Raw genomic sequence first — 72,089 nt, 5'->3', positions numbered from 1 at the left:
CCACAGAAGACTTTTCCATTTCTCCAGAGTCCAGTGGCAGCGAGCTTTACACCACTCGATCCGACGCTTGCATGCAGCTGCCTGGCCGTGAAAACCCATTTCATGAAGTTCCCATCGCACGGTTTTTGTACTGATATTCATGCCAGTGGAAGTTTGGATCTCTTCAGCTACGGAATTGGCAGAGCGTTGGTGACTTTTACAGACCATGCGCCTCAGCACTCGCGGACCCCACTCGGTGACTTTACGTGGTCTTTCTCTTTGCAAGTTGCTGCTGTTCCTAAACGCTTCCACTTTAGCCAATAATACTGCTTACAGTTGACGGTGGAATATCTAGCAGGGATGAAATTTCATGAATTGACTTCTGCAATGATGGCATCGTTGCTGGCTGCGCCACATTGGATGTAATGAGTTTCTACTCTGGCATTGCCCTGGACTAATGTCAAAGAGACATTTTCCTTTGATTTTGTTAGAAATGGGTGGAATAAGTGCACAGGGGATGCAATTATACAATATACTCTATACTGGTTAAATGATTGGATAGGTATAACACAATGTAAGTATTATTTACCTTCTGAATGGGATAATAAGTTGTGCATCCAGAAATACCGGGTCAACATAGCCTTGTATTCTTCATTGTGTTATCATGGGTGACACGTACTGTGTATATAATAACCAGCTCTTTATCACACAATGTTCTGATGTCTGTATAATAGTGCTGTAAAGATAAAAACGCAACAATTTAAATGGAAATATAATTTGTTTTATTCATTACCCTGAAATACGGCTTGCACAATGTACAGATGGAATGTTTTTCTATTTAAAGTGCACTTAAGTCATTTTTACTTGACAGTGACTCTTCAAGACAGTGCCTATAAATTCTATAAGAATAAATACTTATGTCGCTAGATAGTTACTATTTGTATTTTGGATTCAGTGACAATGAACTCACAACCTCTTGCTATGGTGCAAAGTTTGAAAATGGTCTTATCACCATAGCAACCAATGGACCAGTCACCAGGAATATTCCATTGGTTGTCGTGGTGATAAGACCACTTTTGTACCAAATCTGTAACCGAATAATGATTTATACATACCTCCTTCGGAATCTAAGATTTCTTTTAACATAATTGACTTGATTTACATCATGAAAAAAACATGAATACATTACAGTATAAGAATCAACAGCATTGTGTAAAGTAAGAAGAAAACATAAGAAAGGAAATATTAAAGGCAGAAGCTAAAAAGGAAGTTATCAAAATTGTTCATCTATTATCTATAAACTTGGGCAATCATGATTCCCATCAACGAAATAGCCCCCAAAAAACCTAGGATAATAATAATAAAAAAAATTAAATAAAAAAAAAACCTGTCAGTATATGAAAAAAGCAGTAATCACGAATGCTTTTAGTCATAAAGCGGAAATAGTTCTTTTTCTTGTTAAAGTGAATGTACTATTACAATTATCTTGTTAAGACTGCAGACAGGATAAGTAAATTTCAATTTGATTTTAGACTTTCATTTGATTAAAAAAAAAAATGAAATAACACATTTTAGAAATGTTACCTCCTTTAACCTTCAAAGAAAATGAACTCTTGTTATGGAAGCACAATCAAGCATACTTAGCAGCATATTGTAGAATAAATCCTTGGTGAAAAACATCAAGATTATATTTAAAATAATACGCTAGATTTTTTTCTTGTAACCGAAGGCATGCACTGCTGTGAGTTCAATAGCAGTGTTAAATATATATATATATATATATATATATTTATCGGAAAATATATAGCTAAATGTACACCTTTAGACTTATATCCCTAATACTCCTGGTGAAAATAACAAGTATTTGTAGGTGGTAAATATAGGCGGGCGTATCCTAAAAGGGCAGGATGTGAAAGAATAATTAGCATAACTGGGAACTTTCCAGGGTCAGTTTCGACTTTCTCCAGGAAGAGGCGGGGCATCTAGGCATGCCAACTTCCTGAATACTCCCCACCCACTTCCTTTCCAATTCCCACCCTCCCTCTAAAGGTTGTCTGGAGCCAGCCCTGCTGCTACACATGGCTATCCCTGCATACAAGCTAGCCCCGCTCCTATGAAGTCACCCCTAGAAGAAGGGGAGCTCCAGGTAGCCTCACCTGGCCAGGGAGACTCCAGGTCAAACCCACAGAGATCCCATTTATGTTTTTCTGTAAGACCTCAGCAGACTTTCAGGATTATATTATTATTATTATTATTAATAATAATAATAATAATAATAATTGTTTCTACTCTCTGGTACAGGGTTCTGTCGGGTTTAACTCTAGTGGGAACAAGGGCCAGAAAGCTCTAGGAATCAGCTAATTACCAGTGACTGGTGAAATCTATGACAGCGTTTGATCTCCACTTGGGGTGGAGTGACTTGGGGTTCTTCTCCCTTCCCCAACCCGGAGCACCTTTTCTAATGAACTCTTTTTTTTCATCAGTTATTGTTCCATCATTTCTGTCCTTACTAACCACTCTCTTTTATGAGTGTTCCGGTACCTGCCGCCGATTAGCCATAATTTAACTAAAAGAACACATTGCCTTTTGAGCCACAAAGTTAAAAATATTCCAAATGCACTTACTTCACCTCACTACTTTACTCATAGATCCATTCTCTGAATTCTGCACCCATGATACTTAAGAGCTACATAGAAATATTTTTTATTTTTAAGCTCCAATGTCTGCTTACTCCAAACTATCTCTGGATTATCCTAGATCATAAACGTTATCAGTCACGTATCAGTATATCTCGTAAAGCTGAATACATGACACCATATACTTCACAGTCTCAAGCACCGCAGCTGTTAAAAATAGGTCACTTTTCCCTTAAATTTTAACACAAAATCATTTCTTCCCTTGAAGTGCTTCTCAGAACATGTGAACAATGGAAATACAACGTTCTAGCTCTTATCACTCTAATAATAAAATCTTTTAATATTGTGGACAAAGGTCCACAGGCTCATGGGAATTGATCAAACAATCCCTAAAGACTATATTATGTCTATTCTGGCTATTGTGAAGAAGGGGCTTTATACTCAAAGAATAAAGAAACAATAATATATATGGTGACCTCTAGAAGATCATGATCATTATATGATTTTGACCAAATTCCTTATTTCTTAGATATTCTTAAAGTAAAAAAAATGCAAAATTGATGGAGAATTAGTGAATTTTGTACAATTATTCATGATAATAACAACCTGAAATGAGAAATATAGTGATTGTATTGCATGTAAGTCATTTCATATGATTAGAATTCTGGTAATTATATCATCTCAATTAAATCTAGGTTCTAAAACAATCCACTTAACGTGATGGTGTAATGTTCAAATGTATACTGCTTAAATAGTGTCAAGAGCTTTGATCTTGTATAAATGCCTAAAAATGACCCCATCCCAGGAGACTTTATGTTCTATGTAGCTACCGGTTTGTATTAAATAGTAGACTAGATGGGCCGAATGGTTCTTATCTGCCTTCAAATTCTATTTTTGTATAAAATTCCATTCTTTGAATGGTGGCATTTTTTTAAAATCAAACCTTCCTCAATGAGTGTTTACTTCACTCTCCTGTTTTGGTGTAAAAATGCAATATGCTTCTGATGTGGCCAATACGACTTGATTAGATAAATACATGATATATTAGATGGATGCAATAGAAGGAAACATGTTACAACCAGTTGAGTTACTGTTCAAATGCATTTTTTACAGAACTATTTTACAGAAAGCTTCCTTAACTCCATCTAATTGATAACATTATCTAATATACCATACATAGACACTTTGCTTTCATGTATGTTTTTTGGAAATAATGGCATAAAGAAAACAAAATGTTCCAGTTACCAATAAAATATGAGAATCCTAGAAAAAAAAATTCTTGCTGTCATCAGATTCAGGATCCATATACCTATTCCATGCATGTTCATCCCCCTCCCCCCCCCGTATTAGCCTCTACCACTTCTTATGGGAGGCCTTTTCACTTATCTAACACCTTGAAGCTTAAATCCAACCGTATCACCCAAATCTGATCTAATCGCCTAAATCTAATCTAATCATAGTAAATCTAAGTCTTTGACCTTCTAGTTTAAAATAATGACCTCAAGTTCTAACACATCTCCTCCTGTGATGCCCTCCTGTATTGAAGACTAGTAATGGCTTGAACAGATCTAAATGCTAGTTACCTGTTATATAAATAAACTATAGTTTTCTTTCCTCCTTTCGAGACCCTTAAAGGAGAATCGAAACAAGCTCAACTAACATTAGTATTAAAAAAATATATTTTTTTTTCTTCGAGGTTAGGGCTTCCGTCTGTTAAATAATTGCTTTGTAACCCAAGCACTGTATCCACTCCAGTGATCCAATGTAGCGTACTATCCAGATAATTCAACAAATCTAATTTATCCAACACAGATTGACTAGACAGTAGCCCTTTTAGATACACTCATCACATTCTGACGGCGCGGTTCCCCATTGATTCTTTGTATCAATTTTTTTATTTATTTTCAAGGGTGGTTTTATCGCCGTTGTATCTGTTTTTATTAGGGGGTTAGTTAAAGTTCTCTTCTTCTTGGAATGAGTGCTGGGAGAGACTCCGAAAAGATATTTATCACAATGATAAGCATTTTGGCACCTTTTAATTTGCTATAAATAGACAAAATAATGAGGAAACCGTAGCTGTGCACTTTATCGATCGCATTTTGTCTTGAAACCCTGCCAGGTTCAGCCATTGATACAGTGCAAGATAAAAAACAGTAATTTAAACTCTTGCAAAAGAGTTCTGCAAAGAACACAATGACCTTACAAATGTGTTGGTTTGAAAGCATGCTATACTTATGTTTATAGCATGTCAGAGAGAAGAGCCTTTAAAGATCCAGAGACATTAAATGCAGGGAAACAGTGTTTGAAGTGGAATTATCATCATCATAGTTTTTACCATCAGAATTCATTGATGGATATTACTTCAATAATACTTCAAATTATATAGTTTGTGATTTTGCGTGGTACAGAAATAAAATCTGGTGTTTTCACAGATTTGGCATGGAGTAGAAAGAGATATACTGTCCCAAGTTGTATGATATTTATGCCAATGAAGGCCACTAACAATACATTCGGAGTTAATTCGGAGATGTATTATTTATTTACATGCTAGAACATCCCCAACATAGGGATTTGCACATTCTTATGCATAAATACGCATATATGTTGGGGTTTATTCACTAAAGGGAGAGATAACAGGAGAGTTTGCAGACAAGATGTACTTTCAATTTTCGTAATGCAGGGCCAACGCTGGCAGGTTTCTCCAGCAAGAAGGGCTGAGCTGACCCTGTATAATGTATAATTCAATCTCCTTTGATGAAATCTCACCAAACCCTATGTTGCATTTCCATACAAAAATCCTACTTATATGGTTACCTATCCTACTTATATGCCTTCCTATAATTAAAGGATTGTTTAATGTTTTTCGTAACAGTATAAATGTTTATTACTATTTCAAAAGAAAAACTATTATTATTAGTAGTAGTAGTATTCATATTATTATTTATATTACATGTTATGTACATGGTAACTGATCTATCCAGAAGAAAAATTATTATATTTCATTTATACAGCGTCAACAATTTACAAAGCGTTTCTTACAATCGATATATTCACATGATATGACAAAACTAGAACTGATGGACTAGGATGAACCGATACATTACCTGAAGAGGGTCCTGCTTTCAAGCTTGCAATCTACATTAAATTATTATTCATTGATATTTATCATGTGGGTCGCGTTCACTATAAGTTCAACTCATATTGTTCGACATGTTTAACTTCCCTTTTTAATTTGTTAAGTTGTGCTTAAATGATACAGAGGCTTCTAAATATTTGTTTGCGTGCATCTGCTTTTTGACAAGAGTACAAAGAGCCTGGAGCAATCAATATGCAGAGATTCACAAATTCACATCACATCGGCTGTACACATTATAAATTTAGCATGTGTTAAGTACATTAAAACTTATGTGCAAGAAATGAATCTATGAAAAATTAAACAGAATGCATTTCCATAGCTAGTATTTATATGTGGGCCAGATTCTTGCTAGAATAATAGCTATGCCTTTTTAAAGAGACGGTTCTGACAGTCAAGTATTTCTCTTATATATCTATATATCTATAAATATATCTATCTATCTATGTATCTATCTATCTATCTATCTATCTATCTATCTATCTATCTATCTATCTATCTATCTATCTATCTACAGTATATATATGCATATATATATATATATAGATAGATAGATAGATAGATAGATAGATAGATAGATAGATAGATAGATAGATATTATTTATCTATATAGATACACATACATACTTACATACATATACACATACATACCTTGGAACTCTCTGGCCATGCCGACTCCCCACACACTTCCTTAAGGCTGTGTGAGGCTAGCCTATACCCATATATATAGCCCTTTACTTATGCTTAGCACTGCCCCTTGTGGAGTCACATATTTATGTATGTTACAAAATGTCCATCCACATACAAGGTATTCATGTCTTGCATGCGTGACTTTTTTAATTGTCAACGTAATCTGTAATTCTAAAATTCTGCAATAAACTTAAATTTAAGTTCACAAGGAATAGCTGCCATCATCCCGGCAAACGGACTTGTGTCTCAACTGTCGTCTATCCTGATGAGTATCTTGTTATCGGGATGGTAGTAGTTGCACATGCATGAGACAGAGAGCCATCGCAGAGCTGCCCACGTGTTACGTGTTGACATCGTGATATTCAGTGCCCATGTGGGAAACTGGAATGTTGGAAATCAATAGATACAAAGCAAATCAATTGAAATTCAATCACTCTGAAATATGGCGTTGGCAACCATGGTACTTGATGTTTAGCAACCTCTTCTTTGTGGTAACTGATGGCTATAATTCCTATAATAATGGTTTAAGGGTAAATAACATTGAGTGCAAATATATCTGTTAAAGAACCCCACAGACATTAGCCAATGTGAAACCCAAAGAAAACATGAATGATCTTTCAAAATGATTTAATGAATAAAAATAATTAAAAACAATGCTTATACTGTGTCATAAACACGTTAGATGTTTGATCAGTGTGTTGATTTTTAATCATTTTTAAATATGTGAGATTTATCAATTTTGTTTTCCTTGAGGCAACTCTATACGTTCTAACAGATCTGTCACTTGGCTATTTTCAGCCTTCCTCTGGGCAATAATTCAACCAGAATTCTTAGCTTTGGTTAAGATGATATCTTGAAAAATAAAAAATAAAAAGAGAGCCCCTCCCCCCAAATGACTTCTGAGAGGTTGTAGCTTCTTAATCCCATTGTATATACAATTTAAATCTGCGTATATACCAGTGTTCTTAACCAGGTCATAATATACAGCTGGTGGGACCCAAGGAAATCAAAGGAGTTTTTCCTTCAGTATGTATGAAAATATTACATATGATTACAAAAATATTGTCTTAATCTTACAGAATGCAATTTAATGCGTATGCCAAATTAGTAAAAAAAAAATAACTTTCTGTTTCACATAACTTCACTTTCAACTGCAGTAGTTCTGCCTTGAAAAATTTGCTCGACGGGGGTTTGTAAAAACGTCAAAATCTATGGAAATCTGGTTTTGTCCTAAAATGCATTATTTTAAAGCTGGTGCTTTAAAATTAATAGGAACTCTTCAAGTTCGCATTTATTAATCAATACGAGCCATTTAACGATTGAACAATTTTTAGCTTTTTGGGCAACTAAAACTCGTGTATTAAATGTGGATTAGTAGCCTACAGGCTGGTCTTGAGAAGAGTCCCCCCATTTTCTTATAAGGCGCTTCAACATATTTTATGGGTCTCACCCATGTAATAAGCCCTCAAGGCACAAGAGTCTAAACGTAATAATTTTATACTAGCAAATGTATTGTGAGTATCTTGTTATAGATGAATTAATTTATAAATATATTTTTTCTTTATTATTTTAAACTATTATATCTAAGTATTACTCTAAAAAGCACAAGAAGGACCAACTTTTTTCTTCTAAAAAGGATTTTAAGAGTGTTTCACACTGAGCGTATAGTGTTTATGATCAGTAAAAACACTTTGCATTGGAACTTTAATGGTGGGATTGGGACAAAGACCAGGATGCTGCTGGAAGAGAAGGTAGAAATAACATCAAGTATTAATCCAGATGAAATGTCTTATGAGCACAAGAACAACCAACTTTCTTTTCCTAATAAAGATTTCGAGGATTGTGTGTTTCTTCCTCAATGTATGGAGTTTATGACCAGTTAAAAGACTGTTCTGTGAAACATTTATTCTTCTAGTAGGGGTCAAGTCCCCCCCTATGGCTTTCTAAAAATGTAGCAAAACAACCCATCACCCCAAACGACGATTTGCTCTAAATTTCAAGTGCATTCAAAAATTCACATGGATTGTCCTCTTTATTTTTGGTTTACATCATTTAATGATTCACGCAGCATAAAGAAGGAAAGCATACAGCACTTTATAAAATGAGCTCCTCTTTTGAACCTGCTCTTTCAATAAGGAACAAATGCGCAGAATATCCTCCAAGACAGAGCCCACGAGGTGGGGCGAAGCATAATGTATTCACCGCAGCCACTGTAACTGAATGTTCTTACTCCTGTAAATTGATTGAAAGTACCACTGATCATTGAGTACCTCATTTGCTGGACTTCAAACAGCACAGCAGGGGTGCTACTATTATTTGAGCCTTTGAAGTTGTCTGAAGGGAAAAGTGCTTGTGTATTTGCATTGAAAACTGTTTAGGATGAGTAGTGAAGGATAAAGAGCACGAAAGGGCTAAAATCTCAGAGAATAGACTGATTGATCAGCTCAAAGTTCTTTATTTTTGTTAATTGGAAATTCTGATTGTCAATAGCTAAAGTGCAGTGAAAGGGTGTTAACCATTTAAAGTCTGAGCTGTCTTGCGATATTCAGACCTACGGTGCATGTAGGGTTAACTGATATGTGTATGTTTTTTTTTTTTTTTACCGTACTAAAAAGAATCACATCTGAGGGTTTGCATACTGCATTCGGCAGCCATAACATCATTTATTCTCCCCTGAAGTGAGAAATCAGACTTTCTTTGCTCAAGGTATTTTATACATGACTGTGGGACACCATGCAATCAGAACTAAGCATACTGAAAAGGTCAGAATAGTCTGAAACACAATATCTGGCAGAACGCGTTAGATATTCAGATTGCAATCTACTCTCGTAAACCGGGGAAACAGAACAATGCGATTTCGTCTTCCTGATTAAGATAACAGATACTAGAAAACTAATTACATAGTTTAATGATTGCAATGGAGTAAGGGGATCTTCTAACCTTTTCATTTCGCAACGTGTAAAGGTGTTGACAGGAGGATTGAATAGGACTCTGTAAAAACATCTAGAACAAAATTATTCAATGAACAAGTAAAACACGCTTCTGAATGTGTTCTGTAATAGGAATCTTTATACAATGGTACATAATTACTAACTGCTTGTTGTATAAGGGATCAAGTGTTCTACGTACCCATCCATAGCACAACTTGATTAAAGATGTAATCATTGCTTATTTTCTAATACAGTATATGCAAAAAAGGGACACCCCACCAGGGTTGGAATATGCTCCCTTTTTTTAACAATGCTTCTGAGGGCCAAACATCACTGCCGTAGAGGTTTGGATGGCTACCTCCATGGTGATAAGCCATTAGAAGAGTCATAGCTCCCAAGCTTTGCACATTAGGCAAAACCCATAGATGGTTAGAAGTGGGCTCAGAATGGCCATCTGGCACACTGGGCATATGTGCCACTGGCAGATCGGCTGCACGCATAAAACTATAACGTACAGCCACGAATATCAAGCCATCGCGCATCCATGTCATCAGGTGGCCGCTGGCCAGGTCCTCCTCGTCATCACCAGTCCAGCACTAGGTGGTAACATTGTGCAGCTATTTTAAGATCACTTCCTTAATATAGGTCAGTGATATCATTGTAGAAACATGCCTTTAAGCCAGGGGGTATCAAGATCCAGGTCCCAAGGGCCATAATCAAGCCAGATTTTCTGAAAATCCCAGTATAAGCCCTGGCGGCTGATGGAGAAATCATTCTTAATATTAGTGCGTGGTTCCCTGAAATCCGGTCAATATCTTATATCTTAGATTCAGGAAATTATGTTTCGTGCTAGAGAGTTTTTTTTAATGGAAAACTAATAAAGGATATATAAAGCAACATATACAACATTAATTAGGAATGTATAAAGGCAGGTAAGTAATTAGTGGCCAAGACAAAAAGACAGGGGGATCCATGTAGCTATATAAAGGTATATGATTGAATATGTTGATAGCATATAGGTAGCATTTAATTAGGCAAGACATTTCAAAGATTGCCATCAAAAAAAGGTGATTCACGTACATGTCATTGATACATAGTTAATTAGACTGAGAGGATACAGGTCCATCAGGTCCAACCATTGCAAGTCCCTATGTTCTATAGTATCATCATTAAATATAATGAATTATGGGCCCAGCTTAGTATCATTAAGGTTATTTGGGCAAATCCATGAATGGAAAACTGGTTCATTACTAGACAAACAGTATGGAGTTTGTGGGTAACATACCACGGATACCGAATCACGAAAAGTTTATCCAATTCAACATACAAGAGTCATTCAATTTCCACCTTTCTTTTTTGCCGCGTATTCTAACATTGTTTGTCTTCATGCCACCCCAGCTACTGCCGTTAGTATTGGTTGACTTGTGAAATACTGACATATTGTGCTCCCTATGCTGCGAATTAACTGTAGAGTACAAAGATGACTGGCCCATAATCAGTACCCTGGCTAGGGAGATATGGATTCTTAATCCACCTCTTACCGAGATTCAAAATTACATTTTCCAATTATAAAGCAAATTGATTTTTTTTATTTTTATTTTTGCATTGCTATTTCTCTCAGATGAGACCAGAAAGCAATGCGCTTCTATTTACAATTCAGTCCTTGCAGAGAATCAGTAAGCGCATGGTTTTTAGCGAAAGCATTTGATTGCATTATCACATTATAGTCACTTTTTTTTTCCTTGATAAGGTGTTTGTCAGAAAGTTAATATAGATTTATGGGGGTTCTTCAAAAAATCTCTTTTTGCTAAAGGATTTGATAAACCCCAGCTTCAGTCCTCTACAATAATGAATACCGCCAAATGAGAATTGGCAAGGTAAGAAACCATTTGCTGATTGATTATAGTAACACAGTGCCTTTTGGCGTTGGTAGATGCAACTTGGAACTAGAGATCAAAGTCATAGGGGTGGAGGTCAATCCACAAAACTGTGACCTCAATACATATAAATATATACTTTATATATATATATATATATATATATATATATATATATATATATACACTTCTCCACTCTGAGCGAAATCTTTATGGCAATGCTAATGAAGTCAGATACTCTGTAGACGTTCAATAATAAGAATGTCTGGTTGGGTTATTAACAATTATCCATAGTATTGTTTCCACAGGCAGTATGATAAGGAGCCCGGGTGTTTGTCTAGATTGAGCAGAATAGAATACATAGAAGTGGTTAATATGCAGTTGTCTGAACACATTTTACTACGCAAACACTGTTTTAAAAAGAAAAAAAACAATACTTAAAAAAAAAACACTTTTTTTTATCCAATACCAAATGGATGGTGTTCCCTTTTAAAGCCTAGCAATTTGACTCGTTCAAGGCATCTGTGCTGCCATTTTTGCGCAACTTGACCTTTAGTGAATAACCCCCCGCTGCTTTGACTATAGCTGAGATCCATTGTAGTAGATGTAGCATATTGACATATTGATGAAAATCAGTGGGCGTTTAATTTCAATAACCATAATGTCAGAGAGAGTTAAATGAAATATTACTTTCTGATTCAGAATAAAAGACACCTACAGACAACGGCAACACCACTATTTGCAATAAGGATCGGTTAATCCAGTGACACAGTTTATTCTTGGTTTTTTGGAGAATAATTGTTTATATTACCTAACATTCCATATTTGTTAACTTGTTATTATTATCATTATGAGATTTAGAACAAAGGAAATGCTTTACCTTTTTCCTGTTGTTAGGATGGGGTAAAAGGATGCTTAACACATTATTTTACAATGTATTGCATGCGGCTAAAGTCTTCATTGACTTAATAAAACACCAATCTTCTCAGTGGATCAGCAGAAAAACTTAATAAAGTCACATTAAGCTCGAGTGTTTGGCAAAGTCTCCTTGCCAACGTGTATGTTCACTTTGCCAAAATCTATGTCGCAGCAGATGTCCGTACCTGTAAGATATTGTTATTTAGTTGCTGATCAAAGCTAGAATTCTCATTTAAGAAAACCGAGCATTGAAATATACATAATACGAGTCAAGGAGGATCTAATTCTACATGCGCATTGCAGGGACATTTATTGCACTCTTGCTTTAAATACTAACTTGTTGAAAAAGGAAAAAAAAATGTGAAACCTCTTTTTTACCTTAAGCAGTAAATACAACAGTTAAATCTGAAAATGATTTTCAAAGTCCCAAGATATTTGGTCATTTTTTATAATACTAGCTGTGAAAATGTTGTTTTGGAATCTACTCCATTCAAGTACATTTTTAAACAAAAAAAAAGAAAAAAAGAAAAAAATGTATTGAATTAATTAAAAACAAAAGCAAAATAAATCACACAGATATTGTAAAGGCAAAGAGACGAATGTTGTCTTTGGCAGAAAGCCTGTAGATTTATTGAAAGTTGTACATTTTTCACTAAAGTGCTATATCAATTACTGTCACTTCTAACTGATAAATATACTGAATGCGTTTTTGGTCATATTGCCAAAAGGGAGGAAAAAGTTTTTTTGTTTTTTAATACAGTTAGATTGGGTGTGACTGGGAGTGACTGGTGAACTTAATTCTATTTTCTGCACAACTTTGGAGACCTTTCTTGGATGTTAACATGGATGTCAAAGTTGAACGTTAAAGGTTCTGGGCTCTTCCCTTTAGATATTTTCTGAAACAGAAAACTCCATTTAAAGTCACAATCAAAAGTTCATAGGAAACATGCATGTTGCTGTATTAGCCCAACAGAACATGTTTTAGCTAAAGTTGATATCATTACCAGGTCAACGTAAAAATGATGTAACATTACATAAGCTTTCAGGATCTCAGAGTTCTCTTGAGATGGAACCTTTCGATCATAAGAAGCTGAGATCTAAAAAGATATGTAACAGTTCATCATTTTCTGTGTTAGCACAAAAAATGTATCAACTTTGACCAAAGACTCGTAATATTGCAATTCAACTCCCAAGTCATGCATAGCTACTCATCACAGCACAGTGTAACACTGGCCGAAAGAGGAAAGCACAAGACCAGATTGAATAACACAGAAACATGATATCTGGAGGCAGAGAAGAACCATTCCGCCCATATAGTTTCTTCTGATCTAAAGACTTAACTTTAGATGATGCTGTCAAGTGTGTGGCTACAGTGAAGAGGACAACGGCGGTCATCAACAAGAGGTGGCAAAAAGGATTCAAAATAGGGAGATGGCAGAACAGGTAAAGGACCCCACTGACATTAGATTTAAAAGATGACTCGAGTTGTCTACTCGTTGACTTAGTGCCACTGTAGAGGACCTGGGTCTTATTAAAATAGAGGCCATGAAAAACATGATGAACATAAACACCCGTCTTTTTTGTGTGGCGCAATTATCTTATTTAGTATTTGCTATTATCTACCCATATATTAAGACCAGTTTAGATGCTATTCTAATCCCAGGACAGTAGATGGCACAGGCCATTTCAGCAGGGAAATGTACAGGTTTGGCCAGATGTGTCTTATTTTAGGTGGGCCACGGTACCACCACATGGAGGAAATGAAATGAGGTAGGTAACAATATCTATAAAAAGAGAAAAATGATAATAGCTGTGTAAAATATGTGCTGTCTATGGGGTTGACTAATGTGTTGGGTGCTGACCCTATAGACAGCATAGATGCCTGCAAAGCTATCGTAATTTGAGTGTTATCAAGAGTGAAGCATTTGTCTGCAACTAACTCTTGGATAAAGCATAGTATAAAGCCTGCAGGCATATAATAAAATAATTATATGTAGGTTTTAATGCTCTCTTCATTAGTGATATTTTTGAGACTGTTTCGATCCTTTACTCCGCTCAGCACCTAACACCCTTCAGGGGATTATATGATGCTGTTTGCACCTTTTTCTCTTCTCAAAAATAATCATGTCCCTGCTGTTAACATTTTCTCTGTTTTTATTTGTAGACTTTAAAGAAAAGAATATAAAGTTGCCAACATAACACCTCATTTGCAGAGCCTTATTCAACATCTACATCTGGATCCTACATCCCATTATCATAATTAAGTTTATCCAGAGTTGCCACCATAACATCTGATGCACAAAACCTCAATGAAGATCTAAATCTGGATTGCCTACTCTACTATCAAAATAAAAACCTTTTTAAAAAGTTTATACGACATTTCTGGTCGGGTGGCGAGTTTATACAGAATTACATGTCTAACTACTTTATTCGGTGCTAGCTGTGTAGGATTTCTTGACTTGATTTAAAGACCATGGAAAACTCACAGGTTGATGTTGAATTTGGTCCCTTTGTTTAGCTTAATAACTATCATGTCAGATTGTATTCTCTTTTTATTAGCTCACCACAGGGATGGACTAGGAAAAAGAAGAAAACAGTTTGTGGACACATGTAGTGGACAAACAAAACAGTTAGTTGATCAAATTGTGAGCCCTTACATTTTTTCCCCCAATTCACATAGTTTACGTAAGCACCACACCAATAATACTCTGTGTTTTTTTTCCACTGCAGAACCTTATATGTTCTCGTGAGATAAAGCATACCATCAAAAATGTTCAAAAAGTGCCAAAGTGGTTTTCTGCTTCTAGTGATAGATGTGGAAAAAGAATTTGGGTTTAGCTAATGAACAACAATCTCCCTCATATACAATAAGTGCTGCGTTAAATCACATCCATCAGATCTGTGTTTCTGGAGACTTTATAGCACATCATATCTACTATATGTACAAAGCAGCTGGAGGTCCTTTTGTACAGTGTGTGCCATAGGGCATTACTATTTGAAAGATGCCGTGCCTTTAAAGCCAAGCTGCCTTTTTTATTTCTGAATGTGTTTGAACTCTATTTCAATCATGATGACCTTCACATGGATTACTCTGTTTCCTTAGAAAGGGTAACCAGGATACAACCGAAACTTTATATATATCAATATGACACCAATGATGCAGAGAATAACATATGAGTGATTCTATGTTACCATAAATCAGTTATACTGCTAATCCCATCTCTTAAAAACGCCACTTTCCATGTTGATATTAAAAACATCAGCTTTTTGCGGCTGATCATAGCTGGACCTGGGCATAATATTAAGAAAAAAGGTTCCATTGTGACTCCTGCAGAGGCATTTATGAGCATACCTTAAATTGCACAGTTTTCAACTGAGAATAATATTTTTCCATTAATGGGACTCTCCTGCCATGATATCCACTTCAATGCAGGATTCCCCATATGCATTTGCACCTTTCCCAATCCTCCGGCCGTTACCTGTGCTGGGGATGTGAACATGTTTCGTTTTATGAATGTTAGAGTGCTTGTCTGGGTATTCTTGTGTAGGTGTCTCGCTGTGTTAGTTTGAGTATCTGGGTATGCTTGTGTGGGTGTCTGAGTGTCTATGTGTGTTAGCATGTATGTCTGGGTGTGTTTATGTCTGGGTGTGTGTTAGTTTGAGTGCCCCTCCAGAGGTCAGGCTTTGGATCTGCCCCTGCCTTAATCAGAAACAATTACATTTATGACCCTAGTGGGAAACATTCAGCCGAAACATTGAATTTCATGGTATATGAGAACTATTTGGTCCACCTTCTCTGCCCATTTTCCCCAGTCTCAAACTTTTTTTGGTTGTTGTTCTTGTCTTAAGTTTAGAATATCCTTATATCTATCCTATGGATGTTTAAATTGACAGCTATTATACGTGCATTGCTAAAATTCCATGCAAAGAACTAGCATTGTCAGGAAGCTTGGTAGCATTCAGAGTACAGAGGGACAGAGACAGCAAAGAAATATACAATGCTGCAAACCTCTGGCCCTTCCATGTCTCGTACAAAAATTAGCAATAAAACTGAGTACATAAAAAAAAACCATTTGTTAGAAAACCCATGTCTTGATCAATGTCTTCAGAATTTAAACTTTGGAGATAGGTCACGATGAGTTGAAACAATTGAGTATTATGAAGCACCATTTCAGTGCGTTTCTGCTGCAAGAAGATCCAGTTTACCCCTGGATAAAATAATGTCACTTGCAAGTGATCTCACCAATGAAACAATACAATGTTGATATGTGATGAAAAAAGCATGATCTGTGTTTCTTTTATGTCTCCTCTCTATAATTTGTCAAGGCTGATATTGCAGTCTGAATGGATTGCAAGCTCCCCGGTTTACTATATTGAGAATCAGGAGGATACCGCAAGGTCCTTGATGTTCTCTGGGGACATAAACGACAGCGGCGTACAATCTTTCAGGCATGCACCAGTAGCCTCATAATGTACTGCAAAGCTGCTCATGTCTCATTCCTAATTAGCAATCATAATTGTATAACATATTCTATCAGTTTAACAAATCATATTAGTCCATCGTTATATATCAGGATGACAAAAGCAAGGTGCCGTGCCACTAGCTAGGTTGCATTAGCATAACATAATTTACAGTATTGTCCGCGAGCTCATGAATTCGTTCCTTGTAAAATATCACCCAATTCCAACTTTGCCTTCCACAAATACCACGGTTATTATTCAATTCTATATATTAGGTCAATTGCATTATAATTTGATGATGAATATTTCAAAACATTCTATTTGTACATTAAAATAGCAGAGATTGCAAAGTTTCCTGTGGTGTTTGCTGGTTTCTGTTCCGATACCATCTCCATACTCTTGTAAAATGTCAACTTGCTTAAAATATTCCATTTCTTAGCAGGTACAATACTGAGAAATTGCCTTTGCCGTCTGGATTTGCAGCGTTTTTTTTATCAGGTCTTTTTTTTTTAATTAGGTCCAAATCAGCGATCTCCACCTTTCCCTAACTTCAAGCTTCTCCAGAACCATTAAGACCTAACTCATTTCTGGCGCAACGCTGTGTGTTCAAGTGGAACTTCGGTCGAATGGGTATTCCCCGCAGGTTTACTTAACGCACCTTACAATACATATGCTAGAGAAAGTCTTGTCATGCTTGCCTGATAGTGCGTGTAATCCAATTTTTCTTTTATTAAGATATGAAAATACCTATTGCATCATTACAAGAATGGCCTTAAAGAAGGAATGAAACTTAACCCTATCAATAAACTTTTCAAGCGGGTGTGAATGATTGCGCTTTCTTACAGTTAGCTAATCTTGTAAAAAAAAATAATAGAATAACTACATTTAGCACGAATCTAAATATATGCAGTTTCGTAGTAATGGCAAAACTTTTTTTTATATTGAATTAATGCAGAGAACCGAAAATGTCAATTATTTTATTTCTCAGCCAACGTGAATCAAGTAAAACAGTTCAATTTTTAGAACAGAACAGCACTCAGGTATAATCATTGCCCATCAATGATAATTAGATCCGAGCTGCCAAAAGTAAGCTAGGCCTCTGAGCTAAGTGTATAGGCAAATCTATGAACCAATATTGGACATGCTGATGTCTCAACACAGGACAATATTTATTGTAAAATATATTATAGCCAAATATATTCATATCTGCACTTGTCAACTTTCTATTTGTCTATGGTTGCCATGGAATTTATGTAATATTGGTGAGCTATAAATATTAAAACCAGCACTTAGTCACCGGGCATGAGACAAATGTGCGTAACAGAGAATAAAGAAAGCATCTAAGCTGTGATATCATTTCATACAGTCAGGGCCGGCCCTTACATGGGTCCTGGTGGGTCTATGGCAACAATATGCTGCCCCAAGCAACGGGGCTATTGCCACTCCCCAAGAAAGTCGACAGAATGCTTCATAAGTAGGGATGAAGAGGATAAGTGGTCATGTCCAGACTTCTATATGCACCTAGTTTCACATAATGTTGCAAGTCCCTATTTTCTTGTTTTCACTTGAATAAATATAAAGCATACTTAAGGTAAAACAAAACAGATTCCTCTACATTCCTTTGTGTTGTCAAACCCTGTCAATATGAATATATTATTAATAATATTATTAATGTTTTGTATGCCGCAACATAATATTACCACAAGGGGTGAAAAGAAATAGACTCTTAGGCTGCTCTAAACTCAGCTAGAGGTTCTGTCAGCCATTACTTTAAGCTAGTTCCATGCTGTCCGGGCAGCCTGTGACCGGACGCACAAGCCAACATAAAATGGAGGGAAAAGAAATGGAGGACAGTGACATGAGGGAAGAAGAAGGAGGCTGAGCAGCCAATCAGAGCACACTGTGTGACCTAAAGCCCTCCCACTCTTCCTGCCTGGGTGCAGATGTAATGGAGGAGCCGGCTCAATAATGATACTCATACTTATACCATTCATTTTATTCCAAGCAGTAATTAGAGAATGTGTCAGGCCAGTCTATTATATTAAAATATGAATCCGTTTCATTTCCTTAGCAAAATGCAAAGGTTGAGCCAATGTTTTCAGAATTTTTATACCGATGCTTTTTTTTTTGTTGTTGTTGCGTCCAGACCTTTGAGGAAACGACACAATACAAATTTGGTACAAGTGGGAGTGTTAATGGATTAAACAAACAAGAATGTGAAAGTCACCGACCTGAGAAGCATACAAGATTGCAGCGAATAATACCGTCATCATTTCAATGGAATGACCGGGTGCCATTTGTACATTGTATCAGCTTGTAAATGCACTGGAAAGCTTTTCAAGCATTAACTCATTATATAAAATGATTAAAAGTATGATTTTTCTCCATTAGTATAAAGAGGCACTAAAGTAAAGCAAAATAAAAAATAAATGTAGCAGCGGTAGGCATGTTTTTTTTGGGCAGAACCACCCACCCCCTACATGGACTTAAAAAAAGGATTACAGAAATGCACTTGTTGGCAACAATCTAAATCCTAGTATCTGGAAAGTAATATTAGACTTACATTGGTGTTTTTAGATGATATTTACTGGGTATGCATAGGATTTCTGCTTTATGTGATACAATGTATGTTCCTGCAGCTTATTCAGCAAAACAAGGTCATTCCTTTATTTAAACCACCAATGACTGGTCCTTCAGGTCTTACCACCCCCTGCAAAAAATGTATGAGTGGCTGAGGGGCAACTGGACCAGTTGCAGGAGGGGAGCCACATAACCCACTTCCAGTAAGATCTAGTGGGTCAAGTGAATGAGTGATTTTTAGCAATATGTGACAGCCTTATGTTTAGAGCATAAGATTGCCCAAGATTGTCCATCTTAATAAAGAAAAATATTTATTAATCATATTATTTACATCTCTCCTATAACCATAAGCATATTCATAGAGTCCCTTTTTAGGATCGTTAGTCCCTCTTTGGGATCCAAATCCCTCTGTCTTTCTTTTCTAACGGCCCTTTTTTGGGGAATTCAGAATGTTGGCTGGTGTATCATAGTATCTTGCAATGTGAATGTAAATACTCACCAATAGGTGACAACGTCTCAGCTTAGCGCTGCCTCCTGTCTTCGGCTGGTTGATGTGTCAGGCGGTATGCTCATTCATAGGTTTTGTAAAACTTTATTCAATAAGACCCAGCTAGGTACCCAAACGAGACTTGGTACTCATCTGCTGCTTAAGCTTCGCTACTATGTTTATACACTAATCTGATTTGTGTATGTGATGGACTGGCCATCTGGTACACTGGGCAAATGCCCGGAAGTCTGCTGACTGACAGCACCTCATACTCATGTCATATCTTGGTGCTGCATGTATGGAGCAGAATCATGATCCTATGGAGACTGTGTTGGCTAGGCACAGTGCTGTATTATCTATGGACCAGTAATGGGCCAGCCACCAGATCTCCCCAACTGGCCCAAGGAGCAGTGGCACTCCAGAGAACATAATGGTTCCATAGAGCAATCTACCCTTCTTAATGTAGCAGAGGAGCTTCTGCCCTCTGGAACCGCCTAGACCAATTTGACCTAGATGAGAATACATAACTATTTGTGCTCACCTGATCAGTATCTCGCCTTAACATGCCAGGGTCACCTGTAAAATAATATTAATAATAATACAGACTGCCTTGCATCTTCATATACAGAATGCACTTCTGGTATTCACGGCCACCTTTTAATGACATTATTTATTACAAGAACCCAAACCAATTACAATTTTTCAGACATTCTCTGTAAAAAAAAAAAAAAAAATCTCTAACATATTATTCAAAACTTGTCTTTCTCGTTAAAATCTGACCTAATTCAGGTATTTGAAACCTGACATAAATCTAATGTTTTCAAGGGCCATAATTACTGTCTCTTTTGATAGACACATCATATTGTTTATGCCATAACCTTAATTAACAGAGAACGCTGTATCAGTTCTTTAGTGCTAAATGAGCTGTCGCTTCTACATTTCACGGAAAGAGAGGAGAATGCTAACATTTATCTGTATCTGGCAGACGGTGGACACTGATTCAAATTCTGTTTGGAAGAAATTTTGTAATGTGTATAATGTATACTGATCAAAATGTCCTTACTTGACAGTGTTAAAGAAAACCAAATGTATGATGTTCCCATTCAGGCTTAGGTAACCCAAACACTCTTTCAGTGTCTACTTATTTTAGCATTGGCTCAACACCTCTTGCAAATTTTCCAGGATTCTCAGACCCAGATGTTAACTATACTTACGTAAAATTTTTTTACATAAATATATATATATATCTATATATATATATATATCTATATATATATAGATATATCTATATATCTATAGATATATAGATATATCTATATATATATATATATATATATTGGAAAATTGATAAATTAAAACTAGATGTGTCTATGGGGGCTACAGAAACCACAGTTTGGGTTATTGATATCTTTATGCAAAATCTAATCTTGAGCCCAGGGCAAGGAGAGAACGTGGCATTTTCCATCATACTTTGAACATTTTCACCCACTTGTGCTAGCAAGACTCAACAGAACTTTGATGATTAACAGAACACACTAGTGCTACGCTGACCATAGGGCATTTAACATAAACACGCACACTAAATATCTCATAAACAGGCATTATAAACTTGCAACACCGAATCCTTTCTTTTCCTGGTATATTTACGTGATGTATCAAGGTTGAGTCAGATTTTAGAATGCACCTGTGTTCTCCCCCATAAACATGGAGCTCCAGTTCCATTAGGTTGTCCCACCCCTTACGATGGTCTCGCTACAGGTTTTTCACAAGACTTTCAATTGTTAATGGATTAAAACTCAAAGTTAATGGATTAAAACTCAAAGCAGGTTCCTCATGAATGATAACACAGTAAAAGGGTTAATGATGCAAATGATATTCCTGTACTACATCAAATGCTGCTTTTTAGTCTGTGTCTGATAACCATTAATTATCAATACACTTTTTATTTATCTTTTTAATTTTTATTTTAATGTTTATTTTTTAGAATTTCAATTTTTATATATTTTTTTTTTTTTTTTTTTTTTTTTTTACAATATGTTAATAGAAATCTGCTAAATAGCTCATCTGATATTTTAAACACCTGGTAACATATGGGGTCTTTGAGCACTGTAATAATTCTAATTGAAAGCAATGATAACGATGCTGTTTCTCAGGTTTTCTGCCATCAATTGTATTCACTGTATGCACTGCAGAAAACCTGATTTATTTTTACAAATAGAGATTATTCTGCGTTTAGCTCTTTCACTGGTTGGGACACATTCCAATAGCCATCTCAAGTCCACACCATCGCTCGCCTTATTTTCTCTTCATTCACTGGGCAGAACAGCAGATGTATTCAACTAGGCATAGATAATAAACTGCATTTTTAACCCTCTGCTATTTTTTCTCATCCTATATTGAGCCAAAGAAACATCTGTTTACCTGACCTACCAATTAACACTACACAGTTATAACCGGGGACAAAAAACCTTTTATGCAAGGTTTACAGAGCAGATGGGCATACAATGTTGGCATATACACACTGGCATTTGTGAAATTAGGCATCAAAATTAAGGGTGTCTTACCGTCAGGTTAGCATTATATTCTAGTATGTTCCACAATAATTTCATCTGTAGTACATATGCATGGCATTTTACAAATGAAATGATTTGTTCTGTGTAATAGCAAAGCCTGATAACATATTGTGAGCATTATGCCAGCTAAATGCACTTCAGAGTGGTTTATCGTGGGGAATTGGATGTCTGGACTGTTATATTTTGCACAAATAATGGTTGGGTTGGTCACTAAGACCCTGCTACACTAATAGTTGATGAGTCACCTACTATATATTTTAGCAGTCTCCATTACATTTTGGTTACATGCCATAGAGCACCTGCAGGTTCTGTAGCACGATTACAACAAGGGAAAGTGAAAATTAAAATTGAAATGATACAATGTTGACAGCATTAAGACATACCGTTGGAGAAGGAGAAGATGGTCCTGTCCTGTTCACTAGTTTAGAGTCCGTTAGGAAGTGTAGAGGGAATGAGACAGAAGACGAGTGATTGATTGAGTGAGTATGGTTTCATTGTACAGGGAGTCATGTAAACTCCCTGTACAATGTAAAGGCGGTTTGTTTCTGGGTGTAGGTTGTAGTAGATTAGATTATAAACTTCTCTCAGCAGGTGGGTTAGTAAGAGTTTAGCTTTCACTAGTGTAAAGTCTGACAAACTTCTAATAGGTACAGGGCCTGTAAAAATCTGGAGATATAAGAGGGGTGGTTTGAGGATCATTTGGAGATAAGAGCAGAGACTCGAGTGCAGTATTCTGTAGCTACGGTTCACAAGCTTCATTTTATTCCTAGAGTATTTGGAGCCACTGGATAGACGTATGCAATGGTGCAACAGATCAAGAGTAAAGGAATACGGAATAGTTTGGCATTCAAAATGTATTTGAGTTGTAAAAATAGAAAAGGAAGAATGGCTATCAATTGGTTATTTTTGTTTGGTATGGAGTTCTACCCATCACAATTTTTAATATATTTTAAATATATGTTATTTTACATATATAATGCATTTTATAGTTGACTAACGCAAGCATTATAGTAATATTAGCTAATGATTTGCATACAAATTTTTGTAGAAATTTACTTCAGGTCTCTACATTTCCCAAAGAAGGTTCTGAATTTGTATTCAACCCAATCCCTACCATTACCTAAAAAATAAATGTTACAAAGTAACAATTTAATGATCAGATTTCATCCATAATATTCAAAAATCGACTAACAGAAGGTAATTAACATGTCTCACTTATTTGGCAATTTAGGCTAATGGAAATGGGACACAAAAGCATTTTGATGCATACAAATGTTCAAGACTGAACATATTGTAGCACATCAAAAATACTTGTTATTCTTTTTTGTATTCAACTTTTCAAAACTTGATAAAACATAATCACTAAAATATAATGAAGCTCAAATTACTTTAGTAGATCACTCAGAATAGTAAATAAATGTTTTGCAGTTTCTGTAATCAGTTACAATCGCGGATATTTCATACAGTTTTATCTACATTACCAATACAAATTTTAAAATTATTATGGTGCCAAAAACATTTTTTGATTATTTGCTTAATTATTCCTTAAAATGTAGTTTCTTTCCCCATGTTGTTAAGTTGCTCAATATTGTTAGTTGGTTCAGATAGCCTTTGTAAGAATGGGATGAGAAGAAGTGAGAGAACTTCAGGACAGGAAATCAGCACTATAACGTACAAACACTTTAATACACTACCAGATATCCAGGACCAGTCCTAGGCAAAATGGCACCTTGGACAATACTACTATGTGATGCCCAGGCACAAATATTTTTTCCAATTTTAGATAGCACTATACGTTAAACAATGATTGCATGTTTTAACATAAACTGGTTCTCTGTGGTTTCTATAGACATTATTGTCACTTTTAGGGCTGTGGGACCCTGCCACGCGATCATACCCAGCAAATATTTTGAGCACAAAGAGCAATATCAGTGGAGGAAAGAGGGGAAAAAAAGGTGTGATTTATAAAAATAACCACTAAGGAGATTGCATCAAGGGTTATAGATATGTAAATACAAATTCCTCCAGACAATAATCATATCTTTGTACAGGGATACATTGTCTATACAATTACTTATGGAAACCCTTCCACAAAAATTTAAGGGGTAGCAGAAGTATTGTGAAACACTCATCTACAGACACCAGATGGCTTGTTTTTCCCTCAGAAATCTCATGGTGCTGCTACAACTACAAGGGATTCTGGGTAGGCGCATGCAAATTAGGTTTACAATTATTACCTCTGCTTCTATATCCACTTTATACATGATCCCTTTTTTTTTTTTTGGAGCCCGAGATGCGTGCTCCTTAGGTGCTGAAGAGGCAACAGAAGCCCAGACAAATTCCTTCCCCTCTGCCTTCGGGGCACTCCTGCAAGGAAGTAACCCCCTTTAGGCTTCACCGCCAAAAAAACAGTGATCCAAAGCAAAAGTGTCTAAAACAAAAATCAAAGAGTGGTCGTGGCCTCGCAAAGTGATTTGGCAACCGTGAAAATAAAAAAAACAATTCATAGGCACACACGCAGCCACACATTGTGATGTATAAATAAAAAATAAATAGGAGCAGGCCGTGTCCAGCCTAGCCAGATTCAAAAATAGAATTCGCTCTAAGCCCATATGGTGCAATGAAGGAAAGTGTAGAAAGGCCACCAATGCAGAACATGCACTCACCATGTGCAGCAGCATCTCTGCCAGGGAAATTAAACACCTCAAGCTCCATACGCTCCCAGCCCTAAAGCCAGAGGATCGGTGTTCCCCCCTACTTCGCATAAGGGTGCTGCACTTAATTCTAGCCAAAAGGTCAAGAAGCACTGGACAGCTATTTCACCCTTAATGGGACTCATCAACATACTGACTTAATAGTTGAGCCTTGGGGTAGCCAAGAAATACCATTACGTAAGTTATGGTGGGTAAAGGTGAAGAAAACCCTTCCACTTAAATTTAAGGGGCAGTAGAAGTATTATTACACACCCATCTACAGACACCAGACAAGCCAAAAGGGGTGTTTTTCCCTCAGAAATCTCATGGTGCTGCCACAACCACAAGGGATTCTGGGTAGGCGCATGCAAATAAGGCTAACAATTATCACCTTTGCCTCCATGTCCACTTTATACATGGATCCCTTGAAAGTAATTGCCCGCTGTACAGGACAGCCCCCGACAAAACTCGGGAAGAGGTGCTATACAAGTGAGACATCTTCTATTCTTCAACAATCTGCAGCACATCGCCACTGGAGCTCATAGTTACTTTTAATATTCTAGGAGCGTACACTTGCCATTTTGCTGTCAAAATAATGTAGAGAACATTTTTTATTTTATTTAGTAATGTCTAAATATAATAAAAATAAAGATTGTTTTTAGCCAATATATCAGCAGAATTCTGGGTATCTAACCATAAAACTTTTATGCCATGAATCTGTGTATGTTTATAGTCCCTGTAGAAGGTGCATAATTCTAAGTATAAAGTTGAGTAAGATGATGTGTTCACTGCAGTTGATTTCCTAAAAATATAATAATAAAAATAATAATGCAGTGGCCGTAGAAGAACATATTTAGAGCAACATAGATCATATGGTTTATATATTTGGGACCGAGATTATATTAAACAGGTACGAAAGCATATCCAGAAGCCTAACTTAGATGCCTATAAATGTAAACTTGGTTTTTATATAGTATAAGTCAAAAAAAGATGATAAAAATGCAGACGTGAATTGAAAGCAAGGATGCAAAAACACATGCTAATTTGCCGCATCTTTGAGTTTTTTGGACAGCTTTATCAAGATGGATAAAAAACTATTTTACACTAAGCCATCAAATTTACAACTTTGACCTGTCTAATCCTAAATTCCATGAATGAATATGAATGAGATTTTAATTAATCTTTTTAATGACAGCTAAAAATGTGTGCAAATACCCAACTTTGATAGCTTTTTCAATGGAAAAAATACTATGAGAAGGAAAATGTAATTAATCTATCCTATGTTTATTACACTTTGGGGGAAATCTCTTGGGGCTCACCCCAACTGAAAAGGTGGATCCCTATGTGGACCTCTTTGCTCTTTTGCATTTTGAGAGGTACCAACTGTGCTCAGAAATGAATGAAAGCAGAAATGTATATAAGGAGGTTAAAATTATTCTTTTGTAATGGCATGAAAGAGCTAAAACTTATGCTCCCAAATGGGGTCTCACTGTAGGACATGCTGTGATGTGGCTTGTCTGTCCTTGGTTGAGCATCTCGTATCTGTTTTACATAATATGTTTATTACCATGCATGTATGAAACAAGAGTTGTCCGCATAAATGGAAAGGAATGTGGATGTTTTATACCACCAAGAAAATAACGTGTAATTCAATCCATTGCGTGTTTCCTTTATAACAATATACAAAGCAAAAGAGGCATACACATACAGCTAAATCAGTGGGACTGCTTTGTATTTTACCCTGATGACAATGTTGTAGAGTGCTTCACTGTACCTCATCATATCTTCTGTGCCTTCTGGGCCACATATGTGCTCATTCATGTCCGGTGTCTTCTTATGTGCGTTCTTGGTGCGGGGTTTGTTGTTGCGACGCTCTAGTCCTGATGGTGGTGTTTGGCACTGTTTGCCACACACCCTTTGTCTGTTTTTCACCCACACAGTAAGCCTTGTTGGTGGGAACGTTGGTAAAACTTTCTATCGTAGACTATCCCTAGTCATATCGGGCCAAGGGTCCATCCTCAAATAATGTTAATTTGTTTATGTTTATTAATAAATAAATAAAAAAAACAAGCCAATTAATTCCAATTGTTTAATAGAATTATCATGTTTAAAGGTAAAATGTTGCTCACACTCCATTTCAATGAACTCTATTCATCACTGATATGCACAATCAAATCAAGAAAACACTTTTATCACTATTACAAAGTGTTCTAAAAAGAAAAGCTTCTTTTCTGCCAAGGCAGTGTTATAGCTCTGCTATTTCCATAAGCACTGCATTGGATACAAAATTACTTTAGACTTCAAATAAGCAGAATGCAGTCAAGGGAAAGTCTCTTAGGACAGCACTGAAAGCTATTTCATTTTTCTTTTAATTACAATGAATTACTTGTTAAATGAAAGGAATTCTCAACTTTAAGGAGCCAGTGACCTCACATACAAATTTCCTTAAAATAAATTGCCACCTAAAGAGCAAATAGCAGCCAGAATGCGGAGAATCAAATTGTTTTATACATTTGCTTGAAATTCATCCAGCACAATGGAAAAATAAACGAAAAGGGGATCTCAAGTTGTATTCTTTGGAACTTAGCGTCACCCTATGCCCTCACATGCAAATTAACTTCTTAGTAAGAAAGAATAATTACTATATATATGAGGCTGTAGGGCCAACACATTATCATTCTATAGGGGGGGGGGGAACACAGATATTCACAGATCTAATTTTAAATTTGTATATGTATGTATACTTATATGTATACTGTATATGTATGTATGTATATATGATGTATATATATGATGTATATGTATAGTGTGTGTGTGTATGTATATATATATATATATATATATATATATATATATATATATATATATATATCAGAGTTCAATCTTTTCTTTCTTTTTTATTTCTCTCTCTCTATCTTAAAGTCATCATGTGGGTATAATGATTGTGACATACACAAATAAATAACTGAAATTAATATTTATTAATAGTGATATTATCAATCATTTTATATACAAGAACATTAAATATAAATACTGTAAAAATGAATTGCTTTCAAAATGTCCTTTATTGTTTGAGAAATTGTTATCTAGATATTTTTCTTCTTTACGTTCTTCTTCCTTTAAGTAACCGTGAGCCCTAAGCACATTCATGTATATTTACCAATATGCTATGTAATTAAAATCTTATTTTTTTCAGGACATCATCATTTGTGATTGCCTGATAATATACTTTTTTTTAAAGACGATGGAGGTTTGGTTTTAAGAAGTAATAGTGATAGTTGTGTCTGTTGCTTCCAAAGAACAGAATTTCCCAATTCCCTTTCCAATTTACTAGATCTTAGTAAAGTCCTCAAGGTAAATGAGACGCATCTATATTTCATGGGTATGAAGTGTACCATATATCATGTTGCCAGCTGACATGTATTTAACTAGAGCAGGTGGCATTCTTAACAAGGGAAAGCTGTCATGCGAGGAAGTCTCAGTGGCCATCCTGTCCTGCTCCGTGTAAGAAGAACATCTGCATGCCATGTACATCAGCTTGTCCTGTCATTAGAGAATTCATAGACAACAGCATTTATAAGGCATAATTATCAATAATTCTTTTATTGCTTTTAAGCATAAAAAGGTTTTTTTTTTTTTTTTTTAAAGATGATGATTCAAATTTCAAGATTTTGGAAATAACAAATTATTTGTTTTATTTTAATGCTGGGAAATTTTAAAGTAACCTACATTCACCAGAAACAAATACATACAGTACAATATAACTCACAAAACCAAAAGTAACAGACGATTAGGAATTCCATGTCAAGAAGCAGATATAGGTCAATATATTCAGGGGAAATGTACTGAAGTCTAAGTATAATCTCAGTCTTGTCCCTGTGGACTACAGGAAAGATCAAACACAGAAAAGGGTTCATCTTGCAACGTTAAAGTGGAAAACTGGAAAGTTCCTTGATTAACTGAATATGTCCCATTGACAAAAGCTAAATATAACATGGTAATGAAACACCAGTTACTAGATATATCCAGAAACATGCTAATCATGGCTTTGTTGGTGTCCTACACAAGCCTGAAGATGACATTACATTTCATATATATAATCTCTACATACTTGTTATGGAACTGATGGGATGCCTTTAATAATCCCCTTAATACAGTGTCTTACTCTAGCCTAGGCCTAGGGGATGGCAGCACTGATCTCCCCAGCTGGTCAGTTAACACCATGGAGGGCTGTGCCAGGTAGACGTAGACCTCCAAATTTTCAGTGGAGAGGGAAGCAAGTGGCACTGTCCTGGGTAAGGGCTAGGGTAGCAACAAATAATAACCTTAATAATGTTATTATTGTATGGTTTTACTTGTATGCTGAATTTTTAGTTTATCTTAGATGTTTCTATAGTATGCTTATGAGCTGTGATGATACGACCCCTTGTTGTTTGTCCTACCCTCTTGTTCTGTTATAGTGCTGGGTTTAAGGGTCTAGTGTGTTTTTGTCACGGTTGTGGGGATATCTTACCAGGTATCTATGCGGTTAATGCTATGAGGAGAGCATTTGGTGTTACACTTGCTGGGAGGCTCCTGGCAGGTGGAGCTAGCAACCTCAGGTCTGGGTTTGGACATCCGAATATCTCCTTCCCGGTGAACTGCAAAAAAAAAATGCTGGTGCCTTCTATGATGTCCTCCCAACTGACTGGAGGATTGGGCGAGAGGACATCACCGGAAGTGCCGTCATTTTGGTGGAAGTTCGTGCCAGGTTATGTCTGGGGAGATGCAGAGAAAGATAGAAGATAAAAGAGAGAAGACAAAAGATAAAAAAAGAGAAGCTAGAATATGAAGAATGTGAAGATGCAGAAGTGATCAGCAGAAGCAGAAGTGGTCTGCAAAGAAGGTAAGGAAACATTTAGAGAGTGTGAGAGAGTGAGAGTGAATGTGGGCACTGGACAACTAATTTCATTCCAGAAAATGGCATTAAAAAATATTAAAAAAAAACAAGAATTCTGTCAATAGCCACATTTGTCTACATGGCAGGTTATAAAAATGTCTTTGGGCTATGCAATAACAAGCATACAATGAATTATTAAAGTATTTTTTTAGACTGAATTTCTGAAAATTAATCACAGCCAAGGGTCATATCTTCATGCCTATATTTCTATTCAAATTACCAAACTTTAAGTATGATTTTTCAAATCAGAATCCTTTAAGTGTTTTAACATTGTGTAAGCTGTGTGTCTTGCGGACCTTAGAAGTTACAGATCATGCCTACCTTCCCGAGACTGACTAATTAACTAAATGAGCATTCCTTGGTTTCTTTAACTGCTCCCCCGTGACTTGTTAGTGAATGTAGCTGTAAAAATGTTTGATATTATAATTCAACAATTGTAGGCACCTGCAAAAAAAGATGCATTCCTAGAGCAATCTACAGCACCATCTATTAAACATTGAAAAGCATTTCTAAGTAATTGCGATCCACTGCCAAAGGCCTTCAGAGATACGTCAGTGCTCCGTACTTACTCACCCTCAATTATAGTTTGATACACTCTCGCCATTACCTGAACTTATTCAGCACTCTCCATGAAAAGAAACTACTACATTTTCTCCCGCAAATATTCTTATTTATAGCTACAAAGAATGTAGCTTAAATGTGGCAGCCAGTACAATAATAGCAATTTTTCCTTCCTTCATGTCTTTTTTTATTTTATTTTTCCATTCCTTATTCCTCCCTCCCCATCCTTATACTTACAGGTGGCGTTTAAAAAAGAAAAATCACAAAAAATGATTAAAAATTCCCTTGTTGTCTCTCCATTTCGTTTCTGAAAATAATTTATAGAAAAGCCATTAAAAAGTTAAAATTATTTAAGTAGTAGACATTAAAATGGCCTACCGCATCCCCACCGCAACAACCCCATAAGAGCAGTGACCACATGTCTCAAGTCCCAATTAGGCAATCAGCATTTGATATAAAGGAGCTGCAACAGTGTTTCTAAGATCTCTTTATCTCCTGTTGTACATCATAATCCATAGTCCGGAGCGATCTCCTAAAAAGAAGAGAAATACATCATGTTGCGTGTTGTTCGCGCTATACTTTTTTTTTTTTTTTGTTAAATCCAGTTTAATTAGCTTCTTCACCTCTTTATTTACAGTATGTCTAAGACCTTGGGAATGCGGAGTTCTTGTTTTGGACATCATGTTAGAATGATTAATTTACCCAGCAGAGCCTTCATCGGAAGATCAATCATTAGTTTTCAGACACAATTGGGTTATAAACGCCGGCAAAGAACAGGCAGAATCATTTCAAACTTCAGTTCATATGTTTATGGTTATGCTGCAAAAATATAAAGATATCATTATGTTCATTTGCTAAAATAAAGCATCACAATTTTCATCAAGTAATATATTTTGTTGTTAAAAATCATAAGCGATACTCGTGTTGAAAGTTTGGGTATGCATTACACACTAAAAAGTCATCAGGCTTTTTCTAATATGATTTGCTCACTAATTGCTCATCGTTAATAAAAACATCTGCATTTCCTTATTTGCGTAGCTGGGAGAGGCATCAAAAGCACAAGGCGAGCTGAATTAACCAAATATTTCAAAAACCTTTGTTATTTCAAAAAAATTTACAATAAGCGATTGGAAGGATTTCATACTTAGCATACCCAAATTAATTTCAAATAGCATTTTAGTTTCAGAGATGCACGGGGAACTGAAAAATTAAAATTGAAGTGATGCAAAAAAATAAATAAATATATATATATATATATATATATATATATATATATATATACATATATATATATATATATATATATATATATGTATATATATATATATATATATATATATATATATATATATATGTATGATGCAATGACCTTGAATAGAGGGGCAGTCTTAGCACCATGCATCCCAATTATCCCATTCTATCTAAGATGGAACAGGGATACCAAAGAGAATTCTTGCCTGGGGTGCCATTAAGTCTAGGACAGGTCCTGGTATTATGTCCACGATGTCTATTCATTTAGTGCTGCTTTCTGTACAGCAGGACTATAACCTCGTTAAAGTCAACATGTCATACTGCATTAGAACTTCTACATGTCCCTTCTAAGAGAAAGATGTTTAATAACGATTCCAGAACACTGCACAAAACATATGCTTATATAAATTATATATGTGGGGGCTTTTTTGTTTGTTTTTTAAAGAGAGAAAATCTAAGGCTACTCAGTATCCTATGTCATTTTAAAATATTATATTGTGCCTAGCTTTAGCATCACCATAACAAAGAGGACGGAATCCACTCTAAGAACAGACAGCCGCTTCATAGCCTGTCCTACAGCATAGGAGCATCTCACATTTTTGTTCCCCGGTGCCATTACAGAGAAAGAAAACTCCATCTACAAACCAGTCTATGTCCAGAAAAGTTCCTCTGCATGAGGGAACCAACAACCCCACATGTTCAGCCTTCATTAGCCTCATCAGTATGGTTGGTACCCTTCTAGGAACAAGAGAGCAAGGAGGTCCAAGTCTGGACTCACCTTTACACTTGGGGTGAACATCAAGAGATCTTGCAGGGTGAAATTCTATACAAAAAGGGGATGAGATGCTGACCAAGAACAAACAGCTTCTTCATAGTCTGTCCTACCTTGCGTCCCCACTTGGGAACATTTACAAATCCTCGGCTCCTGGTTTCATGAACATCTTTCTGTATGTCCGGTCAAGGCTTCTTTTATTGTTATGCCACTGCAAGAACTAAAGTCCCTTTCAATAAAGTCCCTTTTATACTGAACATCTACAGATGGGCCAACATATGCCAAAGCCATTGCTGAGCAAAGCCCCAGGCTCATTTTACCGAAGTGCACACTGGGGCAGTTTACTAAGCCATGCTCAAGCCGAGCTCGACTTAACCAATAGATACGAGTGAGCCCAAAAATTAAAGGGTAGGAGATGTTTTAGTGGCTTGGCTCTTGTTTGCTTTGCTTTCCTCTTGATAAGCTAGATTGAGTCAAACTTTGGACTACTTTGGGCTCAGCCTAGCATAAGACAATGCCAGCTCACTCAGCTCTAGTCCATAAGGCATATGATAGATTCCAAATCTGTATGTATGGTTCAAATACAAGACACCGGAATACATTTTTCAAATAAAATCCAAACAAAGGGTACACTAAGCCACATAAAGAGGAAATATGACCTGTTGAATAAAATTGAGCATATATATATATATAAATTTACTATAATCAGAAATAACATTCAGAATATTTTGCCAGTTTCATATAAATCTTCTTGTTTTTACAAATCCATCCCACTTAAACACTTATTATCACAACTTTTGCTTATGTTCATAAAAGATGAAAGATATTTTGTAGTACAGAATTCCCAATGAGTCTCCGCAGGACAGGCGCATGCAGTAAGGGCTGTTCCATCTATCAGCATGAGATAAAAGCTCTCTGTCTTTATAAACAGGGTCAGTTATAGATCACAGCGGTGCTACGTGTCTGTGTCTCTCATCTTCAAAATGAGTACAAGCGTGCAACAAAGTTAAAAGTGTTTCTAACCAGAGCGCTTTTCCTGCATGGGTTTCGGTTCTCTCTACACACACAATGGCATGAATTTGGAACATGACGAATATTCATTTATTTTCCACCTAATATGGAATTTTGCTGTTGATATGAATACATATTTTAATGATTAGCTATTAATTTACATATTTTAGGCAACTGGTAAGACAATCAACATCTCCTTACAACAGTTTAATGAAAATCTGGCCATATTGATTGCGTCTTTTGACTAGGAAGTCTTCACTTACATACTCTAGCATGCGAAAACAATTTGCATGTTAATGTGAGTGTAAACTGGACAGCTATCCGACAAACCGGGCAAATGCCCAGTGTGAGCATAATCAGCCTCTGGCTTTAAAGTGCCGGGGCCAGTTTTATTCCCCAATCTGGCCCTCTGTGAGGGCATGCAAACTCATAAGTCTAAAACTTGCGAACAAAGTAAATGCTTGTTTTTGTCATATTTAACTTAAGCAGTCGACAGGTTTTGTTCAATTTGTGTTTTTTCATCAATTACATACCGTTCAATTGTTTCTATTTGTTTGTTATATGAGCTGAGTTACTTTTTTCCAGTTAACCTATTTATTAAGACTCTTACTGGGGCATACAGAAACAAGGCATATTTAAATCTGTTCATTAGGCTCTAATTAACCCAGCAAGATTTTGACTGAGAAAAAAGAACATTTCTTTTCATTTTATAATTACCTGTTTTCATTGGCATGTTTTATAAATGTATTCCACAGACGCCTGAGAACCATATACATAAATGTACCGCTGTAAGAAATAATTTCTATAAACTGATATATTACTTTAATTGGTTATTTTTTAGCTCTAACTCAGAGTTGTGGAGGGAGATAGAATACACCAGAGCTGGACGGGTGATGACCAGGCAGCGCTGGCACTTTAAGGTCAGCGGCTGCCAGCTGGATACATGTATTGCCCAATTGGCCACCAGGCGTTTGTCCAGTACGCCAGATGGCAAGTCTGGGCCTTGAATGCACCGTACTACAGGGATATCTCGGTGATTCGTGCGGTTTGGATACTTTGTGGTTTTTAGGAAAGATGGATGAATTTCAAAAGCATAATAACGAATAATAAAGTTAAAAACATCTACAGATGTTGAGAAGATTACCAATGGTTAATTGACTTTCCTTTATCTCATCAGTTTTAGCTGTATTCATAAAACTGAAGAGATAGTTTGCAAATCACTTAACATGAGTCAAAAAAGGTAAATACTCACAGCAGGAGTTCCTTGATACAGTATCATACAAAAGTCTATCTATGGACGGGCTTTTAAGCTGTAAAGTCCTATAAATACTCAATTCCCGATAATGTTTATCTTGCGTCTGATGCAGGAGACTATGACATTGATCAATACATGGTAATGTTGTGTTGAAAGTATCCCCAATGCCTGTCAATATAGGTATTACTGCGAGAAGGTCCATGACAAAGCACTCAGTAGTGGTTAAATCGTATTAATGTGGGGATCTGAGCTATAATAATACTTCGGCAGAGCGTCCTTTAGCCTGGTCATTTAAGCCAATTAATACTATAATCACTGAAGATAGAAGACCGTTTTTCCAGCCCTTGTTCTTATACACATTTAAGACACGTTCATAGTTTATATATATTTATTTACTTACCTCAAGGGACACTCTAGCTACCATACGCACTTTAATACACATTTTGTCGTTTCTCCTTGTAAATGGGGGTGTTTCCCGTAATGTCAGTGGGAACGCCCACTAAAATCAGCATAAACACCTCCCATGTAAGAAGACCACCCACCAATGTCAGAGGGACCGCCCACTGACATCAGGGGGCAGCCCTGGCCGCATTCCCAGGTATGCCCATAGCCTCATCCGGCTATTTTCTCCTCGCACACGGTATAGTTACTGTCAGTCAGCTCAACAAACGCTGCTGGAGGGAGTCTGTTTAGACCCCTGTGCGCATGTCTGGAATTTGTTTGTATGGATTTGAATGGGAGTTATTTGCAAAGAAAAGTTGTAAGCAATCCAGGATCATAGGAAGTTAAGAAAACATTGAATAGCAATTACTGGTGGGGGAAGGAAGGGGTGCTGTCCTGGGTCAGGCCTGGGGCAGCTTCCCGCCACTGAATGGCATACATCACCCCTTCGTAAATATGTAATAATTATCAAATAATAAAAAACAAATGTTTGCATTTTGTCTGGATTCTAAGATTAAACAATGTAACAATGTCATTAAAAATAATTTTGCTATTGAATTAACCAAGTATTGATTATTAAATTGGAGGGCTTTGCTCAAATAGTCTCGCAATTACGAAGAATGAAAAAGATAATGTCTGTTTAAACAAATATGTTCATGATCTCCGTGTTCCAGCATGCACGCTCTAAATGTGCGGCACTCCAGTCGGTAAAGCTTTTGACAGTATGCCCAGTCCGTACACGGGCTCACAATAGTGCTGAGCTCGTACGTTTCAATGCTATCAGTCTTGCGCAAACCTCTCCTAGGCCTTTGCTTCCCAGCAGTATCAAGACGGTGTTCTCTTAATGTGAGCAGAATTATTATACAAAGCTCTCAGTCTCCCAAGTATGTAATTCCCAAGCCGCAAATCATTGTATGTAAAATGAATAATGAATAACGGATTCAACTGCGGTAAAATATTTGGAATGCTCGCGTATTTTTTTTCCTCCGCGCTTGCTGATTTGTTATCAACAGACAGCAACAATTTGCTTTAGTTGATAGAATTTTATGTTCTGTTACCCGCATTCCATATTATATTAGTTGATTTTTTTTTTTCAGGGTGTACATTATGCATTCGTTTTGTGTTTGAAACTGGAGTACCGGCATCACTGAAAAACCAGAATGACATAAAAAAAAAACATGACGGGAAAATTATATATCTATAGGCCTTCTTTATTAAAGTTGATCAATCACCTAAAAAAAATATTTGCATTAGTTAATAGACTTTTGTTGTGACACATTGTTAAGATGTTTATGAGCTTGTCAGTGTTTTTTTGTGTGTGTTTAAGGTGTTTTAATACATTGTTTCTTTTTTTATGAATTATTATTTGAAACACACAGGTCCTTTAGAGCTTTGCGAAATAAAGAAAAAAACACTTCCACTTTCAGGTTATGAAAGTAGAACTTTTTTTAACCAAGCGCTAATCCAAATGGTACAAAATATATATATATATGCGCCAATGATGAACTGTCCATTTATGTATAAATTTTGTAATAAAATCTTAAAGTCTTTGGCCTCACGGAAATATAATATGCTTACCTGGGAACTCTTCTCCGGTTCTCCAGGTCAACATTTGAATCCTCCGATTCATGGGAGCGGGGTCCTGACACGTCCTGACCCATTTCACATTTTAAATGTGGGTGTTTCCTGCGATATCAGCGGGAACACCCACTGACATCGGTGTGACCGCCCACTGAAGATGTTGGACAGTCCTGACCGCGTCCCTCAAAGGGTAGGCTCCGGGTTGCAGGAACTCACAAGTTCCCAGGTATAGTCTGATCCTTCCATGTAATTAGGTAGTAAGAGAATCTAACTCAGAACCATGAAGATGTTTCACATATATCACTTGTCTCTTGTGTTTACAACATAATATTTCCTATCCATTACCTGAACAGATTGTCATTAAGAGCTTTGTCACCTGTTTGTAATGTATAAAACAGACTCAAAAGTCCCCTAGCGTGTTGAAGTTCATGAAATATTTCTGCTACATTGGTGAAGAATGTCATTATGTTTGTTAGACATTCCCCAGCTGTGTAGTCTTAGCGGGATCATTAGAAGTGGATTCAGTCGGCTTCCAAGAAACTCTCCCACTTCTGCCCCTTTAACGAGGGGCTGAATAAGGATTAGCAAACACAACGTGCCATTGGAACACAGGAGTGATGGGAGTGATAAAGGGCCATTGGAACACAGGAGTGATGGGAGTGATAAAGGGCCATTGGAACACAGGAGTGATGGGAGTGATAAAGGGCCATTGGAACACAGGAGTGATGGGAGTGATAAAGGGCCTCTGTACGCCTATGAAGAGATTCCATTAAAAATCAGCCGTTTCCAGCTACAATAATCATTTACAGCATTAACCCCGCCTGCACTGTCTTTCTGATCCATTTCATGTTATTTTCATGGACAAAATTTGCTTTTCCTTAAAAAACAAATAAACACAAGAACATTTCTAAGTGACCCCAAACTTTTGAACGCTAGCATATATACTGAATATTTAGCCCAAAATGCTGTAATTTTAGCACATTAGGAAGAGTGCCCGTTGCTGCCTTTAGAAAAGTCTTGTGATTTATAAAGATTTTTAACAAAAATATAATTTTGTAAATGTGCCCTGTTTTATTCTTGGCAGAAAAGGAAGTAATAGCGCACAGAGGTCCTTATATCCCTAATATCCAGTAGAATTAGATTTAAAATCTTGTGCCAGGTTTTATAATGACACACTCCCCTATTTGTCACTCTTAGCTCTGTCCTACAAATAAGCAATTTCTGTCAGTTCATCACGCCACAAAGAGCTATTTGCGAAGAAATATTACGGGGTGAAATCGTTAACGCACAAGAATGTTCTAGCTCCTGCCACAAAATAGCAGCATTTCACATGCACTTTTTCTTAACTGCGGAAAGCTCAAAATGTAAAAATTTTAAAATGAGCTAAATAAGTTACGTCAGCTTATTAATTTGAATATATGTGGTTCAATGCATGCAGGTAAACAACTATAACAACCTCCAATATTTATGATTTATTAGCCGTGATTAAAGATCCACTACATTTAGGACGTTCAGGAAATGTTCTTATCCATTCTTCACCGGCAACGCGCCGGCTATAAACCTCTTTCAAATACCAAAACATAAAAACCTGTCAGCCTTAATTAGGGCTCCCACTATCTGACATTAATCTTCTACCTGGCTCTTCAGCTTTAGACCGCAAATAATATTTCTTCGGGCTATTTAGAGGTTTGCCAAAAAAAAAATCTAGTTTGTTACAAGAACCCCTCGATAATATGACCTGCATTTTGGAGCAGGAGGTATCAGCTGAGCAGAAAATCGTAACTCACAAAGACAACGGAGAGTGACCGCTTCTAAGCAGGAGGGTATAAATCCATATCAATATTTAGGGCTTTATATTATGTGATAATTATCTCTCCGCATGGCTGTGGTGTATGCCGTCGACTGCAGCGATAAAAAATTACTCGAATGCCGGAGGGCAAAGAGTTAAAATCGGAGTGCTGTATGATTGATGACCGCATTTGTAGGCTTAAGTACGTAATAAATAGGCATAAAGCAGAGGGGTGAAGGATTTAACACACATAAATGTAGAGTGGAGACAATATGAGACACATTGTATCAATCACTGCAGGGTCACTGTGAGGATGGAGTTGTGTTGACGAGAAATATATCAAATGTGTAAAGAACGATTATTAAACTAAAGCCTACTCAATAATACATGAGCAAGACCATTGTTGCCAACGTTCTCTTTGGTTCCATTGGGCCCAGATGTAACAGTGATGTTGCTGGTGATGGAGTATAACCAAAGCCGTTCTTTGCACTTGACGAGCATTGGACATGTGCACCAACCAGATTCTCCAGCCACTGACTAAATGGTGCCCATTGGATAGTAAGGAAACTAAAATTAAATAAATGAATATCAGTAAATGGTACGAATGCAATAATTACTAGAATATTGACACAATTTCTTACTAATTCCAGTGCTACAGTACAGGGTTAGTCGAAATAGCTTCTTGGTGTACACAAGAAAACATTTGTATTGCTTCATTTTAGAAGCTCACGTGATGGTCAGTGCTTCCCGGCAGAAGTATTCGATCCAAACAAATTCCAGTTCAGCCATGATCTATGTCGTTCTCTGTATGCAGTATATCATCGTGAAAGATAAAACTGAGCGGCTGCCGGGAACACTATGTAGTTACGTGAATCCAATAATATGTCTCTTATATTCCCTGCTATCCTGGGACATCAATCAGTAGGCAACAAAGATGTGTTTACTTGCCACCAACCAAAAAGGGAATTTCTGTACTGGACACTAGGCTGCTGCCTAGTGTCTCAAACAATTCATGTGTTCTAATATGGTTACACTAAGCCATCTAGCATACCTTCCAGGTATCCCTCTTTGGGATCCAAATCCCTATGTCCTTCTGATGTTCCTCTTCTCAGAAGGTTTTTTGGGTATGGAGGGGAAGGCATCTGGGGGTGCTGCATTAGGTCAGGCCTCGGGCATCCCCAATGGAAAATATATCACTGGGTATGAATCTGTCTAAGTGTTCTAGAGTCCTAATTTCACAATAATGAAAAAGAAGAAAATATACTTTTTTCCAAAAATAGTGTTAAAAACATTCTTTTTCTTCTAAATGTCTTACTCATTTAAATACATTTCCTTATTTTAATACAATTGAAAAGAAAATATTTAAAAAAAAAAAGAAAAGAAAAAGAAAATTAGCATCAATAAAAAAATCTAGAGTAATATATTATTATAAAGAGATTACAGATTTAAAAACAAGGGTCTTGAAAATAAAGAAAATTAATCTTATTAACCAAAAGTGTCAAATACTATCATACTTTTAATTACGAGGATGGATGCGATTTTACCTACCATTCATTTTTAGAAATTAGTTTTGAGACATAAGTAAAAAATATTTTATCCTAAAATTACTGCAAAATCTATGTTTCATCTTTTTTTTTTTGAAACAGTGGGCGTGTGTTACACACAGATGAAAAATAATATGACCTTTCAGAAAATTCAGTTCTAAATTAATCATGCGTATTCTACTCAAGATTATACTCAACAGGGAGATCCAAACGTCTACAGTAAATGGGATTGTTTTTATGTACTTGTCCATGACTAACAAAAAGAACCAGTCCTTGATCTCGTCTTTGATTCAGGCCACCCATATGCCTGGCCCACCCATGTTTATATTCCCTGAATGTGTTAACTTTTAACCCTTCTGTCTACCAAAATCTCAGCAAAGTAAAACTTCCTTACACCTTAAAACATCATTACAGCTAAGCCTCTAGTTTCAGACTTTGGCATCTTGTTCTAACATTTCTCCTCCTTCACTAAGTATTTTAATGTTTCTATCCGCCCAGCTATATGTATTAACAAACATGATAAAAAAAAAAAAAAAACATAACATTAAAATTACAATTCAAAGAGCTATGACTACACTTTTTAGGTTGACATTGTTTTTGTTATGCGATTTTGGTGATCAAGCGACACTCATCATGCCAGGGACTTGATTAAAATGTTTGGGCAGTAGATACATGTAGTATTCTTTTTACCTAAAAATGTACAATCAATTTTTAACACTTGTAAATAAGACAGTTACAGTTCATGCTCAATAAATAATATATATATATATATATTGTATTTTTTTTTTTATTCCCGTGTTCTCTGATTCTTGCTATAAGGGATATTCCCAGAATCCCTGCCAAGGACACACGCACAGCTGGAGTGCAGTGAGTCTGACAGCATCACAGCTGGCAGCTGGAAGCCCCCAAACGCACTGCCTCTATAAAAAGAGCACTTCTGAAATCTCGACAAACACAAAGCACAAAGCATCCCCTGTGTCGCATACATTTAATTTGGAAAACGTTGCTGAAAAAATATTGCTGAAACGGCTTCTGTGTGGTCTTGGTCGGCAGAATGAAGCCAGAGAGAGAGAGATAATTCATATCGGCCTCGGAGAATATTCAACGTCTCAAAGGCTGCTTGGCATTAAATAAATTATTTCATCATCGCCTAATGGCAATTAGCTCTCTCGTTACCATTATAAAGAATAACGTCTGTCAAAGTTGTAGGTTGAACTGGTAACAATCTTTCCATCAATGACAATTTTAATGTTCAGTTTCACCTTAGTTGGAATGTAAAAGAAAATAAATTCCTCTAAAATTAATTCATCCCAGTATTTAATTTTAATAATTGCTAAATATAATGGAATTATATTTGTATGTGCTTTTTTCCCACCTACATACATACACACACATATATATATATTGTATATATATAGATATAGATTGATAGATAGATAGATAGATAGATAGATAGATAGATAGATAGATAGATAGATAGATAGATAGATATGTGTGTATATGTGTGTGCGTGTTTATAGAGAATATGTGTATGTTTATGTCTATAGCATTTTCTTCCCTGCTGACTCATTTTCAGTATTAATATAACTAATTCATATATATATATAATTATGTGTGGATACTTTTTATATGAATATAATGTATATATATATATATATATATATATATATATATATATATATATACAGTATATAGCCTATTTTTCTCTCTCCTGAATTGTTGATTTCAGATATATATCAGAAATATGAATATATCATTCATCAAGAGCTAAATAGAAAGACATACAGACTCACCAACGTTCTTGTGAAATGTTCCTTCTCCTGGGGCAAATTGACATCAGGTTCTAGCCTATTTTTAATGTGCCGCATATGTCAGGCTGATAACCTTTATTAAATAGTTTATTCATCATCGTTTTGCTTATATAAAACCAGACTGACATTTGATTCACTTAAAGCTTTGGAAGACAGTAACAAATGCCAATCAGTGCAGAAACGTCGAAGACAGGACAATGAGTGAGCTCTGAAAGCTAATGTGGCCTCGTGGCTCATTTACCTCCTGCCCATCTGTTTTCATTCCACGACTCCATGTGGTGGGGGAAAAAAAAAAAGTTTATCTCGTTGGTTTATTAGGAAAGTTAAACGCTATCAATGCCAAAAAAAAAAAAGAGGATTATAAATGAGAAGTCGATATCAGATCCGCGCACCCTCCAGTGATAACTGCGAGCTGCTTGTCCCGTACTCTACCTTAGAATAGTCCACACCTGTTGACATCAAGATGCCAAAAAATTCATGGAAAAGAGCAAACACACATTTTATACTTCAGGGCAAGTCCGACTGCCAAAATGACAGGTTGCTTTGCAGCTGAAGGCCCGGAAAGCCACGGGACATTGTCTACTCCGCAAACTCCAACAGCGCCTGCGGGCACAGTGCTTACGGAACCCGATCATTAGCATTATCGTTACACTTTAGTGTTATGGAGCTGAATTGTCAATGTACTGGTTAATCTGGACTAATGAAAACCAGAGCGCGTTATACAGGTTACCCACTCAAATTAATTCAGCACATGGTGCTCGGTTTACAATCCCAATCTTGTTTTTTGTGGACATGAGTAAAAAAAAAAAAAGAAACCAAAACAGGTTATTAAGAATGTAGGCTATAGATCTGATTTTTTTACGGCAACCATCTAAATGTTTGTTCATGTTGCTATGCAACACAACTATAAATGTGCGTAATAATACATCCTTGATCATAATATTTCTGCGAGAATCGGTTCATGTTTATAAAATGGCAAAAATATAAAAAAATAAAATAAAAGTAGAACAGTGGAAAAAATGTAACATATCACTATATAATATTGTTAAAGGTTGTGTAATCTTGCTGCCAAAGTTGTAACAAGTCATATAATTTCCACAATTAAGATTGTTACATATTTGCCCTTTTTTTATTTGAAGAACTTTACCGCCCCTTAAAAAAGAATGCATATTAAGGTATTTGCATTCTTCAAAAACTAAAGAAATACTCAGCTTAGGTAAAAGCTGCAGCTCTCCAGCTGCCCTCCTCCTCCGCAGGTCTGATGATTCCTGCCAGTGATTGGATACTATTTCATCCAACTGGGGCACATTTACATTCTCCTCTATAGGAGGTAGTAAAGATTACTATGCACCATATCTTGGTGCCGTCTTCCACTTCCACCCCATGTCACAAGAAGCCTAAGCTAAGCACTGGCAGGAAAGCACTCTCATAGAAATCAATGTAAGCACTTTCCACCCATGTTCAAGGGGTGACAGCAGCATTAGCCAAGGCATCTCTGGACATATCCCATGCACGGTAAATGGCTGGAGAGTGGGGAAAAGGGGCAAATGCCAATATGTATTAAGTATTGACCCTCCATGTATTGTAGGGGGGGGGGTCACAATTGAAATGTAAAGGTACCATCCAGCTATCATACCCATTAAAGATGGCTATAGTGTACCTTTAATTGTGTTACACCGAGAGACTTTTAGCCATGAACCTAATAATTCCTGGATGCCGAGCGGAGCAAACATATCCTTGTCTGAATTTCCACATCATTGAAATAATAAATCCAATTAACACAATTGCAAAACAGATTTGGTGTGCTGTGCCGCGCAGCTCATCTGTTTTTCATTTACTACTTCCAGATGTTTACATGAAGAGGTGGCGGATTCTGCATAATCTATAATGTTGCAAAACTACGATGATTGTTTAATTCCCCCTGTAAATCTGTTTATAGGCTCAGTTCTTTCCAGCCGATTGCGGCTCCAAAGCCAAAAAACACAAGTCATTTGATTTTTCTCTTTTTGTGCTTCGAGTAGAGCTCTGTGATAAGGATTGTGGTGGGAGAACAGGGAGACACAAAGAACTAGCACTAAACATAAAAGCCGCAGCGAGGCGGCACGTTATTCCTCCAATCTTGTAACTGAAATCCTCCCTTCCATGCTCTACTGAAAATAAATTAGGAATTTGTCATCGCTAATTTAAATTCAGAGGGGTAAAGGGATAGAAGTTTCGAGAACATTCGAAAGAGGGTTAATACCAAGCTTTGTTGTCTACGCCGCAGACTCCTGGGCAAAGCTCTTGAAAATTTAGTTGCATTTCAATACGGATTATATCCAGATTTTGCAAAAAAAATGATCTAAGCTTTTAGATAATTCCTACCTCTGTGAAGCTCCTTATCATTTCTGTTGATTAGATGAATTTCTTTAATAGATACGATAAGAGGTTCACACTTCCATATAACAGACAGAAAATTAGGTTTTTTTTTTCTTATTTATTTCTGAAGACTTGCTCCATTACTAATTCTGTCTAGATTTTGCAGTTTCCAACCCGTTCAATGAGTTTTCCTGGTTTAAAAGGCACAATTTCAAAAGTAGATGAAATGATCCATTTTGTATAGTATAAATGAATACATTTTTAATCATATTACCAAGATGATGGTAGATAAGGAGAAAACCTTCCCAGCAGAAGGGGTAGAGGTAAATATAGTAAGGGGATTTAAACATGCATGGTATAGGCATAAAGAAGTGATTAAAGAGTCATTAAAAAGCCTTAAAGAAAAAGGGGGTCTCGTTTAAGGGTGGAAGGCTTTATATATAAAGAAATTGTAGTTTTATATAAGTTAAAACAATTCTAACTATTTCAAACGGGAGGAATAAAGGGACAATACCAGCCGCTCTCCGATGACCTGTTCATTAATGGAACTGTGCAGCGAACAAGAGGTCATCTATTCAGACATAAAGAAAGTAATATTCACTTAAAGCAGTGAAAAGGCTAAAAATGTAGAATTCACTACCTATAGATTCAATAGAAGCCATTAAATATGGGCTTGGTGAGCTATATATATATATATATATATATATATATATATATATATATACATATATATAATATGCATATATATAATCTACCGATCTCTTCTTTTTGCAGGATATTAGCTTCATGTTGCTGCATACATCATTTAGTTGATTTTTTTAATTGGGTTTAGTTAGTGTTCTATAATATAATATAATATAATATAAGTCACAGATCTACTTACATCAGCAACAGTTTTTTGCTTTATGTAGAAAAAATAGAATAGAAAACATATTGTGTCGTGCAAACCATGGGTGCCCTATGGCCTTAAACCCAGTATTTCAAAACCAGAAAGAAATATTAAGTAAATGTACTTTTCATTTTATTAGGTTTGTCACTGGTACTTGACATTATCTCCCCAGCAGAGACAAATCATATGGCATGTGATATTTCAATAAATACTGACCTTCAAAGCATGATGAAAAACAACCTGAAGGTGCTAAAGTGTCACGCTTTGAAAGAGCTGGCACATTCCTGTAAATCGTCAGTTATTGGAACTGGATTGCTTACGCCAGTTTCCTATTTGGAATGTGTGATAATGAAGTTACAAAACGGAATGTCATATGCAAGGAAAATAAAACTACATAAAATAAATTTAATGTACTGAGTTAACGATGGCTCCGATTTTGCAGATCTTCTCTGTTCAATATTGGATTCAATAACCATTGGCGATTACGCATATATACATTTCTGAGCGATTCATGAACTTACGGGGTTATACGGTAGGCTCAAACAAGTGAGACGGGGCATCTGGATGCTACCAGGTGTCCTTTTATGAGATTAGCTGGCAGGCAAACAGAAAAAATGTCCAATTCCCTGCTAACATGTAGGGATTAGTAACTGTGATGTCATAGTAGCCCATAGTTTACCCCATTTTCCATACATTTACTTTTTTTTTTTTTTTAGATAAAATAGTTTATATTTGGTTTGGCAAATATGTAAATAAAATGAATTAATATTTATTTATTAATTTATTACCATTCGATCATATTGGGGAATGCCTGGTTTGCCTTAAACTATCAGTTATACTCTATCTATGAATAGCTTTACGTATGTATAAAGATTTCCTATGTGACCTCTTGCTTATAATGTACTCTGACTTTGAGGGGTTAAATTACCCCCCCCCAGCTCTGCCACTTCTTTTGTATTAAAAATGCTTTTTTCTTGGTTTTCTATGGTGTACAAAGTAAGTCATTCTCGATATTCCTTTCTATATTACACATATACACACCGTAGGAAATATGTTGTATTAAGATAGCTCAATTGATCAATTGATTAATAGATCGGTTATTGTTAATCTTTAGATATTGTTTGCAGATATGCTTTTATCAGACGTGACATTCCGGAACGTTAACAAATTACTCCCTTCTTGGTTTGTGCCATTTCCGCAGTCTGCTGCCCTTAGAGATGCTACCAGCAAGACATTCTCAACAGATTACCCCCCGAGGAGATGAAAGTCTACACGTTCTTAAAGGGATTGGTGTGGTAGTTTTTGCAGTTTATTCAAATTATTTTGATATTTTCTATGTATGAAGGTTGCCTCCAAGCAAACATACATAGCATTTTTTTTGTCAAAAAAAAAGTTGTTCCATTGAAAAGAAAAGAACAAAAGTGAGTTTCAAGCTGAGACGTTGTGTGGGAGGAATATAAGTGTTTCTACATGACAAAACAGAAAGTTTACACCAGGTCATTCTATAAAGAGTCAGGAAAAGAGCAAAAAAAGTTCTACCACTGACCACAACATGCTGACTTACAAAGAGTGATACTCAAGGATATTTGAGAAAATGTGAGGTGATTGTCTAGCGCGCAGGAGCCAATAAGTGAAAGACTCGTCGTTCTAAAAGAAAAATTAAAGCACACAAGTTGCTTCACGATGTCTGTTCTTTCAGGACAGAGAAAACCCAAAGCCAATAAATAAAATAAAACTTGTGATGAGTTTATGTGAGAAATAATCCCTCGGTTTCAGAATTCCAAGCTACCTTCTATACAATAGTTCTATATTCGGCCTAGAGAATACTAGTACATCTTGTAGTGGTATATTAAAGCTGCATGGCCCTGGGCTTGTCAAATTATTATTTTTTTTTTGACTATTTTGGTCTGTCTGCCCACATATTTCTTGTTCTCCATTCTTTTTTTTTTAAGTTTATCGAGCAACTACCTGGACGACTGACTATTGCTTATTGTCATACAGTAACTGGCCTGTTATTGTCTGTTTAGTCCTATATTGTGACTAAAAAAAATACAGAAAGGGGAGCGCACAACCTAAAAAGATTCAGATGAATGAATTCAGACCAAGGAAAACACAAAGTAAGAATTCAGCGCATACCCAGCAAATACCATTTAAAAAAACCATATATCTAAGGCCCATTGTACATCGCTACGGAATATGATGGTGCTATATAAAATAAAACGTAATAATAAATATCAAGGATTCTATTACACGATATGGCCACATATTGCTTAGCCCACCACTTTCTCAAGTTTGATTAGTCTTATCTTGTTTATGATGGATAAAGTATATTGCTTTGATGTAGTGGTGAGCTTAACGAGATTTTGGGTCAAAACACCAGAAAAAGAGCGGGGAAGAAACACCTGAATAAAGGTAGCAGTTGCAAAAAGTGCTCTATATTGCCCTAAATTGTCTACATGGCAGCCAGAACACAGTAGTTCAAAGTGTCAATGTATATTAATGCGTTTTCCTCCTTGTACTGCTATATCATATTTGGGATAAAAGGGAGTGTTCATCATTCAATTCAATAGTGGTGATTTGTCACACTATATAAATGTTTCTGGATTTAAGGAACTGTAAATAGTTACAAAAAGAGAGAACAAATCGAGCTACTTGCTGACTCAGGACACGTCATAATACACGAGGCTACCATCTCTGGAGTAGATAATGCCTTCTTAACCCAAATGGATATGATAATCGTGGATATGATAAAGAATCAAGTAATGCATTTTTCTTTTTTTATTCTGGAAACTCTAACTCTGTTTTCTAAGCTGGGTGAGTTTGATTTCACACCAGGAAAGTCCGAGAATTTTGTCGTATTGATTTTTCCTTTTTGTAAAAGGTTATTTACTGCTACGGGCAACTGTGGGACAATTTTATTGTTGTACCAACTCCCATAGCTAGTGACAGAAATAGGGGACAATTTTTTGTAACAAGGAGCTTAGCTGGAAATACTATATATAAGACAATATACAAAAAAATACAAAAACGTCATATAACGTCAAATGAAAACCAGCTATACCTTGATCAATGTATCACTTTATATATTTAATTTAATGTGATATAAGATGGTTGTAAGCTGACGGAAAATACTTTATGTCAGCAAACTAGTTCAAATCCCAAATTAGCTTAACGCCAACACAAGCTCTTCAAGAACAAATGCAGTTTATTAAATCAAATTAAAGAAAATAGCATATGCTTAGCTCCAGGTTACTTGAGAAACGTGGGGAAAGCTTATGTTAGCCACAACCAAGCCAACGATCGAGAATACGCTGCCTACACGATAACCGGACACCCTCACGTAGCACCACTTGCCAACAGAGCTTCAAATTAACAATTATACCATATCTTTTTTGTTACTCTGAACAGGGTGATGATGGTGCAACTAGATTCCAATTAGACAATAGCCCAAGAGTCACAAATGTTATACTTATGTTAGCAAATATAGTCTGGGTGCAGCTATGAACAACAATCGCTACGATGACTGTGTAATGTATTTAGCATTGTTAAATGTTGTCAATGTATTGATTGAGCAGGGTTTCAGTAATTCCTTTAATTAGAATCATTATGAAGTTTTTGCACATACTTTGGGGGCCAATTCACAAAGGTGTTGACGATTGAGATGCTCATGTCAGCTTGCCTGAATTGGCTGAAAATTAACAACTTGTCCACTCACGAAGGTGAACTCAACTGTCAGAACAACCACAGAAAAAGTCAACTTGACAGCCAATTCCATGAGTTACGAAGAAAAAGAGATTTGACTTCACAATGCTGTTGGATGCAAGTGGATGCAAGTTGACTGTGATCTTAACAACTTTATGACAACAAAGCCCAACTTAAAGGAACACTTACAATGTCCAACTCAAGCAGTATTGCACATGTCTACTTAGGCCTCTAGCTTTGAATCCCTCACATACAGGTTTTGATTCTATTCAATAATGACACAATGCTAACAGAACATTGTGCTTTAATGACACAACATAAACCAACAGATAATAAACACAAACAACCTGCCAGCTGCCAAGTTTACCTAGATTATCAAGAGCTCTCATTGTGGGTTCTGTCAGCATCCCCAAAACTTGTCTCCCTAAGCCTTCTTCCCGGCACCGGACCTTTCAATGAGAAGGAGCTGGCCATGAACTCCTACTGTGACCAAAAGAACAGAAAACACACCCACAGCAAGCAACAACCACTTAACAAACAATTGTGGAGTGGGAAGCTGTCTGTCTGAAAGAGGTAAATACCTTCTGCAAGCCACTTTCCACCCCTCTTTGGTAACATTATTGCTCCTACTTCCTCTAGTAGCTCAAGGGTTCAACTATTAACCCCAGCAAGGGCCGGCGGTCATGCCCCTCCCTTCCTTACTTGTCCAGGGGGCTTTTTATATAAATTGATTAACTCCCATTACATAACACTTACTATTGAAGAATATAGTCTGTCATGAGTGATAATCAACTCTAATTCAGTAATTATTTTCTTTTTTACCCCACATTTTACACCGAAACAGCAACGTTAACTTAAATTTGTGGTTTTTTTAAAATTCTGCAAGCATAATCTGTTTCAAATGAAATACATTGGTATTGTTTTAATTATATTTTATTGATATTTTGTATAGGTACACCTGGTGATTGAAAAAAAAGAGTATAACATTTAAGAGTCTTTGACTAGGTAATAGTATACATGTAAATGTGTATATAATACAAGAATTGTTTATTTAACAATGGGTTTATATTTATTCTGCCTGAATATATTCACTGACAATCACTAATGGGAATTACATGGTAGACAACGTTAGATGTAGTTGTTTGAATTGGAGTTCATGCATGGTAGAACAACAACCAAATAAATTATTCATCAACTCTTCACTTTAAAGTTGCCATTAAAAAAGGAACCAATCCAAGTAATGGACTTAACACCGAAATATATTGTGACTTTATCAGTATGGTAATGATAGAAGGAAGAATAGAAAATAAAGTGTGTTTTCCAAGGACTCATCAAATTCTCATCAAAATACTACAGCTTTGAAAGATCCCCTATTGGCAAAATTAGCATAAATAGCAAAAAAAAAAACTTTTATTATAAAGGACATAGTCCCATAGAGGGATATACCACGGACAGAAGAAACCAGGAGGATAGATATACAGTGCAAGAGTGTAATGAAAAATATAACAAATTAATTGCATAAAATAAACATACACACAAAAAAGCAACTCTCTTGGAAATGACCCTTACGAAATCCATGCACAGATAGTATTTGTAGATAAGGGATAGCTTCCTAGAAACCGGCCCTCCACAGCAAGAAAGACAGCCAACTCCCAGTACTCTCTCCCAGAGAGTACTGGTGTTCTTATCCACATATACAACAGCAAGGAAATCCAGGTCCACTGTCCAATAATTAATCAGATATACTGTATATAGAGCAATATCACTAAAAATATAAAGTATACTCATAACCCAACATGTTTCACTGGACCACCAACTTCTTTAGGGTTCCACAAGTATGTTGTCATCTGCCCCCCCACGCCAATTGGGATCTACGTTATATATCTCAAGACACTTAGGTGACACAAAATATTCCTTGTAGTTCATTTGTCTAGACACACAAACTTATGAAAGTGTACATAGATCTAGCTTTATTCTAGGGCATGTTGCTTTTCTAGCGTTCTCTAATGAATAAACATGTCGGCTTGGTTTTCCGTACAGAAACATTTAGATTTTATGTCCCTCAAATATAGGGAAGGTAATATTGCAGCTGTAATAAATAAAAAGTTGATAAAATACTGTAGGCTTTCATTGAACTTATAAATTGTTAGAGCTACTTGTGTTTTTTAAAATGATTAATGACAGATCAAAGAGCATGGAATGGGTCATTCATCAGTTTGTGTTCTCTTTCTAGTATCCACAAGAGCCTTAGACACAGACTTCCCGTGATTACAAAATGGGTAGAACCGTTAGAAGATCCACTATAAATAGTGAAAGACATGTACATTCTTCATTGTCCCAAGGCACAACAGGGTAGATAGTATGTTTATACCAAGAGTAACTCCACAAAATAATACAAAAATAATTCCAGATCTGTTAACTAATTCGTGATTTGGATTAGACGGAATATGAGGTTATCGGCTGATATCAATCTCACCAAATCAAAAGTTTCCAGCAGGACCGTATGCGGAGGAACTTTTTAACTCACCAACTTCACCCTCCATTTTGAAAGGCCAACCCCAGTGAATGTCTCCTACAAGACGTGCTGTGTTTGTCTTTTATAATGCACAATTATCGCGGAAAGATTCATACAAATTCATGTCATTGACGATTCACCTGTTAAATGCCGCAAAGTCCATTATTCTGGTTTATTGGGAGAGGAGTGAGAAACCTCCCAATAAACGCGGTTGATTTTATTAGGAACATGGAAGGACTGATTCTTACTCCCAGAGATTATGATGCTCAACATGAAAAGAGATGGTGGCGCTCTTTTACATATATGCAAACTAATGAGGTGAGCTGTTGGTTTTAATAGTACTTGTTTTTTTTTTGGGGGGGGGGTCTGGGTTTGGGACTTACCAAGCTCATAGCCCTTACCTTAGGGGGTAATTGAATAAGATGGGCTCAATAACAATCCTATTTCTAACAAAATTCAGTATAACTACATGAAATCAATCACAACTACTGTACCTAATTGCATTGCATTGTGAACTATGGCTGTATAGTACTACACGGACCGTGATTCCCTTCCCCACTGTTCCCTCCTCTTCTCCTTATCTTTCCCTCAACTTTCCAATCTTTCCTTCTTCACCATTTCTCTCCTGATGGTTATTACTACATGCACAATACGCTTGTCATGGCACACTGTAGAACGGTTATTGTATTTCTCTCTCAATAAAATAAACATAAGATTAAAAAATAAAATAATGTTTAGTAAAAAGTAAAGCTAAACAGATTGAAACATATCAATGACGAGTGACAAAATTAATTTGTTTTAATTCATTCCAAATTCCAAAATGGTACCAAACATGTTCTATGTTCTTACAATTGTAATTAAGGTCATAAAGGTTTTAATAGCTAATCCCTTTCCTGTACTCAGTGTCCCTGTTTATAATGCATTATCTGTGGACAGTAAGTTCAAAAATATAGTACAGAGAAAGAAAATGTAAAACAGCCTTAACAGCAAGGTTGATATAAAACCTTAGTGAAAAGAAAGCTAATTGGAAAATACAATTCAGTCCAAACCACAGCTCATTGCATAATAAGAAGCTAAGATAAATATTACTCATCTTCTCTTAAATATCAAACCTCATGGAGCTTCTCCTGAGTTGATCCTGTATAATGCATAAGAAATGTGGGAAAAATACTTAAAACACTCCTTGTATATTATATGTTCATTAGACAGGGCTAGTTCACCCGTTCACTTGGGCTTCCCCTTCACGAAGCATGTGTTAAATTGTTTACCACTCCTTTAAACTCCCTGTTTTGTAAACATTGTGTGTTAACCAATTGTTAGGAAATGTGTGAAATTTTACATGTACATATCACATTCTATATTAAAAAAACAAAGTTCATCAATGGAGATAAATAATGTTCTAGTTTTTCAATTCGAGAACCTCCTGGACGAAATGTCCAAATAAATCTGGTTCACTTTACTACTGGTTCTTTACCATGGTATCGAAGAGTCCAATAAGTGACCAGAACTCCCCTTTTTATCCCAAAGCAAATCCAACATAAACCATGTAAATAGCTTCTATTCTAGAAGGAGATACATTCTGCCCCACCATCGGCATTCTTGGTCTGGTAAACAATGCTACCCACTCTAAACTGTTCATTGCATTTATCCTCTATTTCTTCCCTTAAGTTAGAATGAACATACAATCTTTCAAGGTATTTTACAAAAAAAAAAAAATCTGTTTCCGAATATAAAAACATATAATTTAACTGCAGATGAGAACCACTCGACCAATCTAGTCTCCCCATTTTTATGTATAATATATACACATTTTGTGCAAAAAATGGATACCATGATACCAAATATAGCACCACACAAAATAAACTCAAGTATTACTCATTATGAAGAATCGTTTATAATTGTTACACTAATCATATGGCGTGTTAACCAATTTCTTTTAACACAGGTGTATCAGCATGTGGCAGGTGTTCCAAATAATGATGTCTTCTGTGAATCACATGTCAACTTTCAGGTGCAAAAATCTCTCTGAAGAGAAATGAACATTTTTCAGATACTCTGACTAAGCCCGTTCCTATAAAATAAAGAAAACACCTGTTTATAACTAAGACACATCAAACAGTTTACAAAACAACAGTTTTTATTGTGCACATCTGATGCCTGTATAAAAATAGACAAAACGGGAACCTTAGAAAAGAAGGATGAAATAGAAAATATATGTAGCCCAAACTAAAACTAGCTTTTTTCTGAGGTATCAATGCATGGCATGTTAAAGAAGAAGTTCAATGGAACATTTTATTTTTCCTTGAGCTTAAAAAAATGGTTTTATGTGATACTTTCCCTGATCAAACACTACACTAAGCCAATGTTTTTTCTTCACACTGATAAAGTCTATTCCTTCATAGAGATCCATTGGTTAGATTTGTTTGTCAGAAGCCCAAGGTGCTGTGTGCACTCAGTTAAAAGTCATGAAAGAGGCCTGATCATCCATAAACCTTTTGAGATGCCCTGCCTTCGTTGTCCTCCACCCCATATAAAGAAAGGCCCGATCATAAACATAGTGAAAAGAGCAGAAGCAATTTCACAAAAAAAGAGAACCAACTTCATGAAAGAAATAATCAGCACCAACCTCCAAGAACCTTACATTACACTTGCGGTGACTCAACATTTAAAAACAAAATATGCAAAACACAATATGCAGATTACATGCAAATTAGGATACAACAAAAGATAGCTCTTGTTCTCTTCCTGTTGCCACCCTGTACCCCAAATCAGGTTTAATCAGACTTATACATAAATCCAGGTGGAGGAACCAGATCTTCCACTGCAATTAGTGTCCACAGCCTCTTCTATGAAGAAAACAGTAAAATATAGATCTAGCAATGGCATGAGATATGATTTATTTGGACTTCACTAAGGCATTTGATAAGGTTCCACGCAAAAGGTTACTGTACAAATGGTCAGAAATAAGCTTAGGAGCAATTGTATGTATTTGGATAGAAAAGAGTTTTTATAAATGGAAACTTTCCAAACTTGACCCAGGTATTAAGTGGAGTACAGTGGTCTGTCCTGGGTCCTCTTCTTTTTTATTTGTTTATCAATGATCTCCCATGTTGCTTCTCTGAATGAGGATTTAGACAGTGGGGTCTGGGCAGGCAAGGGACAAATGCAATACAAAATACAAATTCAGTACAGACAAATGTAAATGTATGCATTATGGGAAAAATAATAGCAATGCATCATATACTTTAAATTATATTTCACTGGGAAAAAAAACTACTAAGGAGAAAGATTTAGGAATAATTGACAATAGACAAGAGACTTAGTGCTCAATGCCAGTTAGCAGCTGCAAAGACCAATAGGATATTGTATAAAATGGGATATTGACTCATGGAAGGAGGATCTCATCTTTATATATCACTTTATAAAAAAAAGGACATTGTGAAGCTAAAAAAAAGTGCAAAGTAGGGCAACAAAATTAAAAAGGAGATTACTTATAAGGAGAGACTAAAAAAAAGTTGTAACTACATATGTTAGAAAAACACAATCTTAGAGGGGATATTATACAATTCTATAACTGGGTGCAGGGCATTGGCAGAAATGTACAAAGAACCAGAGATTATCCACTGACAAGAAAGCCTGAAGCAACTCTAAAGAATCTTAATTTTGTATAATGCCAGCCACGTGGTTTGGGTCTGTGTTTTTTATGTCCCATTGTTTTCTTGAACATATTGCACATTTTTGTTTTGTGTAGATATGTAACACTTTTTGTTGAGTTTAGTCTATGGTGTGTATGCACTGGAAATGTTGTGGACTGTGGGTGGGGGAGGCTGGTTTGAAGACTTCATTGTTTCTCCTCTTCAGTGGAGGACCAATACGATCTAACCTTTCTACTTAAGCGTTGGCCAAGGAGAGAAGAAAACGGCTGTAAATTGTCATATGGGGTGTCGCTGCAGAAGAAGACAATTTGAAAGCTGGTGGTCCACTGCGGCCTTATAACAGCACTGATTGTGGGAAGCGTGATACCTTGGAGCTCAAATTAAAAACAAAAAAACCATCTCCTAGATGGAAAATAACAGTTTGGGACTGTCCTATAGAGTTGTATTTATATGCTAGGGCTAACCATTACATAAGTTATGGTGGGTAAAAGGTGATGGAAACCCTTCCACTTAAATTTAAGGGGTAGTAGAAGTATTATTAAACACTCATCTACAGACACCAGACAAGCCAGAAGGCTTGTTTTTCCCTTAGAAATCTCATGGTGCTTCCACAACCACAAGGGATTCTGGGTAGGCGCATGCAAATAAGGTTAACAATTATCACCTTTGCCTCTATATCCACTTTATACATGGATCCCTTGAAAGTAATTGCCCGCTGTACAAGACAGCCTTTAGACAAAACTCGGGAAGAGGTACAATAGCCAGATCACCACAGCCTTCTGGCTTGTCTGGTGTCTGTAGATGAGTGTTTAATAATACTTGTACTATGCTAGGGCTTAAAATAGCAGTTGTGGCTTTTACCTGTGACACTAGCAATTTACCTTCCACAGTCTTCCACCTGATAGAAAGCCATAATTCTTCTTTTGTTTACTATAAGCATACAGAATTTCTGTTCACATGATTTTCACATTGGTTTAACAGATGTACTTGCTGTATGTTATGCAAATATATTTAAAAAGGACATCAAATGAATGTATTAATTTAAAAAAACCCAGAAATATCAAGAAATGTGACATGCTGATTAATTATTAAAGCTGTTTATCAGAAAGCAAAGATTAAAAGACAAGGCGTGAAGAAAACTTTCTAAAGAGACACTCTCTATTGCACTGAACTTAGCTTGTGTTAAGTGACTCCAAGTCAGTAAAACCTTCTGGGGCTCCTAAACAGACATAGTAAAGTGCAAGGAAACGTACAAGGTCCCTTTCAAGGAGTGCAAACAAAGGAAGCCATACATGCTGAGAGTCTTCTTTGTGTACAACTGTCTTCGTTTATTACTGAGAACCTCTCCAAATGGCTCTGCGAAGAACTCCATGTCTCTCTTTTTCTTGCTTCCCCTGTGGACAATCGAAGGGACAAGTGGGATGTCTCCATCTCTTACACCCTGGTTTACGTGGATGGGTAGAAGTGAAACTGGGCTTGGAATCAATAATCATATTGTAGCCAAGGACATTATGGAGCAGGACTACCTGATGTCACAGCAGGGACTGTTTGGACTAATATGGAAGGAAGCATGTTGACCAATAGACAATAGATTAAGGAAGGCCTCCCCTCTCAAGAACATTTATTCATGCTTATCATGGTCATGGTGTTTTCATGGAGGAAATCTGCCTGAGCATCCTTTACGGGTGGAATCACTCTGAAATGCTTACATTCAAAACAAAAATGTTTTTTTTTTTTTTAATTAGAGTTTTGTCTCTATAATCATTAATTTATCGGACCTCGAAAGAGAAATGCATTTTAAATATGCTAGTGTATGCAATACTAATTACATTGCTTAATGCACATAAGAGTTGGACAGAATCATCAGAAAAGGAAATTAACCATTGTTAATTCATAAAGGACTAACATATTCCAAAGTGTTGTGCATTTTAAACAGTTTGGGCAGTTCCGAACACAGTCCAAAGTGGAATGTGACATGCAAGGTATGTGACTTTCTATTAACTTTGGTTCTCATGAAAAGGTCTGATGATAGGGATAAAAAGGTTGTCTAATGAATAATACAATAGATTAAAATTAAATAGCAGATATGACCTTATGTGACCTTATTTAAGTTTCTTTTATCGCTTTGTGTCTCAGCAATGAGGCTTGACTGTGATCGTAATAATTATGTAATATATCAAATAATTAACACAATACCCAGTGTATAATGAGAAGGTGCTGTGAGGTTTTGGGTCTTGATGCCTTGTTTGCAAATACAATTTTTAGGTTATGGAAATATATTTTTAGGCTCAACACAACTCTAAAAGCCATATTAAAAGCATAGTATAGTATATATCTAAACATAATTTTAGGGAAAAAGTAATAACAGTAATAGCGTGGAACCAAAAAAAGGTGTATGCAATTATGATAGAGTTATGTTATTATACAGTTAAAGTAAGAACCAGTAAAGGACTAGAAAGAATGATTTATGTAATTAAAGGGAAGCTTCCAGTTAATACGCATCAATGATATTATGCCTATGGACCCTAACCAATAAATACACTGTTTATTAATATTAGACCTGGAATGCACATTGGTCCAGCCACATAAAATTCAAATTTAATTGGGTGTAAAAAAATTGATCCAGGGGATTAAATTCAGTACTTGGCATTTTTAATAAAACGAATGTCAAGGTTTTTAGATTACACACATTTTAAGCACCAGAGCACAATAAAAATTCAACCAAGGGCCGATCTTGATGTTGGTCATCCAATTAAAAATGTGGCCGTCGTGGCCAATGCAGCTGCCACCACAAAAGTGATTTGTGCCAATTGATGGTAGGTGATGAGAATTTTAGTGTTTAGTGTAATGATTGTGATGGGGGCTGTGAACGAATTATGATGTGGGGGGTATGACAATGGTCATGAGCAGCTGTATTCTTACCCATATATACATACACATGTACTCACTCTAACTCCTTGCATACATGCACACATACACTTACACATACATACAAAAACACACAGCCACTGTACCACCATAAACTTACATGAACACGCTACTCCAACACTTACACATACACACACACACCCATTCTAACGCCCTGCACATAAATATATACACCAGTTGATTTAGTGGAACAGAAAACTAAAAAAAGCATAGAATAAAATCTTAACTAAATACATAACTTCATAGATTGCATTTATATTTGTATTATATTAAAATATTGCAAATACAGTTTTATTAGAGAGAGATAGATGATGTGCCAAAATTAACTTAAAGCAAATTCTGGTTTACATTTGCACACCAACTATTAAAAATTAGAGGGTAAAAATGCCTGCAGAAGGGGAAAAAAAGCATGAAAGTTTTCATATTTTGCAAAGATTAAGATAAGTAGTAATTTTCCTCATTCAAAGTTTTTACACTTTTTTTTCCTTTCACAAAATATGCTTTCTTCTCCTTTGTTAAATAAATCACTGGAATTGTGACATTGGGGAACACGAATTGTACGAGACGCATTGCATGATTCATCAAGTATGATTGTTTTGCTAGCCAGAGGGGCTGAAATCAACACCCAACTGCACTCCAAGGACTGCTTAGATTGCTTGCTGTGCTGTTTGGGTTGGCAATCAGAGGTAAGGCAGTAGTGAGTTTTTAGATTACGTCTAAGTTACATCTTGATGCGAATGCTCTCTAAAGAAATGAAAATGTTAAGAGACTGAATCACTATACCCTTGGGCCACCAAGCAGCTATAACCATGTTGAGCTTTTAGAATCCAAGACACATTTCCAAAGTAGACTAAAGCTTCCAGCACAATGCAGTGTGAACTCTTTAAAGAAATGGTGCGTCCTAACACCCTAGGCTCCGGAAATTAGTTGGATTGTGCTAGAGCCATCCATTTTGTCAGATGGAATGACACAATAAGTAATGTCAACCCTCATTTCAAATACAACCATTTAACACATTATTTTAAGTTAATGATTCATTGTTAAATTATTCATATTTACATTGTCCAGCTGTGGCGGCAACCAAAGAGATAGACATATATTCCTTCATTTACCATTACCCTTAAAGGTATATGACATGGGATTCTGATTGGACCCAGACTGTGATCCAGTTTTGCCCTTCTATTGCCTTGCTTGTCGATTGGGATTATCTGGATTTTGATTTTAGCACATACACAAAATTTTGGGCACACAATGTTTTTTTTATAATGTTATATGCAGGAGGAGTACCTATAGAAACCTATAGAGTCGTTAAATACATCATGAGTTTTTGTTAAGTTCGTTTTCTTTTTTTTTGGGGGGGTAGTTTGATTCAAGAAAGAATTGAGTAATAGACATTCTAAAATATATATTTTAAAAATACGTGACTTGCTTCTTTTGGGAAAAAAAAAACAAAAAACACAATTAAAATAATCCATTTGCATCTCTGAAAAAAAACAACATCAAGTGTGTTGTGATCCAGGTGGCAGACATTGCAAGTGGGAAAAAAAAGAGATTGTAGACATATTTTGTAGAACTAAAAACTTTGTAAGAATTGTTCATGAGAACTTGTGCACATTATATTAAAGAAATGCATAATAGGAAGGTACTCAGAGTGCATTACATAAGCATAGCAGATGGAAAAATATGTTTAGTAGGAAAAGAAATCAGTGTGTGGATTTATTCTACTTCTCAAAGTATTTTCACGCTAAACAAATGGGATTATGCCAAATGTCACACACCTTATGTGAAAGCAGAAACCTTTTTTTAAACTGTGTGAAAATTACATTTTTACTGAATTTTGCCAAACTTCATGTATATCGGATTAATTGTTTAAGGCAAGGTTAGACGAGGGCATGCAAGTTCAACGAGGACTTGACATTGCTTGGTGCTCACAATATGATCTCTTAACAATATACAACTAAAGCATAAATTCAACGAAGGTCCTCTATTAACAGGAAGGAGATAATCCCCCATGTTGTCTACACCATGCGCAGTGAAGCAGGAGTAAATAAATTGAGCCTGGGGGGGGTACATTGCCCATATATACCCTACACCATCCCTGATTTAGGGACGTAGATGATTAAAACAAAACAAAATAACAATTTGGGGGCATCCTTGCCTCAACACCCTGCCCACTGGGGTGAGGGGGGTTAAAAAGCTCCAATTTTGTGCCCCTACCCCTTTCATTTCTTGTCCATGAGATGGGATTTTTGAGAAGTTTGGCTTCTGTGCAGACCGAACTGCCCATACCTTCACAGAAAGACATGCACAATATGCATGCGCTCATAGATGTGGAAAGGATAATAACAGGGATTATAGAATGCACCTACACTGTGACTGAATCCTTTCTGTGCTCCTTTCATGGCTTTTCTATTTAGCCGCTTTGGATAGTACACAACAAAGTCCACCGAGGCCAGACTTGCCCTAAGGCTGCAAATTTCCAGTCATCCCATCACAGAAAGGTGAGGGATGCAGAAGAGAAATAGAGCAAGGGGTTAACGAAATGAACACAACAAATTTCAGAGAATTTATATAGATGATGTAGGTTCCCTCCCTCAGTAGGATATAAGGCCTAGGAGCAAAATCTCTCCAGAAGAACATTTTATTTGTATTAGAGGACTGGTTCATGAGTGACTTTTCTGAGGTTTATTCGGAAGCTTTAATTGCATTATTTTCTTATACAGACGTACGTTACGATTTTTTTTAATAATATATATTGTTTTATCTTCATGAAAAACTACATTCCATTGAATTGCAGAGAGTCAGCAGATTCCTCAGCGCTATCAATAGAGGGACAGCGAAAATTAACGGTTACGTTAAAACTGACAATATACAATCTGCCGGTAAGATTAACGCACGCTACGACGTACCGGTAGAGAAGGAGGAGAGGGCCCTGCTCTTGGGAATTGACGATCTGTTAGATTTAAGCATGTTTTGCAAAGATGTGCTATATTCAGGGAATGCACATTGTGTTAAATGCCTTTGGCTTTACATTTATTTTCTATTGCTGTATTATAAATGTTTACATTGTAAAAAAACAATCTTGAGATGATTGAGAGAATAAGAGAACTTTGTTAAACATTCTAGAATTTACCTAGACAGCCGTACCATGCCTCCTCCTCTTCAGATAACGATCTCGCTGGTGTTGCCCCCTGGCTTTGCTCTCCTATCTTTTTTCGCTGCTACTCTGTACAATTTACAAATTTTACTTATTTTAGCGATAATTTTGTTTCCCGGGTTTTACGAGGCAATAAACAACTTCTGAAGCTCAGCATTTTGTGGGAGTTGCTTTATTGCCAAGTATGTTGGAAGACAAGTGAAATTAGCACAATTATACAGAATTTTGCACATCGAAAAAAAATGTTCTGTTTGATTTTCTAGCTTCATTGCCGACTCCATCTGTGGTCTCAATAATGAACTTTATTTTTCAAGGAGGCTGTTTGTAATTTATTTTACGCAGGCAAAGCGTGCTTCCTAAAAAGTCGGGCCCTGCTGCTGGAAAATAGGATTTGTTGACAAAGACATTACTAAATAGATAAGTAGAAGCAACTAACATTAGAATTCATCGACGTATTTATCTTGTATAATAGATCAACAGACATATACAATGAAAAACTGCAGTAAAACTTTAATAAAAGGATATCGGAAATACCTTTTTTCAGCCCCCACATTCCCCATATAGCATGCTAGGCTCCTCTTTATTGGGTAGGATCGCGATATAAAAGTCATGTGCAAAATGGCCGCTGCCATTCATTTCAATGCACGCACCAGTAATAAAAATGGCCACCACGTATGTGTGAATCTTCATATATATACCTGCTGCTGCTGATGGCCTCCTCTTTTGTGGCCCAAGGGTTCTCGAAGCAGTCAATCAATGGAACAGATTCCTCAAGGCAGTCTGGGAGCTGACTAAAGGTGAATATACCACATGGGGGCATCTCCTCTATGGCCGTTAACTGGGGGTAGGGAAAGGGGCAAATGCATATGAGGGGACTCTGCAGAACGTCTCCATGCATTTGGAGAAGGGACAACAAGAATATGTAAAGAGAAATTTAAAGGCATTCATGAAGTGTTGAGTATATATTATCCATAATAAAACAATAATACCTCCCCTAGAGTCTTCTCCTTCGCTTTATAATGGAAGAGTTAACAAAGAAACATAGACAGCAGATGGAAATCATTCAGCCCGTCTATTCTGTCTGCTTTTCCTGATGTAGAGAATTAGACCGCAATCAATCCTTAGTCTAGCCTTAGTCTAGCTCCACTTATCTCCTTCCCAGTAAAGTAAAACTTCCTTACATTACATCTAAGCCTCTGACCCTCTAATTTTAGACTATGATCTCTTTTTTCAAGCATTTCAACTCCTTGAAATAAACTTTTCTCCTTTCATTTGTAAAAACCCTTATCAAAATGTCTTTAAATCAGAATTGTTAAATATTATATGGCACACAAAAAAAAAGATTGGGAAAGGTCTAATCGCAAGTTAATATAACTGCCGGAAAAGGTTTTTTTTTTTTATGAAAACATATATTTTTAACTTTCAGCCGCAATATCTGGAAACTGGCCTTTTCATGGCCTATCCACTCAGTATGGTATTTATTTTAAATACTGTGCTAGATGATTAGGACGGCCAGATGTTTTGCAATCCAAACCCCACAGCAGCGATATCTCAAAGCTGCTACCGGCTTCTTGATCCACCAACAGATCCTGATATTTATTTTAAATTCAGTGGCAGCGTGGCATACAGTATTAACAGGATTTTAGATTATATTCAACCGCCAGAAGGAAGTTCTGAGGCACTTCTTATGACTTTATGATAACCAGACCCGGTTCTTTGTTTATTTATTCATATTGAATGCGACTGAAAACTGCTATTTTATTTCGCGTGCTTGAAGTTGCCTTAAATATATATATATATACCCATGAGGACTTTGATACGAAGTCTAGCATGCCAGAGCGCACTACATCAGTTATACCTGGGAATAAAACACAGGGAATATCAGCTCAATTAAGGATGTAGTCTAGCCTAGGCCATCTATTCCTAGGGGACTCCAGTCCCTATGCCACCAAACCAGTAGCTGGTAGCTAGATCCAGCTCCCGGCATGCCACTGCTCCTTGGTCAGTTGGGGACATCAGAGATCTCACTTCTTATTGACCCAACCAGACACAACCCTTATAGCAATGGCAGGATATAATGTCTTATCCCGGTAATATTGATTTTTGTTCACCAATGTGGATACAGCTTTTACCTAAAGCATAAAATCTCTTTGTTCTTCCATTGAAGTAATGTTAGACCGCGTAATCATACAACAGCAAAGACGTGGAAAAGGAAACTACATCCTACACGTGGGCTGTAAATCCCGTATAGAGAAAGTGATAAAAGAATGTAGGTACTACAGCTGCTACCATTCATCCTTGTTTACAGGATATTATTTTTAATGGATAACCAGTTTGCTAAGTCCTCCATTTGTGAAGTTTTGCCCAGGCATCTTGTTCGATGTGGAGGGCATGCACTTTTGTACCTGGTCGTATCTGGTCAAATGGTGGGCACTTAATGGCAGTCTAGTGCTCTAATGCACTCTTGTTTCACCGAAGAGAGTCACTTCACATCATACCTTATTGCACTCCAACAAAAATCTTCAGATTTACTTAGTGGACGCGCCTCGAGCTCAAAGAACATAAGATGTTACTCATGTTAAAGTTCAGCATTAGTGAACTGTGTGCCAATACGATCACCAAGAAGATAACAGTCCCGCGCGTTTCACATCTAAGGGTGCTTACGTCAAACCTTGAAGAACTTGAAGAATCCATATATAGCTGAAGTGCGTATCCGTATGAACATGAGCAATACTTTTATCTGTGATATTCATGTACTCAGATTATAAAAATGGAACTGAAAAAGTGAAACTACCATGTTAAGGTTCTAAATCAAGAGCTGCAGAATGTGGAAAAACATGAAATGTGGGCAGATAATGTAAATATTCTTGGTGTAGAATGCATTAGGTTCATGTTGTCTCAGAACCTACTTATGTTAACTTATCTGGATCTGATATAGAACTTTCATTGACCTGTGTAGGATTCATGTTTCATGCATACCATTGGACCCAAATCACACTAATTTCTCTTTATATTTGCACATTAATTATCTCGCTGGGGGTGATACCATTTATTAGGTCATTGACAAATACGCACATAAGTCTTTTGGAACCTGAGTAGTCTGTTCTAAAAAAAGGAATACAAATGGAATATTATTATTATTATTATTATCTTTTATTTATATAGCGCCAACAGTTTACGCAGCGCTTAATACAATACATAAATTCAAGGGATATGACAAGACAAGAATTGACAGACTAAGACAAACCGATACATTTGGTGGAGAGAGCAATTTGGTGGAGAATGCACATATAAGAATGTTTATTATCTATAATCTACAGTATATGTGAATAGCCTTTTGGGAAAACCTATGAAATACGGTTTTGTATAACTAGAGGCAAATGCACCAAACATCATGCAAGCTCGGTTATCGTGGATCGGGACCACTCTTTTCTTATACAGAGAATGAAGAGAAAGCAATTTCAACAACAGCCGACATTGCACCATTTCACCATTCTCTTGCTATTTAGTTAACGCGCTTCTATATAAACTGTGCCACCGTGGCATAGAAAATGAATGCACTGAAAGAATAAGGACTGACCTTTTGTAGCATTCCCTGGACAGCTTCTCAGGTAAATGTTGCAGCTGAACGTTTCTGCTAAGATGTTCCATCAGCAGCTGAAATAGGAACACAACGGGAGACCATCTGGCCAGAAAGAATGGCTTGACTGCAAACACATATCATACAAAAGTACAGGAAGCTCACAGCTAAGGTGATGGATGTTGTTAACCTATAAGAACTTTGTGATACAAAACAAAGACTAAAAGTAAGAATAAGAAAAAAAGAAGATTGCTGTTTCCTTAAAACTTTATTTTGTACCTGGAAAAAAAAGCTCGTGGTTATAAAAGACGTTGCCAAATGAATGATCACACAGATCTACAGCAAAGAAAGTCATAACAAAAGAATCTTGGGGAAGGAGGACATTCTTTTGTAGGTCATTCTGTAATAATATAGTAATCATTTTATTTCTGCAATAATATAGTTTAATTGAAATCGCCTCCTTTTTGATCCAGAAGGTTAAGGCCGTTTTCCAAAATGAATACTTTTTAGTCTGTATTTCTGGAAGACGAAACAAATACTTGAGTACAGATTTCACGATCCATGGTGACATGTTCTGAGACACATGGATAGAAAACAGGCTTCATAAATGAAGACAGGGCCCTCAGCACAGCTTTCAAGGGAGCCCCCGGCAATTTGTGTTATTCCACCGTTGCCCGCATCCTTTATGTTTCATTGTGGTACCCATGAGATATCCGGCTACTGTAGAGACTGCTTAATCCTAATAATACATGTTTCACAGAATTGAAGATTGGCATCTGTTTGACCGCCATTATTGACTTTTTTCGGCCCTTTAAAAGTGCTGAACCGGAGTGTTTTAATAATGCAGGAGTATGAAAATTCAACACATCCTAAGGCAAGTGAAGCTCGTAAGGCGTGGAACTATTCCACGTTACAAAAAAGATCAAATACAGACGTCAGAGTAAAATATATACATATAACAGACACACCACACATGTGTGTACAGAGATTTTCAATACCTAAACACCTAATCACTTAAACAAATGTACAATAATAAGAATTTCTGATTAAAGGAGACAAAAACATATACCTATACATCTAGACCAAATTTTAGACAAGTTTTTTTTTCTGTTGTTTTATAAATTTTGTATTTTGCCATTAATTTTGTGTCCATTATTTTATAAAACTACTAGAAGATAAAATCCAATTCTCTTTTTTGTGGATCTAGACTTTTTTTTGTAGGATTACAGATTTATTTCCAGGTAGAGCCAAAGGGTTAACGGGTAGCTTTTTAAATCTTATAGCCTTATGTTACCAAGCCATGGCCAATTTTACACGATATAATGTTGCAGTTTTTCTGCTCAGACACTACGAACCATTGTTTCGCCTCTCAGATAATAAACATTAAGGTAGATTAACAGCAAAATAGCACGAGTGCTCATTCAAATTCCCTTATATGACATTAACAAAACTAAAGGAAGCCATTTACAGACACTAAAGAGAATAAAGTACAATAAAGGTCCTTACCACTGAACCCTCAGATATAATTAATGCTGAAAAGAAATACTTAATTATATCGAGCACTGTGTGGGACGGAGCTCATGGTAGAAACATTTGAAAGAACCTTTTGTGATCAGACTATTAATTACGTCTTCGTGTCCAGTGTCCTTACAAGAATGGAATCATTTTGTCTTATTTAATATAGCTAATAACATATGTATTCTTTTTTTTTTCAAAATCAGATTTTTATTGAATTTTTCAAAAACCTAAAGGAAGGAGGTAGGGCAGGGATACAGAAGGAAAAAGGGGAGGGAGGGCAAGGGGGAATCAGGGAAACCGCGACATGAAACAGAGGAACACAAAAATACATAGCAAGGTACATATCATAAGTACAGTCAGAGGCGTATACCAGCACGCAAACAGCATTACAAACACCCATCACAGGAACAATGGAGAACAGAAATCAAGAAGTCAGGGCAACTCGCGGCCATGAACATCGGCCCGCTGAGTAGCCGGGCGGCCCCGGGCGAAACTAGGCAACTACACATCGTGCCCAGCAACCGAGGACATCCAGTAAAACCACGTGGCCATATAGGCCTCCCTAAGTTTCGGGGTCGAGGCGGAGAGATCCTCAACCCTCCTGATCTCCTCCACCCTTGCCACCCAGTCCCGACGAGAGGGAGGGCAAGGCTGTTTCCAGTGTAAGGGTATAAGGCTTTTAGCAGCGTCAAGGAGATGTCGGACCACCGACCGTTTGTAATGAGAGATCGAGTGAGACGTATGGTGCAAGAGCATGGGCAGAGGACGGAAAGGAGGGGGAGAGTCTGATAACTCCGAAATCACCCGGTGAACCTCCCGCCAATAAGGTTGCAGCAAGGGACAGGACCACCAGATGTGCAACATCGTGCCCACATCCCCACCGCACCTCCAACACCTGTCAGACGTACCCGGGAACATACGCTGAAGACGCTGCGGCGTTCTGTACCAGTGTGTCAACAGTTTATAGTTAGTCTCCTGCGTCTTAGTGGCCCTCGAGCTCTTGTGGGTGAAAACGAATATCTTATCCCAGTCCTTGTCAGAGAGTCGAGTGTCACAGACGGTCTCCCAGGTCTCACAAAAGGACGGTCGAGTCGCAGAGGTCACAGTCATCAGCAAGGAATAGAGCAAGGAGATGGCCCTCTCCGGTGGCCGGGCCCCCGTGCACAAGGTTTCAAAGCCCGTTAAGGGCCGGTGGAGACGGTCCCCATGCGGCAAGGTAGAGAGATAGTGCCCAAGTTGGTGGTACGTGAAGCGCTCCGACCACGTAGGATCGCGCCCCCGCAGCAACGAGCTCAAGGGGAGCAGCCCGCCCCCCTCCAGCAGCGCCCGGGCCCGGACAGGGGCAGGAACCCCGAGGAAGTCCAACCGGCCCACCTCCCGCCCCGGAGCAAAGTCCGGGTTCTCGCAGAGGGGCAGCAACGGCGACGGCGCGGTAGACAGGCGAGCGCGCAGGCACACCTCCCGCCAAACCGCCAGTGTCGCCAGCACAAAAGGATGGGAAATGCTGCCGTGGCCGCCACCCGGGCCCCACAAGGCATGGTATATACGGCCCCGCATCCCCCCAATCTCCAGATCGACCCATGGCTTAGCTAGGGGACCCAGGGTATGCCACTCCAAGATGCGAAGGAGGTGGGCAGCACGGTAATACGCATGAAAATCAGGCAAGGCAAGCCCGCCCGCAGATTTGGGCCTCGTGAGCTGGGCAAACCGCTGCCGAGGGCTCTTATTGCCCCAGACAAACCTAGACACCAGAGACCGGAGAACCTTGAAAAAGTCCCGCGGTATCCGAATCGGAAGCGTCTGGAACAGATACAACACCCGAGGCAAAAGGTTCATCTTGACAACATTCACCCGGCCTATCCAGGAGAGATATAGCGGCGTCCACCGCCGCAGATCCTCAGACAGAACGGCTAACAAGGGTGTAAAATTAACATGATAAAGCCGCGCGGGATCGGCAGTCAGCCAAATCCCTAAATACTTAAGCTTCTCCGTGCACCACCGGAAGGGGAAGCAAGGCATAAGCGAGGTCACCAACCGAGGGGGCAGGGAGACATTTAAAATTTCGGACTTCGAATAATTTATCTTAAGGTTAGACAGCGCGCCGTAGAGACGAAAAGCCTCAAGAATATTCGGGAGTGAAATACTGGGACGGTCTACAATAAACAGCAGATCATCAGCGTATGCCGCCACCTTATGATGTCGATCACCGTCCCGCAACCCCAAGATGTTCGGGTCCGAACGGACAGCCTCCAAAAAAGGCTCCAGGGACAGCGCAAAGAGCATCGGGGACAGGGGACAGCCCTGTCTGGTCCCGTTCCTTATCGCTATGGGGGGAGAGAGAGCCCCATTAACCCGCACGCGAGCAGTAGGCGAGGAATAGAGAGCCCCAATCCAGGCCAACATAGATGGGCCCAGACCCAGATGTTCCAGGGTAGCCTCCAAAAAACCCCAGTCCACCCTATCAAAGGCCTTCTCCGCGTCGGTCGATAACAGTAAAATCTGGCGCGCCTCCGCCCGCGCCTTATGGATGACAGAGAGAAGTCTAATAGTATTGTCACGCGCCTCTCGCCGAGGGATAAAGCCAGCCTGGTCCGGGTGAACCAACAGCGGGAGGAACCGACCCAGACGCAACGCCAGCATTTTAGCAAAAAGCTTCAAGTCGGCATTGAGGAGCGAGATCGGGCGGTAACTCTGACACAGACCAGGGTCCTTGCCCTCCTTCGGAATGACCGCGATCGTGGCCGCCAACGACTGGGAGGGAAACCGAAGTCCCCCCCGGATGGCATTGAGCGCGGCAAGCAGGTGTGGGAAAAGGGGCGCCGAGAACGTACGGTAGTACCCCAGGGGCAGACCGTCCGGACCCGGACACTTACCCCGCTGGGTGGCCTTCAGAGCCGCGGAGAGCTCCTCAGCCGAGAACGGCGCCTCCATAGATTCCGCCTGTTCACGGGTGAGTTTGCGCACACCGTGCTCCGCAAGATAACTGTTGATGCGGACCCGCTTATCATGACTGGCACCCTCATCGGAAACCTGGGACGAACCATAAAGAGAGGAGTAGTACGCATGAAACGCATCCACTATCTTAGAGGGGAAATGGGACAAATCCCCCGCAGGTGTCCGGACCCGGTGCACGTGCGTATTGCGCTTAAGTGGGTTTATCATTTTGGCCAACAGCTTACCGCACTTATTACCGTGCTCACTGAAAAATCTCTGACTATACAGGGAAGCCCGACGAAACTTAGAGTTGAGAATGTCAGACAGTTGGCCCCTGAGGGAGGTCAGATCCGCGTAGGTCGCCTCATCAAGAGTATCCTTGTGCAGGGATTCCAACTGCTGAATTCGAACAGTAAGCCTATCAATCTCCCGCGCGCGCGCCCTCTTTCGTTGCGTACCTTGTTGAATAAAGAAACCTCGCAGCACACACTTATGGGCCTCCCACACCACCAGAGGGGACAGCCCCTGCGTAGCATTGTCCTGAAAGTAACGTTGCAGTTCCGTCGTCGTCTGTGAGACAAGCGCCTCGTCCAGTAGAAAAGAGTCGTTAAGTCGCCACGTCCACTCCCGGGGCCTACACAACGGAGAGTCTAGCGTAATGGAAACTGGAGAGTGATCTGTCCAGGTCATCGGTAGGATCGTGGCCGCCTGCAGCAAGTCCAGGTGAGTCTGAGAGAGAAAGATGTAATCCAGTCGGGAGTAGCAAGCATGAGGGGAAGAGTAAAAAGTGAAGTCCCGGGCAGTCGGGTACAGAGAACGCCAGCAGTCAATCAGGCGCTGCTCAGTCAGGAGTTTGCGAACCGAGCGCAACTGGTTAGCCGGGACACAACTGGAGCCCGAGGAAGTGTCGACCTCCGGGCGAAGAGGGACATTTAAATCCCCCCCCAGAATCACAAGGCCCTCCCCAAAAGTGGCGAGCGAGGCCACGATAGAGCGGAGGGCCACATGCTGAGCCCGATTAGGAAGATACACGCTAGCAAAGGTGTAGAGAACCTCAGCAATGTAGCCCTTAACGAAGGTGAAACGGCCCGAGGGGTCAAGGAGAGTATCCTTAACAACGAACGGGACCCTGTTAGAAAATAGTATAGCCGTCCCCTTAGTCTTGGACTCCGGATTGTTACTAAAATATCCCAAAGGGTAGTGGGAATTCTTTAGACTAGGGGCTTGCCCCCCCTTGAAGTGGGTCTCCTGAAGCAGTACCACGGAGGCATCATGCGCCTTAAATTCTCTCAGAGCCCTGGACCGTTTTTCGGGTATATTAAGACCCTGTGCGTTAACAGAATAAATGGTCAGCGGGGCTGGTCGGAAAGCCATGTCAGTCGGTATGCGGAGCGACGCCTCAGTGCCGCGGGGGTAGAGACAAAAAAGAGGGGAGGGCGGAAAGGACGGTGGGGAGGAGAACAGGGACGGGGGGGGAATTATGTAATATTAGTGGGAAATGTAGTGTGTGGGGTAATGTGTCAAGTACCGGGCAGACCCCAACCCCCCTAGGGAGGCGAACGGGGTCCCCAGAGAACGGGCAACGACACCAAGCCCCGTGGGGTAGAGAACGAGGCGGGCGAAGAATTCCAGAAAGCGGCAAAGGCTCCGCAGGTAAACCAAGTGCCGCCAAAACACAGAACGCCCCGCCACCCGCCCGAAACAGACACAACAGACAACACCATAACAGAACAAATAACAAATTCTTGGGCAACGCAATACACAGAATTATGCATTACAAATGCGGACCCCGGAGTAGAGGAAGCATACGTGTCCACGGCCGGAAAGAAAAAAAAAAAAAAAAAAAAAAAAAACGACGAACGGGTTGTGTAGTGTAGTGAGAGCAAAGGACTGCCCGTGGGCCAAGCTGGGGGCGTCCCGGAGCAGGCGCGCCAGGGGACCACCACACCGCAAGAGATCGCACCCCAGGGGTGACACAAACGCCAGCGGAGACGTCACTCAAGGCGGCAGTGCCAACCCCACCAGGAGGGACATGGGCAGGATGGCATGGGGCAGCGCGCGGCAGAGCGACATAACAAGGGGCGGGTCGGGCCCTGCACACCCCGAAACCAGCGCGAGCCCCGAGGGCCAGCGCGTGCGAGTAACACGGTCGGTCCGAGCGACACGTGGCGAGCATCGGGGCGGCCGCAGGGCAGCAGAGCGACCCCCGAAGCACCAACACACCTAAGGGGCAGGCACACGAACCCAGTCCCAAATGCACCAAAATAATAAAAAACAAAAACGATGCGGAAAAATAAAAACGACGCGGAAAAAGAAAAAGAAATAAAAATAAAGTCACACACGAGCCACGGGTACACAGCGGTAAAATAAAACGAAAGTCCGCAGGTAATAACAAGTCCCGCTTCCAGGCTGGCGTAGTCGGCCAAAGAAGGATACAGAGGAGCCTCCACGGGGTCACCACCGGAAAGTGGCCGGCATCAGTCACTCCCTCGGCGGCTGGTCACGGTCCCTGTCCCTCAGAGCCCGTCCAGGAGGTCTGGCCCGCTGGGGCCCGCGTTGCGCTGAACCAGCACGGCGTCGGCGAAAATCCGCATCTCGGGCGGTCCAGTCGGGTACCTCAAGCGGCGGCAGGTCCAGCTCCAGCAGAAAGGGTCGAACGTCCGCAGGCCTGCGGATGGTAGCTGTAAGGGGGCCCAGACGGGCCACCAGGGCAAAAGGATAACCCCACCGGTACGCGATCTTCCGCTCCTGAAGCGCGGCAGTCACAGGGCGTAGGGCCCGCCTGGCCAACAGCGTGTAGTGGGACAAATCATGATAGAGGGAAACCTCATGCCCCTCAAAGGCCCAAAACCGGCGTGCGCGGGCCTTCAACATTATCTCCTCCTTCAGCGAGTAGCTGTGGAGACAGCAAATTATGTCCCTGGGGGGGTCTCCCGGGCC

Source organism: Spea bombifrons, chromosome 8 (genome assembly GCF_027358695.1).
Source record: "Spea bombifrons isolate aSpeBom1 chromosome 8, aSpeBom1.2.pri, whole genome shotgun sequence".
Taxonomy (NCBI): domain Eukaryota; kingdom Metazoa; phylum Chordata; class Amphibia; order Anura; family Pelobatidae; genus Spea; species Spea bombifrons.
Note: the sequence above shows the minus strand (reverse complement) of the source record.